General features: G+C 33.2%; 8 protein-coding genes across 9 annotated transcripts; 5 read left to right on the forward strand and 3 right to left on the reverse strand.

The window, feature by feature from the left end:
- Positions 1-1,709: 1,709 nt before the first annotated feature.
- LOC122582401 (polygalacturonase At1g48100-like) lies at positions 1,710-6,492 on the forward strand. Its single transcript, XM_043754792.1, has 7 exons — positions 1,710-2,157; positions 3,698-3,829; positions 4,225-4,449; positions 4,541-4,585; positions 4,662-4,869; positions 5,451-5,641; positions 5,845-6,492. Exons 1-7 carry the CDS (start codon positions 1,831-1,833, stop codon positions 6,238-6,240), a joined length of 1,524 nt encoding a protein of 507 aa, XP_043610727.1. The 5' UTR covers positions 1,710-1,830; the 3' UTR covers positions 6,241-6,492.
- A 5,555-nt stretch (positions 6,493-12,047) lies between these two features.
- On the forward strand, positions 12,048-14,230 carry LOC122599884 (ubiquitin-40S ribosomal protein S27a). 2 transcript variants are annotated; one of them, XR_006323960.1, is made up of 3 exons: positions 12,048-12,573; positions 13,387-13,446; positions 14,006-14,230. XR_006323960.1 is itself a non-coding variant. In XM_043772490.1 (2 exons), exon 1 carries the CDS (start codon positions 12,111-12,113, stop codon positions 12,570-12,572), a length of 462 nt encoding a protein of 153 aa, XP_043628425.1. In that variant the 5' UTR covers positions 12,050-12,110; the 3' UTR covers position 12,573; positions 14,006-14,230. The 2 variants fall into 2 exon arrangements, 1 of the variants encoding a protein (XP_043628425.1); XM_043772490.1 differs by lacking the exon at positions 13,387-13,446 and having other exon boundaries at positions 12,050-12,573.
- Positions 14,231-15,717: 1,487 nt separating this feature from the next.
- On the forward strand, positions 15,718-19,420 carry LOC122585157 (1,4-dihydroxy-2-naphthoyl-CoA synthase, peroxisomal). The gene is made up of 9 exons (XM_043757264.1): positions 15,718-16,093; positions 16,795-16,917; positions 17,337-17,438; positions 17,912-17,950; positions 18,045-18,143; positions 18,250-18,297; positions 18,396-18,491; positions 18,873-18,995; positions 19,077-19,420. Exons 1-9 carry the CDS (start codon positions 15,827-15,829, stop codon positions 19,191-19,193), a joined length of 1,014 nt encoding a protein of 337 aa, XP_043613199.1. The 5' UTR covers positions 15,718-15,826; the 3' UTR covers positions 19,194-19,420.
- A 1,180-nt stretch (positions 19,421-20,600) lies between these two features.
- Positions 20,601-25,044, forward strand: LOC122585158 (ADP-ribosylation factor 2). Its single transcript, XM_043757266.1, has 7 exons — positions 20,601-20,687; positions 21,731-21,898; positions 22,737-22,807; positions 23,735-23,854; positions 24,067-24,185; positions 24,551-24,632; positions 24,725-25,044. The coding sequence occupies exons 2-7, from the start codon at positions 21,751-21,753 to the stop codon at positions 24,728-24,730; spliced, it is 546 nt and encodes a 181-aa protein (XP_043613201.1). The 5' UTR covers positions 20,601-20,687; positions 21,731-21,750; the 3' UTR covers positions 24,731-25,044.
- Positions 25,045-38,901: 13,857 nt separating this feature from the next.
- On the reverse strand, positions 38,902-40,002 carry LOC122584740. Its single transcript, XM_043756793.1, has one exon. It carries the CDS (start codon positions 40,000-40,002, stop codon positions 38,902-38,904), a length of 1,101 nt encoding a protein of 366 aa, XP_043612728.1.
- A 901-nt stretch (positions 40,003-40,903) lies between these two features.
- LOC122609562 (probable serine/threonine-protein kinase PBL11) lies at positions 40,904-44,869 on the forward strand. The gene is made up of 6 exons (XM_043782592.1): positions 40,904-41,239; positions 41,547-41,866; positions 42,244-42,379; positions 42,825-42,967; positions 43,529-43,652; positions 44,188-44,869. Exons 1-6 carry the CDS (start codon positions 41,188-41,190, stop codon positions 44,613-44,615), a joined length of 1,203 nt encoding a protein of 400 aa, XP_043638527.1. The 5' UTR covers positions 40,904-41,187; the 3' UTR covers positions 44,616-44,869.
- Positions 44,870-52,302: 7,433 nt separating this feature from the next.
- Positions 52,303-54,381, reverse strand: LOC122609551 (cytochrome P450 93A3-like). Its single transcript, XM_043782584.1, has 2 exons — positions 53,430-54,381; positions 52,303-53,160 (listed from the first exon to the last, which is right to left on the reverse strand). The coding sequence occupies exons 1-2, from the start codon at positions 54,348-54,350 to the stop codon at positions 52,540-52,542; spliced, it is 1,542 nt and encodes a 513-aa protein (XP_043638519.1). The 5' UTR covers positions 54,351-54,381; the 3' UTR covers positions 52,303-52,539.
- Positions 54,382-60,671: 6,290 nt separating this feature from the next.
- Positions 60,672-62,437, reverse strand: LOC122580941 (ubiquitin-40S ribosomal protein S27a). Its single transcript, XM_043753091.1, has 2 exons — positions 61,917-62,437; positions 60,672-60,869 (listed from the first exon to the last, which is right to left on the reverse strand). Exon 1 carries the CDS (start codon positions 62,377-62,379, stop codon positions 61,918-61,920), a length of 462 nt encoding a protein of 153 aa, XP_043609026.1. The 5' UTR covers positions 62,380-62,437; the 3' UTR covers positions 60,672-60,869; position 61,917.
- Positions 62,438-71,884: the final 9,447 nt, after the last annotated feature.

Raw genomic sequence — 71,884 nt, forward strand, 5'->3', positions numbered from 1 at the left:
AATTAATGTACTAAAAAGCATATTCGTGAAGCTTTACATGGTGTATATAATTAATAATAATAACTTATGATCCGTTGCCAATAAGGTTTTGGCCTTTTAATAAGGTCTTTGTATCTTGGGATTATCTTTCAGGTTCGAAACTCACTGTTTATAGTTTTAGAAATATAATAGTTTGCCTTTGGAAGAAAAATGACTTAGAGATTCATTATTTTGATGGGGGATTTCCTCAAGTTAGAAATAACTACTTGAGGGATAAAGTTGAAGAGTTATTAACCATTTGATTAAACTTCATGGTCAAGATTGAATAATCAATTTTGAATCTTAATCATTGACTTTAAATCAATGTCCGAAATCATCCAACTTTATCCCTTCACAACTTAAAAACTAAATTCGGTAATCAAATCAAGATATATTTGTAATTTTGTATGCTGTCAATAAGCCAAATATGTGCTACAGAGAGATGCATATGACAATAGACCCTCCAAGTATATTAGTGGGGAGTGGGGTCAAAGCATAATCTTTTACATCATTAGTATCTGTCTGTTTTCGTTAAGTACATATAAATCAGCTTATGTGAACCGTTAATAAAACCATCAAAGGTTTTGATTATTTTCCATTTTCTACGTTCAGCTCGTGTAACGTAAGCGAATCACGAGAGCTTATTCAATGTACAATGATCCTATGGCCTGCATAAAAAAACAAGTGGTTAACTGAGTAGAGCCAAGAACACTAGACTATACACTAAATGATATGAAATGTTTTCTTAAATGAAATTATCACTTTCGGAAGATTTCTTTTAGAAGAATTAGTACAAGTTTAGCATTAAAAGACCAACTTTTTTTGTGAATTTTGAAATGGGTAATCAAAATGGTTCAAACTCAGTAAAAGTTAACAAACTTTCAAAAATTCACTTTAAGATAATCTTCAACCCGAGCCTTATGTCAAATTAAACGTCAACATGATCAAAGTTACTGACTTGACATTTTCTACAAATGATTATTCAATACATGCCAGCCTGCAAAAAATTGCCTTAAAACAAAATTTACATCGAAAATTTAGGTTTTGATGATGTTAAATAGAGATGGTAACCATAAGCAAGAATTAAGCCAAAGTGGACCACTTTATGCAGAAACTCTGATAGGGTTGTGTTAAAACTTAAAACATGTTTGTTCTTGCATACTAATTTTCTGTTAATGGCCAACAGATAAAGCCCCGCTACACTGGGTAACCCAATGGTGAAAGACAACCCCATATATCTGTAAATGCAGACAACGTTGGTAGCCCAAGCAGGAAAAATCTCATAAAGGCCAAGCCGATGATTGAACCTCTATCTCATGGGTAAATCAGGGTGCTTCACGACTTCAATTGTGGATCATTGGTGTTATATTTGCCATTTAATAAAAGAAATGGTTGTTTTTGAACAAAAGATTAAAGACGATCGTACAAGTAATAGATCATTGTTAAGCTAATAAAGACAAGGAAGCAAGAGGGGATCACCTTAATTCTTGCTGATAAAGTGAAATCACATGCCAAATTTGCTTAACCAATTTGCCAAAAACCTGCAATAACATATTGCCATTTGGGCAAAAATGGGACCAATTAGTGGGACCATATGTCAAAAACCCAACTAAATTTCACAGAAAAGATAGAAGAAGAAAGTTTAGAATAAAAAAAAGGAATGTCAGGCGCTATCAAACAATCTCTGGCTTTGCAGAGCTACATTACTCTTTGAAGTCCTCTGCCTATATAAACACCAAAAAAACTACTCATTTTGGCCATCTAAAAAACCACCAATTAGATACAAACACACATTCAAACATTTCTATTGACATGGGTGGTTTTAGTTTCCGAAAACTAACATTTACACTTGTCATTGCAATTCTTGTGTGGGCTTCAAGCATTGAAACTTCCAATGCCAGAAGGGGTAAGCATTGGAGGCATGGCACCTTAAGTTCTTTGTACAAGAAAAAAGGAAAGAATCATGGACACCAAGTCATTGTCGAAAAATCAAAACCAAAATCAAAGTCAAAATCGAAACAAAAACAACCGCTCCCAACCCCAGAAGAACCGCAGGCTCCTCCTGCACCACAAAAGGGTTCAAAGTTTAATGTTCTCGATTATGGAGCTAAAGGGGATGGTAGTTCTGACGATACAAAGGTGAGATATACGTTCATGATAAATAACTTATAAGGTGTTTTCTAACAATGTATAGCATTCATGTTTAGAAGACTTAACATATTGATAGAGCAATCTCTATCGATAAACCAGATGTCACGCCGCCATAAATCAACATGTATCCTAAAGTTCATAAGCATATTCCTCATTATGGCTAAAAACTTCAAAAAGGTTTATAACATGGGTCCATAATAACTTTCTCTTACTTCATATTACACTTTAAAACTAAATTGTGTATTCTCTATTAATACCAATTTTTTACAAGCATACCAGTGCATATATATATATGTTTCAAGGTCAACTACATTCGTATCTTAAACTTATCCTTTTGGATCTTAGAATCTAAGATAAATTTAACTGGGAGAATTATTATCAGATTAATCACTCACCATACTATAGAAAATATTATTCCACTAAGGAAGAAACTTGATGGTTAATCGTTTTATGAATACCATGTCACTAAAAAACCTCTGCATCTTTCCCGGTTTAGGAAAATGCTGTTAAGCCGTTTAAGTTGCATTTGTTCAATACCTGGATCCCATTTCCATGGACACATGAAAATGTGATCCGCAATGGAGATCAGAAGGATTAGGTATCGTTGACATTGACATTGACAATGTAGATAAGAGAGAAAATCACATGACGAAAAGAGTCTTAACGCATAGTGTACGTAAAAATATTGCTATATTGGTTCATATTAGTACTTGTTTTCGGTTTTATTTTTGTTTCTTAGTCCTATTTAAATATTAATACTTGCATTGTAACGATATTGTTTAGTTAATTACCCTTCATTTGCATATATATATATTATATATATAAATATCATCACCCTAAGATTACAATTATGCATTCACAATACTTACATTTTCCACATCCACCATCTACTAACCATTTCTACACTTTTTGTTCAGCATAGTAAATGAACTAAAGCAATCATATAAAAGTTCTAAAAAGTAACATATCATTCCCAAAATAAATTCAACAATTCTTTTTGGGAAGCTTCAATAAATACTACATATAAGGACATTCATTTGTCACAAGAATTACAGTTGGTTGCATTTTTTAGTCTATAACTCGTAGAAAAAAGACAAGTGGCTGTTATGTGTTCCCTTTTCTTAAAGTTGCGTACAATCATAAGATAAAGAATTGGAAAAAGAAGAATTAAATCATAACATAAAAGATAACAAGAAATGGATGACAAAAAAGAACAAAATTAAGTAGGACCACTCAGAAGACTCTCATGTGGCAGTTTCTATGGTTTTGATTCCCAACAATAATTGTATGTTGTCAAATGCAAACTACCAATATTTACCGGTTGTGTACGTATATCTCCCATAACGTGTACTAGTAATTAACTTTTTAAGTATGTAAAGGCCGAAAAAATTCAGTGTTACAACTTTGATTAGGGAAATATTATACATAATAATAATAATAATACATATACTCCGTATTAGATAGTAAAACTTAAAGTGAAAACAATTTACTAACCAAGTGAAATGTACTTATGTGTTGCATAATGCAGGCATTTCAAGCCGCATGGGCAGACGCTTGTAAAGTGGAAGCATCAACGATGATCGTGCCATCGGATTACGAGTTCCTCGTGGGACCCATTTCTTTCTCTGGTCCTTACTGTCAAAGAGACATTCTTTTTCAGGTACATTATGCAAATTATATCATCTATTGAAAGTTGACACTAGAGTGGCATTTCGACCCAATTACTTAGTCTTATAGATAGATCGACTTAATTTATTTTAAACTTAAACGGGTCGAATAATTAGATCCAGGTAACAAGTCAAATAGGTTATAAACTGCTTATAATGTATTTATATTGTATACTGCCTCCTAAATATATTAAACATTATTCATATAATTATTTATGGGTTTACCTGGCTCCACTAGTTTTGATTGGTACTAAATTTACCCACTTGGTCGTTTTGACCTGTTACCTGGCCTGCCCATCATTCCACCTGACAAAAGATAATTCCATGAAGGATATGCCTAAAAGAACTAGTAATCTAAAGTCTAAACAATGGATGAATTATATTGCAGCTTGATGGTACAATCATAGCTCCAACAGACTCGAAAGCATGGGGTAAAGGTCTACTGCAATGGCTTGAATTTACAAAACTTGTAGGACTCACAATCAAAGGAAAGGGCACTATTGATGGAAGAGGCTCGGTTTGGTGGACAAAATCTATACTTGATGATCCTGTTGACAATGAAGAGAAATTAGTTGTTGCAATAAACAATATCACCATTACAGAAAATCTACCAGTAAATATTTTGCCCGTCACTTTTGATAAGCGTATATATATGGAATAATCAGTTTATGTTAGTAACTTTTCTTAAATATTGCTTTTGACAGATAAGCAGCTCACTTGATGGAAAAATGCCTAACGTCAAGCCAACGGTAATGCTTTTGCCCGTCACTTTTACAAACGCTTGTAGTGTGAGATGGCATTAATCTTTTCGTATTTCCTATACAGGCACTGAGGTTTTATGGGAGCTTTAATGTGACGGTCACAGGCATAACAATTCAAAATAGTCCTCAATGCCACCTCAAGTTTGATAACTGTGACGGAGTTTTAGTATACAGCCTTAAGGTCTCATCTCCCGGTGACAGTCCCAATACCGATGGAATTCACTTGCAGAACTCCAAGGATGTGCTAATTCACACGGCAGACCTTGCTTGTGGTAAATAACGTTATTTTCTTAAGTTCTACGATTGAATTACTTACATAGCTTCAAATGCCCTTTCAATACCCACACTAGCAATATATTAAAAATTAATGGTAGGCTTCAGGTTCGGTTATAAAGACAAAGTATAAAAAATTTCTAAAGGTTCGGTAAATTTAGTGATATCATTAGACAACCTTATCCAAGCTATTTACAGGTTACATACTTGAAGCATTTCCTAATATAGTCAGATTCATGGCAACCATTCATTCTTGACATTTATCCTCCGAACTCTCAATAATATGATAAGGAATGCTTATAGTGACAAACATGCCTAATCTAAAAGGAATTATGTTGAACCCCGTGACCCCACCAACAGAGAGACATAGCAAAAGTATCTTGTCACATACTTGAACTTCTATCACCTTGTCCATAGCTCAAACAAAAAAGTGTGCACATACAAAAAAGTAAAAGAGTATCTCCTTGTCTATGTTAAACTGAATTGTGAATATCACAATATACATCAAGTGTTATACGACTTATGGGGCCATTGCAGAGAAAATAAACTTGTTCTGACTATAAATAAACGTTGTGTGCAGGGGACGATTGCATATCCATACAAACAGGATGCTCAAACGTATTTGTCCACGATGTCAATTGTGGACCGGGGCATGGCATAAGCATTGGAAGCCTAGGAAAAGATGGCACAACAGCATGTGTCTCCAACATCACTGTCCGCAATGTTAATATGCATAATACAATGACCGGTGTTAGGATCAAAACTTGGCAGGTACATATAGCAAGTACCGATTGCTCTGCAGTCTAATGAATTAAGACATGATTAGAGTGATGGGCATGAACCTAATAATGTTTCAACTGACATTAATTTGCAGTCTCATGAATCAAGACATAATTAAAGCACAACTAAACATTCTACTCAGCTGAGCTTAATCTAGCACACAAAATACTGATTTCAAAATGTTTTTTTTGCAGGGAGGGTCAGGGTCTGTTCAAGGAGTATTATTCTCAAATATTCAAGTATCTGAAGTCGAATTCCCAATCATGATTGATCAGTATTACTGTGACCACAGCAGCTGCACCAACCACACATCAGCCGTGGCTGTTTCAAATATTGCGTATGAAAATATAAAAGGAACTTACACAGTAAAACCAGTCCACGTCTCGTGTAGTGACAACATGCCATGTAGGGACGTAAGGCTGACCGACATTGAACTCAAACCAGTCCCCAAAGGCTATCACATGTACGACCCGTTCTGCTGGCAAGCGTTTGGGGAACTGAATGCACCCACCATCCCAGATATCAGTTGTTTACAGCAAGGCACGCCATCAAGCAGTTGGGATCCTGATGAGTCAGGATGCCCAGCTTAACGCACGTATGACTTGGTGCATCAATTAGCGAGGTCGGTGTAGTTGCTGGCCCCTTTCAGATCATATATAGAGCTGCTTGAAAGTGAGTATATATAGGATTATATTTACATGTAGTATAATAATATATATAAAAATACTAAAAGATTGGTTGTATTAAAGGGATGCTTGATTCATATTACGTTAGATTTGTACACTGGAAAGAAAGTAGTTGTGTCTTATTTATTTAGTTATCAAATCATTGGATGTTAGCAATGTGTGACAGCATTTTTACATTGTTAAATGATCGTGTGCTTACTTACTTAGTTCTCTGCAATGCAAAACTAATGTTCATACCGTTCGGTTACACTTATTGTAATTTATTCTGCATTTTGAAAATTAAGAACATACAGAATAACAATCAATCCCTCTAAAACAACATACAAAGACAATCAGTTCATGTAAAGCAACAATCGATGTTCGTGTTTTTTTTTTTCCGGTAATAACTACATACATGATCCTGTTTGTTGGGTTCATTTACCTCCCTAAACTGACAGCTCCATTGATGACTAAATGTAAGAGCATCCGTGTCGTTTGGAATGACCATCATCTGGCATCATTGGTTCGGGGATGGGTTGTGGTTGCAAAGCCGATCGACTCCCCACTTTTGTTTTCTTCGTTTCACACACACATTACATAATTAAAAAGTAGTACGAGGTTATCCTACACGGAGGTATTGGTGTGTTTACAGTGAGATGAAAATGATGTGACACATATGATTGTATTGGAACGTCTCATCGTCCTCCCCCATTATTATGAGGTAATTCATAATTGGTAATTCTACTCTACTTGTGACAATTATGAGTTCGATTAATATAGGGGTTTTTTTTGGGTGGGTTTTATAGTTTCTATCCCAAACATGGTGATCTCTATTATTAATAAATCTTACAGGTCATATTGTAATTCTTACCTATATAGTATATAATTAAAGATTGAAGTCACATTACAAAAATATAATTATTTTATCTAACTCTTTCTTTATTTAGTCATCATAATTTAAAATTTCCATTTAAGTTTTGACAAAATATTTATCAATTAAAATTAAAGATATCTTCTATATATCTATCTCCAAGTAACCATTTATTTTGAAATTAAAATGCAAAACTACATGTCTATTAGTCTACCTCGCTGGTTTATTGAGTTTATAGTTATAAATACGTAAATTATGTTTTGTTTTTATAGGTTGTAAGTTATATTATTATTACATAGTGATGATGCTAATATTATTATACTTTGAAGCTTGTATAGTCTAATTAATATCCACCTATAACAATTTTTATTAATTACAAATTTATAGTTATGATATTTAATTTGTTCATTATTGAATTCAATATTTGATAATGTTAAGATCAATGTCTGCCTCTTATAACAAATTTTAATTTTGTATTTATTATAACGAAGTATATTTGTAACTTCTCGGATTGCATCCTGGTTGATTAAGATTTTTTAAAAGTTGTATTACTACACATCCTTTTAATTTAATTATGACATCATCATAATTTTTTATTTAAATTTCAAAATATTATTTTCTTAAATATGTATCATTAATATAGATTTTTATTAAATGTCCACATTATGTAAGTTTTAATCACCCTATTTTTCCGTTATAATAGACTAAAAACCATGGTGCTTTTTTTTCTTTCTTTCTAGATAACGTTTTTGTTTTTGTTTTTGACAACCGGATGTGTTTTAACATATGTCCACAACTACAATACTATTGTTTCCGTTTAGTTTCATTTTTTACATAATAATTTATCACAACTTTCAACTTATTTAAAGTTGTTTTTTTTTTACATTTTAATATGACAATATATTTTAAAGTTATCCGGGTATCATTCGGTTTATTTGCAAAGCGTTTATCAGTTCACCCGGGTTGAACCCGGGGTGATTAGCTAGTGTAAAAATAGGATGGATTTATATGCCTTAAAAAAGAAATAGGGTATGTTTGGCGAAAGAGGCTGAGGCTGTAATTAAGGTCTGGAGGTGAAGCCAACGGATAGGGCTGTAAAACTGAAGCTGTCATTTGTATAAAATTGTTTGGCAAACAAGCTCTAATATGTAACTTAAAAATGTATAATTACATTAATGGACATAAAATTTATTTTAATCGAAAAACATAAAAATAAATAAATAAAACTGATTACATAGACAAATTTATTGGTAATATGAAACATTACATTTGTTAAAATTTTAAATAGCATAATTTGCTTTTTGGAACTATATTATACTTCTTACCGATTTTGCAACATCGTTGATTCAATTTATAACAATCAAACGTTAAAAAATGACATAATATTAAATAGAACATGAAGATACTACGTACTAGATGCTAGAATATATAAGTATCATACATGAAATTTAAAAAGTTACAAATATTTAATGTAAATACAGTTGATGATGGAGTACATAACCCTCCATGAAAGATTAGCCTCTACTTTTATTTATTTTTTTCCTTTTTTCTTTTAGCAGAATATTATGAATAATTAATGGATTTTGTATATTAATTCATGAATATGTAGAACGAGCCATCTAGAAGTTAGAAGCACTTTCAACTAAAAACGTTATGAAAATATGAGGGTGTTAAAGTAATTTTTATATGTAAGATAGAGGTTTTTTTTTTAGAGTTTTGTTAATGACAACTCTTAGGGCTGTCAGTGTTAGTTACTTTGATGCATTAAAATTTGTACTTTGTCTTGCGAAAATTCAGGGGGCGGTTATTGATATATAAACATTACTTTTTATGCATGTAATAAGCTGTTAATGACAACCCTTAGGGCTGTCATTATCATTTTTCTTTTTTTTAAAGCTTCCTCTATGAGCTTAATTTCTTTTATAAGTCCTTGGGGCTTTTTTTTTAAAAAAAATAAAAAAAAAGCCCTCACAACAAAGATACAGTAAAACCTTTATAAATTAATAATATTGGAACCAGTATATTTTATTAACTTAGCAAGATATTATTATATCGATAAATTAATAATTAATAATTTAAAGAGGTTCACGTATTCCCTTCAAAATTTTCATGCCTAATGTACATTCAAACATTAAATGAAACTAGAGTCCATAGCAAATTGTTGTCGATACGGTAAGATTCGTTTGAAGATTCCAACCGGCTCAAGTAATTTAAACGACGTAAACTCCGGAGAAGACATTTGGAGCTTGAGAGTTTGATTACGTGTATTCATTATTAGTAAAAAACAGATGTGAATGCATTGCGAGATTATTCTCGTGAAATAATGTATGTTATGAGGTTCAAAACATTGAAGACATTATGACGGATACTGTTCAAAATATAGTTGATGACGAAGTTGAGGATGATACAGTAGTTTTGAATAAGGTCACTCAGAAAAAAAGCATTCTAAGCGGTAAGAACAACTTTTCACAACTTTTTGTTGTCATACGATAAGACAATGTGTCAAATTTTAAGTGTAATGGAGAAACTTAAAGATAAGGGACAGTAGATTTATTTTAGAGTATAAAATATTAGAATTTTGGAGTTTTTAAGAAATTATTAATTTATAGTTTTGATGAGATCTATATATTTATATTGGGGTTTCAAAAAATTTATTATCTTATCATTTTATTGATTGGTGTCCAAGTTTGTACTAGTCCCAACTTAGGATCGGACAAATTATTAATTCTATCGAGGTTATTAATTTATCGATTATTAATTTATAGAGGTTCTACTGTAATATTTATTGTAAGAGCTTTCTTTTAAAAGCTCAATCCTTTAGCCCCTTAGAAGCCTTTAAAAAGCTCTTACCAAACATACACATAGTTAAAGAAAATGTAAAACTCGATTCTCGAGTTTATACTTATAAGAAAGAAAATGATAAAGTTAGATAAGTGAGGAGAAGAAAAAAAAACTATATACATGTTAGGGGTGAGCAAAAACTGAACCGGAAAACCAAGAACCGACAAAACCAAACCGAAAACTGAACGAAATCCATTGGTTTGGTTTTCGTTTTCTAAAAACTGAACGAATCGGTTCGGTTTTTGGTTTCATATGCTAAAAAACCGATCAAAACCGAACCGAAGTAAATATATTTTAAATTTATTTTATTTTTATATCATATTACATTTACATTTATTACTTATAATTTATAAATATGTTAATAATTTTATCTTTTTATTTTTTTATTGTACAAATATATACAAATTGTATATTTTTAATAAAAACGTGCAGTAAAAACAATTCGTTTTATAAAAGTTATACAAATTTTAACACCTAAAAAATATAATTACTTAATAAAAAGCTTCTCTGTATTCGAATTTTTATATCATGTTTTTTTCTTAACAATTGAAAGTTAAATTTATAACATAATATTTTAAAAAAACTTTAAAAAAAAATTATTAAAAAAACCGAAACCGATCCAAACCGAACCGGAAAACCAAGAAACCGAACCGAACAAAAACCGAATCCAATGGTTTTGGTTTTTTAAAAACCGAATAGATCGATTTTGGTTTCGGTTTTAGGCAAAAACCGAACCAAACCGATCCATACTCACCCCTAATACATGTAATGGATTCTCAAGTTTAACAAAAAAAATAAAAAAAAATGAAAGAAATGATAAGAAAAGAAATAGTTTATTAGATTCTTGAGTTTAAATGAAAGGAAAGAAAAAGAAAAAAGCTATAGTTTTACACATCTATTAGATGTAGATTGAAGGTGGAGTGGTAATTTTATATATTTATCCCTTCTTTTCTATCACAATCATGCCAAAACTGACAAGAAAACTTTGGGATTTAAAACCCTTAATTTTTTTTATCTTTTCTTTTTAAAAAAAACTCAAGAATGAAAATTTTAAAAAAATTTCTATCACTTCTTTTCTTATTTTATATATAAAAAAAAAACTCAAGATTATAATGTAAATGAATGTCAAATTAAACCGATTTTGAATTTTGAAAGTTGATTTGGTTTTTGTATTTTTTTGGTTTGGTTTATACCCAAACCGATTTCTCAATTGGATTTATGATTTGATTTATGAATAGATATCTCAACAGGAGGTCAAATTAACATTACTTTGCTTAAATACATTGAAATAAAATTACTAATTGACTTTGATTCTTTAGATGTTGAAAAATGAAATTTATGCCCTTTTTTTTTTAAAGTCAAAGTGAAATTGATCAACCACGTTACTTGTGACCAAAAAAACACATTGTTAGCCTCGTCAAAGGTGGAGAAAGGTTCTTCCATTGACTAAACTTGGACGTGAGAATAAGTATGAGTTTTTGTATTAGAAAATTTAATAGCAAAATATGGTTAGTTAGAGTTGTAATAAATGAGAATTTGAGATCGCCTATTTATAGCATTTGTCTTAGGCTTTCTCGTATCCATTGGACAATAACGAGTTTAATCTTAGCAGTTGGTCCTTCTATTGTGGTGGTTCATCGGACTTGTTGGTTTATCTGACATGTTTATTCATCTGACTTAGTGGTCCATATGATATGTTGGTCTATCTGTTCTGTTGGTTATAACTAACTAATCCATGTGATTTGTTGATCTACATACCTTCAGGTGTTTACTAGATTGAGTATAAATAATTGTTCTTGCATTTTTTTTTTTTTTATTTGTATAACTCACCGCTAGTAAAGTATAGAGATAGTAGGGATAAAAACTTTAACAAACGATTGACATAAAACAAAACAGAAAAACGAAATTTTCTATCGAGTAAAGTGTTCTCCATATAAAAGAAGCCCATTTCACTAACCCATTTAAACTATCAATAACCAAAAGCCCAAAACCTGAAACCCTAACCATATAAAATCCACTCTTCCCCACATTTCACCACCAACCCTAATTCCAAACCACCAGCAGCAGCAGCCAGAGAGCAAACATGCAGATCTTCGTGAAAACCCTAACGGGGAAGACGATAACCCTAGAGGTTGAGTCTTCCGACACCATCGATAACGTCAAGGCCAAGATCCAAGACAAGGAAGGCATCCCACCCGACCAGCAGCGCCTCATCTTCGCCGGCAAGCAGCTCGAAGACGGCCGCACCCTCGCCGACTACAACATCCAGAAGGAGTCCACTCTCCATCTCGTCCTCCGTCTTCGTGGCGGCGCAAAGAAGAGGAAGAAGAAGACGTACACCAAGCCAAAGAAGATCAAGCACAAGCACAGGAAGGTCAAGCTCAGCGTCTTGCAGTTCTACAAGGTCGATGATTCCGGCAAGGTTCAGAGGCTGAGGAAGGAGTGCCCCAACGCCGAGTGCGGTGCTGGAACGTTCATGGCCAACCACTTTGATCGTCACTACTGCGGCAAGTGCGGCCTCACTTACGTCTATCAGAAGGCTTGAGGTTGTTTCCTTTTCTTTCGATATTTATATTACCTTTTTATTGTTTAATATTTTTAATATATGATATACAGTGCATTGCTCGGTGTGTGTGTGTGTGTGTTTTTTTATATTAAAATTGTGTTACTACAGAAATGGATTTTTGTGGTATTAAACCTTCTTTATAACTGATTGGATTTTGTGAGTTTTTGAGAAAGAAACAATTTTTGAGTTATAGTCAGTGTTTCGGATAAGCGTTTAGCTACTTGCTGTTCTTAGTTTTGCATAAGGTTATCTTTTGTTTTTATACAGTATGCGTAAGCTTGTATGTGTGTTAATATATGTGTTATCTTTAGAATTACGGATAGCTTTTAGCTACTTTCTTTTTTTGCTTTTATCTTAAGATGTCTTTCATTTGGTTGAGCTGTTTTGATCATTTAGATGGCTGTATCTAAACTAGAACTGATTTTCATCTGTAGTATTAAAGAATGTGTAACCTTGTATATACTTGAATTATATGGGTTATAGTTTATGTTTGAAATTGCACTTTGCTACTTACCGTTTTTAGTTTTTTCCATGATCAGAATTTTAGTATATACTTGTAAATGTGTTGTGTAGTGATAGACTGTTTTATAACTGCTTTGATTTTGTTTTATTGTGACATTTTTTTCTTAATAGAAAGGAAAAATACTCAAGATATGGTTTTGCTGTTTTTGATTGAATTTTACTTAATGCTGTTTTTTGTTTTGCTCTGAACATTTTTCTTTTCTTCGTATGGCTGAGCTGTTTTCATCATATTGAATGCTGCATCTAATAAAGAACTGATTTTCCTTTATAGTTCAAGGATATGCATTAGCTTGTATATGCATGAATACATGGGTTATAGTCTCTGTTTTGGGTAAGCATTTTGCTACTTCCCGTTCTTAGTTTTGCACCCAGTATATCTTTGATTTGCTTGAGCTGTTTTATTTCTATAGATGGTTGTGTTTGAGATTTCATTTTGACTTGTTGCCTTAAAGGCATCTTTAATTTCTCTGAGCTATTTTGATCCAGATGGATGTATTTAAATAAGAACTGATATTCATTTAAACATTTGTAGTTCAAGAATATGTGCAGACTTATATATGCATGATTTTAATGGGCTGAAGATGGTGATTTGGATAGAGTTTTGCCACTTGCCCTTGTTTTGCTCTATGGATGTCTTTGATTATGCCTGAGTTGTTATGATCTTATAGATGTTTGTATCTAAATATGAACTTGTGAATGTGCTGTGTTTTTTGTAAGCTTGGTATGGTTACTTGTTGAAAGTGCGATTACATTGTTTAATTTAAGTGGTAAATTGTTGTAATAGTCTGTTTAGTGAATAGAGTTTTTTAATTTGAATTGTAGCTTATTTTAAGGCGTTTGTTTTTGCGTAATTAGTGATGTTGACATCAGCTTTATTTGTGAATGCACAGACATGAAGGAAAGCTGCTGAGTGCACTGCTGGATCTTTTATGGCTGGATCATTTTGGTTGTCACTGTTGTGGCAAATGTGGTTCAATGTAGGTTTTTACCATAAGGCTTAGTTTTTGTTGAATCTAGTAGACTGTTTTTTTATTCTGAAGAATGTGGCTACTTTGATTAATACCCAAATGATTATGATGTTGCTACTTATTTCTGAGTTTAAATGCTTTTGTTAATTTACTTGTGCTAAGTTTTCTCGGTTTGAATGTGGTTGCTCATTTTCTAAGTTTCTGCTTGGTTTAGATTGTCTGGATATGGTAAGTTTTTTGATGCTGATGGCTAATGGTTATTTAGTTAGTATTAAAGAGATTTGGGTTTTTGGATTAAGGTGTTTCAGTGGACATTCCTAGGACCCAGTGGTTTAAGACTGGGCTGGTTGTTGCTTGGATCATCCAGAAACCGATTACACAATGAAATTTGATCTGTAAACCTGCCCTTGGAAATCTGGATCTGATTCAGGCGGGTTTTAGTGTCTGGTTTGACCCGAAGTTGGTTAGAGTCAATCCCAAGGTTTGGGTCTAATGCTTGCTGTTTCTTCTTTATACTGCCTTTAAATGTTCTCCAGGGCACAAGCAATCAGGCTATTGCTTTAAACCACTGTTATTATTCACTCTTTCAAATTCATAAAGTAGCATTTTTAGCACTGCTTTATCATCATAGATGGGGCATTGGCCTCACAATTCCATATACTGTGCGTTATTCAGTATTTTGACAACAAGAGTAGATGCATGTTTTGTTGACATGTTATCTGGTTCATGGCTGCCATGGTTCTACTGTTCTGCATATTCTTGCAGATTACGTAGTGGTAAGTTTACTGCCCAAATGAACATCTCCAAATGAGAATATAAGACCCAAAGCCAACCTAGGAGTTTGAAGCTGTCGAGATTCCAACTTCAACACTATTAATGAGTATGACCACATTATCATGTACTTCTTAAATAGTTTTATAACTAGTAATCACAAAAAAGTAAACATTACTTATGAGCATGGCTACTTGGCTAGTAGTAGTTAACGCTTTATAGAGAAGATGGGTTGAAATCTCCCATTTCAGTAGTTAAAACGCTTTTTATCCTTATTTGCTTTCTATTTTGGTCAAATATGCCGGAGAGCATTGCAGTTCAAGACCACCGGAAGTATCAGCTGCACTGCAGATGGAGATGTTAAAAGCCATTGTGCTGATGGTCCAACACAACAATCTTTGGAAGATGACTGTGGAACAACTCTTGGGTGTTGTTTATATATTGATTAATGCGTGGCAAGCATCATTTCTTTAGCTTCATATTCACCAATTACCATCAATTTTATCACATGGATAATGTTGTTGTAGGCCAATTTTAGACGTACATTTAGCTAGAAAAAAAAAAGAACACCACAGAGATTTCTCCATATATTAATGGGTTGACGAATAATAGATCTTCGACTCACATGTATTTGATTTAATAAAAGTATATTTTCTGGGCATTTCAAAATTGTTTTTCGAGCTATCCAAATCACTTTATGTTTCTCATACCTCTTCCACTTATATAAACTTGACAATTTCCAGAACATATACAATGATTTTCATATTTGGTGAAAAGTATAGTAAATAGTTGTATATTTTTGAATAATTGCAAAAAGTCAAAAGAAGCCCATGTTGTAATACCTTATCGGATAAGATAAACAGAAATCTTGTAAACACACTCTCATATCCTAATACAAAACCAAACTATCATACAAAAAAAACCCGACCATTTTCCCTCCATTTCCGTATTTGTCCAACAACCCATTATCATATGGCCACTGAAAATCAAGAAAAGGACTTGCTCACTGTCACCAGGAGAGTTGCAGCCCTCACTAACCACCTCCTTCCTTCATCGCATTCGATTTCCCCGGCTATAAGTTCGTCTAGTTGCAGTAGTTCTTCGATAAATGATAGCTATCACCGGATTCACGGAGAAGTCCCAGATCATAGTCCTGTTTGGAAAGTAGCCTGTGATGAGTCTGAGAAAGAGTTCACTGACATTATTTATGAGAAAGCTGAAGGTGAAGCCATTGCTAAGGTTAGTAAGTGTACTTTTGATATGTACTATGTTGTTTTAGTTTTTAGTTTTTTAAATAGATTTTAGTCTCGTGTATACATGAGTTAATGTACACATTTCTTAATTCAATTATTTATATTGACAAGTAGTGTAAGCTAAATGCGGCAAAATAGTTTCAAAAACTTGATGAGAATTGGCATTGTTGATCAATACATTTAAGGACGGTTGAATGGTTAGTACAGAAGTCGTTTAAGATAAGAAATGGCTACTTAGATTCAACCAACTTGATTAGGGTATAATTTTAGAAAGAAATTACAAACGAAGTCTGCAATAGGAGAAGGATCGGTGGTGACCCTTTTTATGCGTTTTTCACTTTAAGTACTTAATGTGAGGACAAAATGGCACCAAGCATGAATATTATCATAACCATTATGAATCAGTTATCAGGGTTAGGATCATGAGCATTTGCTAAGGGTAGGTATTGATTGATACACAACCACTTGAAATAGTAAGGTCACATTATGTGTATATTTCCCAAACACTCCTGAAATGATGTGTTTGGAGTAGGCTTAAAATCAGTTATCTGATCAACAATTGACGGGTCACAATCTTGTATTTTGAATCTCAGTTTAGCTCAAGTTCATTAGGATTCTTTTAGAGTGCATATCAATCTCCAAGGAGATGAGTTTTTATGTTTGTTAACATATCCCGTCTGTTTTTAGATAACAATAAATAGGCCCGAGAGAAGAAATGCATTCAGACCACACACAATCAAGGAACTAATTCGTGCTTTCAATGACGCCAGAGATGACAGTACGATAGGTGTCATCATTCTCACAGGAAAGGTACCCGTTTATCCTCAACTAATAGCACTATCAAAATGTCGAAGGTTTGGATCTGTAGCTACTCTGAGAATTTTCATATACATTCTGCTTATTATACGTGTTCATAAACTACATACAGTTTGGACCTAAACTATTTTGTGCTGGTAGTAATAATTCACAAGTCTGCTACAAATAATCTATGCAATATCTTTTACATGAACGGCTTTGTAGATCATGACAAGTTTATACATGATCTACATTCAAAGGACTTCACACTTGTCTGTCATGTGAGAGTCATTGGACCATTGCAAGTATCAAATTAGAGCATTGGAATATACTTGCTTGAATGATTATCACATATTTTTTTTGAACATGAATGATTATCACATATTAACTAGTGGTTTACACATGCTTAAATAACCAACTTTAACCTGTTTCAGGGAACCAAAGCTTTCTGTAGTGGTGGTGATCAGGCACTTAGAGCTGGAGATGGTTATGCTGATTTTGAAAATTTTGGCCGGCTTAATGTTCTTGATTTACAAGTAAAGCTCATACTATATCTGTTAGCTTATTCGTTACTAGGAGACATGGCAATTTTGATTCATTATATATTGAGTCGATCTGGCTATCCTTTAATTGTAATGGTTCATATCAGATAATCAGAGATTCTAGTTAAAAGGGAACGTTTCTGACGCTGAAACAGGTTGAAACTAACCACAAGTATACAACCTCCGAAATTGCTTTACGCTGAAAGTTAGAGTACTATTTTAATCATATTCAACAGATTATATTATTTATACAAAAGGTCAAAGAGTGTTTTAGGTCAGCTTAACATATACCAATCAGCCCAATCCGACTATTGCCACCTCTACCCGCCATTTCCAACTAACGTTGAAACTGCAACACCAATATTTCTATGAATTAATTTTAACATTCTGTTCTCTTTCCACTTAACTTGATTTATATAAGAAAACCTTATTGGCTGATTTGACGAGTGTATTTTATCTCACTATAGGTGCAGATTCGGCGGCTTCCAAAGCCAGTAATAGCGATGGTAATATAAGCTGTTACTACTTTCGACTTGACAAGCTTGCTGCTTTGTTCATCTGGTCTATTACAAAGTAACACTATTTTTCGCCTCTAACAAGGTTGCAGGATATGCCGTTGGTGGAGGGCATGTGCTGCATATGGTCTGTGATCTAACCATAGCAGCAGATAACGCTATTTTTGGTCAAACGGGCCCTAAGGTGAGCTGTTCAGCATACTTATATTTGATAATGACCGAGTCTATTAATCATTTGATGGTTATTAGTCAACTAACACATCAGTTGTGTTGGTATGTGCATCTGAAAGGTGGGAAGCTTTGACGCTGGTTATGGGAGTTCGATAATGTCACGATTGGTGGGTATCCTATCTATAACAGAAAATTAAAAAAAATAATCAGATTGTTTTTAGAGTCATTTTTCTCTTTGATTATCCATCTTTTTTTGGCTAACCAGGTAGGACCCAAAAAAGCTCGCGAGATGTGGTTCTTGGCACGTTTTTACACTGCTCAAGAAGCAGAAAAGATGGGACTAATCAACACAGTTGTCCCTGTAAGTTCATATTCACTCAAATAATCATAATCTATGGTCGTGTTTTCATTCATGCATCTTTGGTTCTATAGGTCATAAAAGCCCAGAATGGATGGGTTGGGTAATGGGTCAACATATATAACTTTCAAACATGTCGTAACGTGTGACTGAGACACTTTTTTGTTCAAAATTTATGTTTTTGATAAGTATTTAGTGTGTGAATTATGATTGTAACAACTATGCTAGTACCTTATATTAAAGGTAATTTCATAACTGACACAGACTCGAGAAGTTGTAGCACTTACATAACATACAATTTTCGACCTGTTTTTTTCTAGCTGGGTGGGGTTGGATTTTTATAACAGCTCCGTTGCTAACGAAAGATCTTTTATCCTGGGTCAGCTAGAAAACCTAGAACAGGAAACAGTTAAATGGTGCAGGGAGATCATAAGAAACAGCCCAACTGCCATTCGGGTATTAAAAGCATCCATAAATGCAGTCGACGATGGGCATGCTGGACACCAGGTATTATCAGTTTTGTGTACTTCAGTTTCTTTCTTTCCTTTTACTCGTGTTAATAAATCGTCCATGAGATAATTTGTTCAGGAAGTAGGAGGAAATGCAACTCTCATTTTCTATGGCACTGAAGAAGGTAACGAAGGCAAAACAGCCTACATGGAACGTCGACCACCAAACTTTTCAAAGTTCCCTCGACGACCTTAACTTCATTGAATCTTCTTAGACTAAAAGTTCTTGTGGTAGCTTCATTGTTGTATCGTGCGGTTATAAAGTGCCAGGAATTGGGTACTGAAATAAGGCATAGAGCAAATGTATCCTTCTCTTACTTTATATTTTTTGATCATTCTAAGCCATGTATCATTCCTTATTGTCATACTCATAATCATTCAAACCATTTTTCTGAGGTTAGCCATACTTTTTTGGGCATCTAACCAACTTGTCTTTGGTAGCAACGTTTGTTTGTTGGGTTCATTAGGCAAGACATGGCTGGTTTTTTTTTCAAGTTAGTAATTAAATGTCAATGCTCGGATTTGAAAGAATCTCCAAAGATACAAAGCCTCTCACCTTTCTTTAGACCACTAGACGAGCCCTATATATTCAAATAGTGTTAGAATTTGATGACTATCTTTAAGTTACCAATTTGAACCTACATAAAAGATTACATTAAGAAAACTTGTTCAATAATAAGGTCAACAAATTTGAACCAATATTCAAATGCTTTTTTTTTATATATATTCTTTGCGATTAAAATTTATGGGATTAAAATTTAAGATGTTGCTAACAATGTGCTGACACTTAGCATATCGTTGTAGATGATAATAATAAAACTACATAATACTTAGTTCGCTAGCAAAGTCCTAAAATTAATAAAGTGATATCTGGAGGCGTTAAATAGTTTCGTTTGTTTGCTGGACATTTTGTACTACAAAAGTGACACCAATGGCACTACCTCGTCGGTTAATCGATCATATCAATTGGCTATAGGTGATCTCTTTTATATACAAGTAAATATGTATCTACTATTCCTTTATAATGATTATTTACCCCCTATTTTAAGAAAGAGTTAGAAAATAGTTAGATGAGAAATTACTAGATTGCCCTTAATAAACAACCTTTAAGGAAAAAGTTATCAGATATTATCAAAATTACCCTTAATGAATTAATTTACACTTTAAACTCTTATCTTCTAAAATATCACTATCACCATTGTATTACCTTACACGGTTAGACCACTTGACACCATTTGTCGATGTCATCGATCACCACCCATCACCGACACCACTAAACCACCGTCGCTGTCACCGCCGCCACATTGCGCGGGTACAATGCTAGTATACGTGTGTGTAAAATAAAGTGATAAAGATGGAACTGATTAAACGAAACTTATTAGAAGTATTGGAAGGGCTCTCAACTTCTGATCACCACAATATTTTTGATCCACATATTAAATCTGGTGAAAAGTAAGTATTTTACGGTAAAAAAAAAAAAAGGTGGATAAAAAAAAGTGAAGGGTAAACAGTAAATTAATCTGGTGTGAGATATGATTTGATATGAAAATCAATTAATATTTATTTAAATCTCGTTGACGTATCTCTCTATATAATTCATCAGGTAGCCCCCTTCTGTTTCTCCTCCTTGTTTCTCTCTTTCTTGATCGATCCCTCTCCATCTAAACACACAACAATTACCTTTTCTCAGGTATTAACTAATCTAATCTAATCTTTTTTCCGCCTTTTCCATTTTATTCTCTTTTTTCGGTTTATTATATTCATTAATTAATCTGCTTTCAGATCTCTTTCTGGTAACAATTCATATATTTCACTAATCCATTCAACAAATCTGTATATATATATGCCTGATCTGTATCTATAGGTTTTTGATTGTCGATCTATTGTTTGAATCATCATTTTGTGTAAACTAGTTATGCTTTTTCAGATCAGCTTATATTTGTCTGTTATGATTTGTATATGTATATATTATATATAATTATCTGTATCTATAGGTTTGGAATGTTGCTCTATTGTATGATGAATCATCATTTTGTGTAAAACTAGCTCTGTTTATAAAATTAGGCTGTATTTGTGCCGTGTCATTTGTAATTATATATATATTATGTATCTATAGGTTGAAGATATGGATCTATTGTATGAATCATCATTTTGTGTAAGACTAGCTCTGTAAATAAGATTAGCTATGATCTTCTTCAGATTAGGCCGTATTTGTGCGGTGTGATTCGTAATTATATATTTTCTGCATTTATAGGCTTTGAATTGTGGTCTAATGTATGAAATATTGATATCAATTTGTGTAACTAGTATTTTTGTAGAGGTTTAATTGAAGATCCTATAGATTTAATCAATGTAAGGAGGAACGGGTGGTTTTATGTTTGGAAATCGGCAGTTAGGTTTTATTCTGATCTCCTCGGGTTTAGTTTGATCGTAATGTTTTAAACGGTTTTGTTGTAGCTTCAATGATGATTTGCATGTGAACAATGTAGAATTTGTCAATTGCTAATCATCAGGTGGTAACTGTAGTTTAAGTCTGAATACGATACAGTAAAACTTTTTAACAGTGATCTTACAAAAAGTTTGTGGACCACTATTGATAATGTATACATCATGAGATCAGCAGATCTGTTAGATTTAGATAAATTTTAGAAAATGTTATGCAGTAATTTTTTGTTTACTGTTTTAGTGTTGTAGTGTCGGTTCAATTTACGTGATTTGGTTTATCATCTGCAGGGATCCTTGCAAGAAATAGAATGGGGCTAACATTCACCAAACTCTTTAGCCGGCTTTTTGCCAAGAAAGAGATGCGTATCTTGATGGTGGGTCTCGATGCGGCTGGTAAGACAACCATTTTGTACAAGCTCAAGCTTGGTGAGATCGTCACAACAATCCCTACCATTGGTATGTCCATTTCTTACTTAGCTCATTTTGCAAAATTATGTCACATTTTTAATCTGGTTCTTAAAAAGGTCAATGGTCGTGTTTGTATAACGTAGTTTTATGCATACTGCTTCTTACAACATTGAATGTGTATAAGCAAAGTAAACTGTGAACACTAATACAAGATTGGTGAGAATTACACGTATTTGATGAAAGATATGGGGCTCAAGCTCAGTATATCTGAAGTCTGGAGTATGTGCGGAACTGTATCGTGACATGTGAATATGGCTTATGGCAACCATAATACATGGCTGTCCTGTTCATTTACCATGGTTTTCTCTCTCAAATTCCGTATGTCAGATCTGCTCGTCAAAACATATCTCAGAAAGCTTAAAAAATTTGCGACACACTGATACTTTATTGTCATAAGACATTTTAATATCTTTAAAGTTGTAATCTCCTTTCAACATCCAGAAAAATGGATGTCTTTAAACACTCGGTGTGAGGTCTCTGACTGCTTGTATGCCCCCTTTGCATCTGACAATTAAATAGATTCTTGGATCTTCTTCATGAGATTAAGAAAAATACTCTTTTTAGACTCTACTTTTTTGGTGGCACCAAATGAATTTTTTATATCAAGGTTGAATTTGTGTTACACTTGTGTCTTGTGATTAAAGATAGGCCATAAGAGTTAAAAACAACAAAAGTGAGCTTTGCGGGAACTTATGACTTTCCTTTTGGTTATACTTTGTCAAACTTGTAAAGTTGTAATTGGAAAGCAATTTCATCCCATCAACAGAGAAGCTCTCAGCTGTTGGCATTAGTTTAGTTTCTCACCTATGATATTGATTCTATGCAGGGTTTAATGTGGAGACTGTTGAGTACAAAAACATCAGCTTCACTGTCTGGGATGTAGGGGGTCAAGACAAGGTGTGAATATTTTTTTTGGTTTACAATTTTTAGTTGGGGTCTAGTAATCCATTTTATAGGTGGAAATCTTGACCCCATACTTATGATTGGTTGATTTGGGTTGTGTTTTATCATATGATTCAAATAAAAAAGTTAGCTGAAAAAGGAATGGGTAAAGTGGTTTACAAGCTGCCTAATGTCTGTTATGGCATACAACTTTCTATAATTGTTTTATAGGACATATTAGATTATAAATATGGTTTTTACAGTAGTAGTATTATGGTTCCAGTTCAAATAAAACAAGTGTTAAAGTTAAACAAATAACACAATTCGTTTCTCTTAATTGAAAATCATTGTGCATCATGAAAATCTTCATTCTTCAGTGTATATACTTGTATGAATTCTCCATCAGTTTTATCATAATGGTCAAGATCTTATCCTATTTACTTTACTTTAATACTTGTCTTAAAATAACCAGCCCCATAGTATTACATATTGGCTATCTTTTATCATAATGGTCAAGATCGTATCCTATTTGCTTTACTTTAATACTTGTCTTAAATTAACCAGCCCCATAGTATTAAACATTGGCTATCTAGGCTATCTATATGAAATTAATCAAGCATGGATAAGTAATTGTTGGTGGGTCAACCTGTTCCTTTTTTAGTGATACTAATAAATACACCTTGTTTCAAATTGAACATGTTCTGATTCGTTAAGCATTCTGCCTAATTCTCCATCTTGCTACCTCTAATTTAATTGTATATTAGTATCTGAGATCTGCAAAGAACTAGCTTTTAAACTCCCCATCTGTGATTTTTTTGTCTGAAGCATGATTATGTTTCTAGAGTTGTATCGTTATCTCTGTTTCTTTCTCAAGACACATTTATATTGCTGCTTAAGTACATATACACGTAAAATGCTAATAACTAAACATTTTAAATGTAGATTCGACCACTATGGAGGCACTACTTTCAGAACACACAAGGTCTTATCTTTGTGGTTGATAGCAATGACAGGGATAGAGTTGTTGAGGCAAGAGACGAGCTACATAGGATGTTGAACGAGGTAAGTTTGCATTATCACTCCTTGTGCGATCTATAAAACATCAGTGGATTTGATGAACTTGACATTCATCTTTATGCTTTGCACGTGTTTCAACAATAGTGGCAACACTTTTTAGTTCAAATACTAGCTGGCTGACTCCTGTCTAGAATAATATAGACATAATTTTTATAATGACCAGGGTAGTGTATTTATTGATACAATCCTTCTTGCAGGATGAGCTTCGAGATGCAGTCTTGCTCGTGTTTGCTAACAAACAAGATCTTCCAAATGCAATGAATGCTGCTGAAATCACTGATAAGCTCGGTCTCCATTCCCTCCGACAGCGCCACTGGTAAATTTTTGTTTTATAAAATACTTGATCTCGAGTTACCAAACGGTCAGGGTAATAGATCATAACAGGTAATTTCTGGGTTGGTTGACTGCAAACATTTGGTTTCCAAATTTATTGAGTTTTAATTTACAGTTAGTGTGTCAAATACGATTGCAAAAATTTTTTTTTCCCAATAATAATCATATAGTTTTGACTTGAATGATTTACGTGACTTTATTCATTGAAACTACACATGTTTGACGTAATTATATTGTTTTGTATGCTACTTGTATGTTAGTTTACTTTTTTTCACCTAAAGGGTAAAAAAGGAAATGTAAGTTCAAAATTTGCCACCTCAACCTTACCTTTCCATTGATTTTCTTCAGGTACATCCAGAGCACCTGCGCAACCTCTGGAGAGGGACTCTACGAGGGTCTGGACTGGCTTTCAAACAACATTGCTAACAAGGTACGTAATTTGCAAGATCATCTATAGAACTGGTTTTCTTCTGTACTGTTATGTTTTTAATCGTCATGTTTTCTGGTCTCCTTTTGTTACAGGCATAGGGTGATATTGAATGTGGACCTTGGATGTGAGCTTTTGCTTTAGGTGGTGATGTTCTTGTCCTCCACTTTATCTCTTGTTCTTGTCTGAGCTGTGTGCGATTATGGGATTCCTTCGTTAAACAGCTTTTTGTGCTTTTGTGGTAGCAATGTGTCTGATATGATATATGGTTGTATTGCAAGTATCTTTAAAAGTATTGTTGCGTAGGTTTTGCTTCATAAACCTAAAAGTGTAAGAGGTTAATTTTGACTGTGTTCTATATGTCTCCCAGATAATATTTTTGCTTATATGCTATTCTCAGTTCATTTTGCAGAAAGACGAGATGTGACTGTTAATTAGAAATTTGTTTTACACTTCCACCTAACGAATTATGTTTTCTTCTTGAAATTATATTATCTGGCATTTGTCTACCAAACTAGGTGCTAGGTCTAATAGTTCATAATATGGTTTGATAGACAACAAAATTGTCTTAATGTGGATCATGGCTAGTGACTGGGTCCTCTGAGAACGATCTATGGTCCTTTCATAGAAACGGTCCAAATAGGTTGCATTTATTCAGAAACTGATGAATAATAGTTCTGTGATGTGTCTAAACTTGTACCTAAATAAATTGGTCCTTTCCGAAGAAATGGTTATAATCTGATATGTACGTTCAGTTTTTGTTCTTTTTAGCCATTTCTTGCCAGAATAAAATCTAATTATATCATATCCTTTATTATTAGGATGAATACTAAAGAACTATTTCTAAAGCTTAAAGTATAATTGTCTTTAAAGTACAAAATGCAAAAATATGATAGTTACAGTCCTCCAACGCGGGGTTGTGAAAATTTTCTAGTTAATTTTGAAGCACGGATGGTGCCATGGTGGTGTAACTGTCAGGATATAAATAATTTGGAAACTCAAAATAGTAAAATACTTAACTAGTTAACTCATACCCATTGGCCACTGATGCGATACTAATGGTGGTAGTGTGATGAGTGGTGGTAGTGGCCAGTGGTGTAAGTTATTGATATAAAAATAATTGATAGTTTAGTTACTTTCGAGTTGAAAGATAGATGCTAAAAATTATTTCGTTATGGGTATTTTAGTAGACCAAATATGTTAAATGGTAGGTGTGTTAAACATGATGGACATTTTAGGTAGATTGAACTTGTAATTTTGGAAAAAAAAGGTGGGGTTGATGATTTATATATAGAGGGTGATATTCGTATCACAAGTCACAACTTTTGATTAATCTACCACAAACATATTTCACTAACTTGTAAAGTATGCCTTAATAATCGTACTGTGTAGTAAATGTATCAACTTTTGTGGTACGAATATCAATTCTCTTTATATATAATACTCGTAGTATATAGATATAGATAGTGGCTTTGTGATAAATGTTTGGTCTTTGCTGAAAGTAACTAGAGATTTCATGTTCAAATACAATGAACAAGAAAATATACCCTTGTGGTCATGGAGGTTCACAGACGACAACTCTACGCGTTTGGTTCACAGAATGTTTTTAGAAGAAATGAAATCTTTTAAAGGAATTGAAATATGAAGGAATGAAATTTGACGGAATGTTTTTGATTTTGTAAAGATTCAAGTGAGGAACAGAATGAAATTCCTTCCCTTATCCTCAAGGAATGGAGATTCCATCAAATGATGGAATGTTAACATTCCAACAGAATGTGATTCCTCCATCTTTAACCAACCAAACACATTAAGGAATAGAATTCAATTCCAATTCCATCTTCCATCACATTCTGTGAACCAAACGCTTTTACCATAAAACGGGTAATCTCATTGGGATTAGTTGGCTTGTAAAGTGACTCAGATACCTAGAATAACTTATTGTTGGCATGTTTACAATGTCCTTTTTAGATTTATTGTCTTGATTTATTTTCACATATATATGGCATGTTGTATATATGAATTAATGTGGCATGCAGTCACATTATTTGTATTTAATGTTTTTATTTATAAGAATGGGTAACCCTTTACCTATAACAACAACAACAACTTTAACCAACACGTAACGATGAAAAATCTTTGTTAGGATTGGAAAATTATAAATGTTGGTCATATATGTGATTTTTGTAGGTATAACTAGTTTTCCCAGAACATCTAGGGTTCGACCTGTATGTCCAACGTGGATCTGCAACCCCACCCCCTTGCTCGGCCTCATGCTCGTTGGGCTTATCATTTTTCCTTTCCCATCAATGTCCATTATTTTCTCGGCAACCACACCCCCTTGCTCGACCTCATGCTTGTTGAGCTATCGTTTTTCATTGCCCATCCTTCAACGATAGCATGGATAAACTAATGGGTCGTTCAACGTCTTACAACGTAGCTAATACTCTTATATCTACGAGAGAAAGTATTCGCGCGTTGCGGCGGTAGCATGGTGGAGGTGATAGGTCATAAGAGGTGATAAATCGTAGAGTGTGATAGCCAAATGCCTTAGCCGTACGGACTCCGCCCTCGGATTTAAATATTCGTAGAAAGTATATCGAATGACATCTTTAATGAAAGAGCATGGAATTTTAAGAACACCCGTATAATTTTTATAATTTATCGATATAAGGTTTTTGAGATAAAAGATTTTGAATGAATTATTAGATGAATAAAATGGTTTATGGAGGAGGGAGACAAAAATGAATGGTCGCGATTTGAGGAGGAAGAGAAAAATGAGTTGTTGAGATTTAAGAGTATTATAGGTATATTAGGTAGAGATGTTTAAATTAGTGAATAAAGAAGAGGGGTAATTTAGGTAGTTCAAAGTTGTAATTTGAGATTTAGAAAAAGGGACTTCTCTATTATATAGGAATAAAGATAAAGAGGATAATACTTTATAATGCAAACTAGACCTTTCATTTTAAGTAACTAAGAACTTAAAAAGACTATATCGTCCCTCCATTTTTTAGATCTTCTACACATTATATATTTAAGTAGACTAAAATACCCCTAAAATATCTATATTACCCTTATTGAAACTTTTTACAACGTATATCCCTCGATACTTAAAATAATTATTATATTCCATTAAATCAATTACTTTTACATTAATAACGCATCTTTAACCAACTGATACCACCACCACCACTTAAGAATTGTTTTTGAAATGACATATAAAGTTTGGGAATTAAATAAAATGGACATCATACCTGATCAGTGAGTCATTGACCATCACTGGACTTCAGGACTAAATACGAATCACACTAATAGGGGACCATCGTTGGATTGAGAGTTTGAGACTAGTAGACGAAAGGAGGGCCAATGGTTTAAATCTATATTAATATTAATTTCAGAAAAATAATTTGTTCCCCAAAGCATACGTGCCTAGAATAGACAGACAAAATACATTGGCTGAAGTGATTTTTTCAATTAACTATTATGATGGTTTTTATATTTAAGCTTAACAACATAACAACTACACATTTATTTTTTTTTTAATAAAATTATAATATTGTATTATTATGGTGAATTGTTCTTAAAAATTTAATTTATGAAAAAGACGTACAAAACGAAATAATGATATATTAAAATTGAGTGTAATCACACCACCTTCACTTATTTTTTTTTTCTTTTTTATGTTCCAATTTATCTAAAGTTTATCTTTTTATAATCTATCAATATATATATATAACAAGGTGCTAAATTCATTCATAAACAAACAAGAACCCTTGGATGAATTCCATCTTTGATTTAGAACCATTAGATCAAATTTAATTATTTCATCTTTATTAAATGACAATATTAATACTTATACTTTTTATAACCATTAGATCAATTCTTTATTAATAAAAATAATAAGCTATATTTTAAACAATAATAAAATAAAATTGAATATTAATAATGTCGTAAAAATCTATATCTACAATATATATATATTATGTCGGGTTTAGAAATTATCAACGACAGTGTTAAGAATGTCGAGTTTAGCTTAGGTGAGTGACAAATTTGGGAACGTCAACCTTTAACATTGATCTGTAATTTTTGGAGCATGTGGTGACGGAAAAGTTGCGCTCTATTAAACAACATAAAATAAATTATCGAAACTAATGATATATAATTTAGCTTCTAAATATGCATAACTATTGTGATTACTATTATAAAAGAGTTTGAAAAAAATATAACGTTTTTACATACAATTATATTATCAATGTAGTGTACATTTACCGAAACAAAAAAAAACCCCTTTTCCAACCCTTTTTTTTTTCCTATTCTATTAGAAATAAAAACAACTTAAAATTTTTACTCTACCAATAGAGGGGTTTATCTCAAAAATAATGTTTCCAACCAAGTGATGTACTTTCAAATAAGAGACCTATGACAACAAAGTCAATAATTGTATGTATTCTTTATTTATTAATACTTTGTAGGAACAAATTATAAAAATACCCTTAAAAAAGTTTACATTGTACCAAAATTGGAGTGGGGACTCCATCCATGGTTATACTTCATAAATTTTGCAAAGTTATTATATAATAAAATCTAAACTCAATACTAATGCGTTGGTTATGATGAATTCTAACTCAGCAATTCAAAGTACTTAGGATATATTATTTTTCTCTATCTTGATTGATAAATATCACAACTTCAATTTTTTTTTTGTAGAAGGGGTAAGGGAGGAGGGGGGGTCGAACTCGAAAAATGAAATGTAATAAATCTATTGGAAGACGATTGTCAGGTAAAAAAAGTGGGTGGTTTAGGTTTTGGTGGTTTAGATACTCTTAATTTAGCATTAATATGTACAAATGGATATGACATGTGGTTCAAAATCTGAATTACGTTAGGTTTAAAATCATCAATGTGATTCATGGTTCTGAGTTTGCGTTCTCGTGTAAAACAAATAGTAATAATATGTAGGCAGATATATGTTCCTCATTCTCGGAGACACACTCGATTGCTAGCCCCCTTAAGATGTTATAAAAGAACAGTTGGGAGTGAAAATAAGACAATATTCACCAAATTAGAGTGGGGACTCCATCCATGGTTATATTTCATAAATTTTGCAAAGTTATTACAGAATAAAATCTAAACTCAATACTAATGCGTTGTCTATGATAGATTCTAACTTGGTAATTCAAAGTATTTAGGATATATTATTTTTCCTCTATTTCGAATGATAAAGATCACAACTTCATTTTTTTTGGTGGAAGGGGTAAGGGAGGAAGGTAATTGTCAAGTAAAAAGGTGGGTGGTTTAGGTTTTCGTGGTCTGGATATTCTTAATTTAGCATTGATATTGTACAAATGGATATGACATGTGGTTCAAAATCTGAATTATGTTAGGTTTAAAATCATCGATGTGATTCATGGTTCTGAGTCTGTGTTCCTGTATAAACAAATGTTAATAATATATGGAACCTCATTCTTTGAGGCACACTCAATTGCTAGCCCTTTTAAGATGTTATTAAAGAACAGTTGGGAGTGAAAATAAGACAAGATTCACCAAATTGGAGTGGGGACTCCATCCATGGTTATATTTCATAAATTTTGTAAAGTTATTGTAGAATAAAATCTAATCTCAATACTAATGCGTTGTTTATGATGGATTCTAACTCCGCAATTCAAAGTATTTAGGATATATTATTTTTCTCTATTTCGATCGATTAATAAAGATCACAACTTCATTTTTTTGGTGGAAGGGGTAAGGGAGGAGAAGGGGGGGTCGAACTCAGAAAAAAATGAAATGTAATGGATCTACTAGAAGGCAATTGATATATACAAATGAATATGACATGTGGTTCAAAATCTGAATTACATTAGGTTTAAAATCATCAATGTGATTCGTGGTTCTGAGTCTGTGTTACTATGTAAAACAAATGGTAATAATATATAGGCAAATATATGTTCCTCATTCTTTGAGACATACTCAATTGCTAGCCTCCTTAAGATATTATTAAAGAACAGTTGGGAGTGAAAATAAGACAAGATTTTGGAATAATCATTGGCTTGATGGTGGCAAGCTCGCAACTCGGTTTAGAAGGTTGTATGCCTTGGCACCATCTAAAGAACGTGTCATGATTGATATTTTTTATGATATGACATGAAAATTTGAATGACAACGAGATATTTGTGATGACACGGATAAATAATAACTTTTAGCATTGAAAAATTTATTTAATCAGTAAGACTTAATGAGCAACACAACAAGTGTTGTGAAATTATCAAGGTCAAAAAAACAAATGTTAATAAAGTGAAATTGAATATTTTAATTTGTTAACTGTTAATTAAGAAAATAGTATTTTAGATATATATAAGTATAAAAATTTATTTACCCGCGTATTACACGGGACAATAATCTAGTTAATTTGTATTGGAAAGTAAAATATGAATATAAATAAGAAAATTTATATCTCAAAAAATATAAAAAAGAAAATTAAGGGTGCGTTTGGTTACAGAAAACACCCCCTATTTTTAATTTTTGTTTTTCATGAAAACATAGAAAACATAAAACGCGTTATAATCATAGTTTTCTAAGAATATTTTCCAAGAAAACAGAAAACAATATTTTTTACTATTCTATGGAAAATTTGAAAACATTTTTTTTTTGTTTTCCATTTTCATTTTCCATTCCCCTCCTCTCCCCTCACATCTCTAAAATGTTTTCTTGTTTACTAATTAGAACGTGTTTTCAAATTTTTATTTGTTTTTTAAAAAATAAAAACCCTTTTTTATTTTCTAGAAAAATTAAAAATGAAAAATTTAAAAAACATTTTCTGTAACCAAACGCCTCCTAAGAATTATAATCATTTTTTAGTGAAAACTAGACAAAATCTTTTAAAATTCGAAATTTTTTATGAATTTGGAATATGTTTTAAGAGATATTTGTGATGAATTTTTATTAATCGATTTATATCATAATATATATTATTACTAGTGCTCAAGCCCGTCCAATGAACGTGTAGTCTCAAAATATATTAATCAAAGCTAATATGATTCGAGCAACCATCAATATGACCAATATCACAATTTAATCAATAAGAAAGCTAAAGAATAAACATATAAAAATTAACTCCACAAAAATATTGATTCCAGCTTACCTATTTTTTTTCCAAATTTAATTAAATACAAAATTTGCAACAAAATATATAATTTGAAAAATACATACCAATTCATCAACAAAGACCATCTCGGACGTTTTGATTTTCTTCGGTTTGTTCTCCGAAACAGTTCATACATGCACAACACGGAGTCGTAGATGATGGTTAATTTGTGCTGGCTTAAGATCTTCAAAATGAACTAACGTGGTCTTATCTTTTCTTGTTGAATAAGAAGAAATAACGAACCTAAAATGGAAAATAAACTAAATTAAAAGGGATAATAATAACAATAACATAAGAATTAAATTGTAAATAATAATAATAATTAAATATGAACAAAGTATATAAATAAAAAAAAACCTTTTTGGTAGTCGATCGTAGGTTTTTTTTAGGTTGAGAAGATGTGAGACTTTAGTCTAGGTTGTATATAGTAATAAATAATTTTTGGAAGACTTTAAGAAAAAAAAAAGTTTTTAATTATTAATAGGTCGGCCATTTTATTAAATTAAATAAAAAATTTTAAAAAAATAGAGGATTAATAAGGATGAAGGATTAGGCTCAAAGAGGGGAATAGGGGTGTTAAGTGTACCCCCAACCTCCTCTTTTAGTTATATAAAAATTAAATATTTTTGGTAAAAGTTTATTACTATATATCTCTTTTATATATCAAAAGGTAACTCCCAATGTCATCTTCTACGAGATTTGAGTCTCAATACCGTCTTTAACAATGTATGGGAAGATTGATATGCATACAACTTTGTTGGGCATGAGGATCGAACTCATGACTTCTGTCTCTAAAAGTAAAAGTTCCAAACATTGATCCAACCTAGTTGGTTTCTTTTATATATACATATCCAGTGTAATCTAATTATATAAATATTATATTTATATAAGTTTCGTAAGATTTTATATCGAATATTTTATTATGTCTTGTGAAAAATAAACTTAAATCTCATTTGATCAAATGGTTTGTGTTTGACATTATAATTTATATGGCAGATAATACTTAGTGATAATTATATCTTATTGAAAGATAATGATTAACAAGTATATTCATACAAAAAGGTCAATAATTTTACCCAACAATTTACGTATCTTCAAATAAGAATCTAGTGGCTTGCGTGAAAGTCATCACTTCATCTGCAAACTCATGGAAGTTTCAATATAATAATGAGCTTGTCGTGTCTTTTAAACAAATATATTGTACATGTGGTCTTAAAGATACAAATATAAATTTAACATAAGTTTTCCGTGGTGTATTGAAATATATTTATTCGTGGTCACAAAAATATTACTCATTTTTTACAATAGTTTTGTAAAAGACTTCTTCTAATTTTTAAAATGATGCTGATACAGCCTCATCAGATTGATCATTATTTACAAGACAATAAGACCTACATGAGGTTAATTCTGTTACAATACATTTTATTAATTGTAATCTTGAGTAGAAGTATAACCTCAATGGTTTTTGCATCTTAGGTGTGTGGTAGTAAAAACCAAAAAAATTGGCTTGTTTCAATACATTGTTTAATTTAATAAAATTAAAATCATCCAAAAATCATGTCAATGACTCTAACCTGATTGGTTTAGATGAACTAACAGATTTTGTTTTTGGTGAAAGATCGTAATTTCAATCCTGAGACGACGAATTATATTTGAGGTGGTGTATGAAATAGAATAGCATTCGGTTGTTAAAAAAAATAATATATTATCAATAAAAAACATTAATTTCATTTCATTTTGATCAATAAAATTTGAAAATGAATTTTATTATCAAGTTATGAGTTGGTAAAAGAGAAAGAAATTAAGAAATAGCACGATGTCAGAGTACTATACGAAGGTTGTTCTTGAAAGAAAGATTAACTAGATAAAGACTCATAAACCACAAACCATTAAAAATATAATAAACTAAAACAATATAAAATTTGACTGCTATGACATATTGACATTACTAAAGTAGAACTAACTAGTTTTTATTTTCGGGCATTGCCCTGGGAGACATTTTGTAATATCCATGTGGAAAAAATTATATAAAATGAAACTTTCATGACAAAAGTTAAAAAGTAAAAAGTTATGTGATAAAAAGTAAAGAAAATGAAACTTTGGTGGCTGAAGTTGAAAAATTTAAAGTTATGTGATAAAATGTTAAGAATATGAAAATTTGTTGACAAAAGCAAAAAATCCAAAGTATGTGGTGAAAAGTAAAGAAAATGAAACTTTCACGGAAAAAGTTACAAAATTGAAAGTTATGTGGCGAAAACTCAAAGTTATATGGTAAAAAAGGTAAAGAAAATAAAACTTTGATAAAAAGTAAGAGAATGAAACTTTCGTTGTAAAAGTTGGAAAAATAAAAGTATAAAAAGTAAACAAAACAAAACTTTTGTGCGGAAAGTAAAAGGGCGAAAACTTTAGTAAATTTATGTGATTAAAAGTAAAGAGAATGAAACTTTCGTGGTAAAAGTTAGAAAAATGAAAGTTTAAAAAGTAAATATAACAAAAATCTCGTGCCAAAAGTAAAAGAAATAAAACTTATGTGACAAAAACTAAAAATTTAAAAGTTGTTGTGATAAAAAGTAAAAAGAATGAAAGTTTTGTGGCAAAAGTTAGGAAAACGAAAGTTTAAAAACAAAATAAAACAAAACTTTCGTGCTAAAAGTAAAAGAAATTAAAGTTATGTGACAAAAAGTAAAAGGTTAAAAGTGTATGTGAAAAAAATAAAGAGATTAAAATTTTCGTGGCAAAACTTACAAAAACAAAAGTGTAAAACAAAACATTCGTGCCAAAAGTAAAAGAAATAAAAGTTATATGATTAAAAAGTTAAAAGGTTAAAGTTATGTAAGAAAAATTAAAAAACCTAAAATTCTAAATAAACTAAGTTTGTGTTAGAAATAAAAGATATAAAAGTTTAGTGTAAAAGTGTGAAACAATAGAAGTTAAAAAAAAAAATGGGCACGCAAAACAATTCACGGTTTTAGGATATATAAAATAATAGTCGCATCCTTTATCCAAATTCCAAACCAGTGAACTTTTGCAAATATATCCCTTGTTGTTTATATCTATACTATATTATAAAACAAATTTCTCCTGTTTAATTTTAAGTTTCAACATTTATTTTATCAAAATGTCCCCATATCTATTCTATATTTACCTAAAATAACTATAATACCTTTTCTCTTTCCTTAAATCTCAACCAATAATTTTTTTCTCTACTCTATAAATCATTTATTACTCCAATTCATTCAAAATCTTTTATTTCAAAAACCGTACATCGATAAATTATAAAAATTATATGGGTGTTCTTAAAATTTCATGCTATTTCATTAGAGATGTCATTCGATATACTTTCGACGGATTTTTAAATCGGAGGGCAGAACCCGTACGGTTAAGGTATTTGGCTATTACACTCTATGACCTATCACCCCCACCATCTCACCGCCGCAACGTGCGGGTACTTACTCTCTTAACTAAAAAGTAGATTCAAAAAATGGCATGCGAGCTCTAAATATAAATGTCTGACAGTTAAATTTAATATTGTTAATATACAAAATTAAGAAAATGCTAAACGTAACCCTTAGGGTCGCATTTAACATGAATAAAAAATCTATACATTTCATATTAAAAGTCTACCCTTAAATTTTATGATAAGTGTATAATTATTTAATGAAAGCTAACTACAACTCTAAATGTTGCATTTAGCAAAAACTCAAAAAAATAACATAAAATATAAAAAAGGAAATAAAAATGAATCAACAAAAACAGTATGTAGTAATTAAGAAAAGTAGAAAAGAGACCCAGCCGTTCGAAAGAAAAAAAAAACAAAAAAACCATGGTAAAGGACTAAAGGCCTAGTAGAAATGTAGAATCAAAATGTAGAGGTCCAACAATCTATCAAGCTGATACATCCGGCTTCCACGAAGCCAATATAAGAGCCTAACTTTTGACTTGTAGTCAACTTTGCCCCCATTGAAAAACAAAAATCTGCCACAGGAATATTTGTTCCCACCACCCAATACTCGTTTTATTTTCAATTTTATTATTAATAAATCATTTAAAATTATTATTATTGTTATTTAATAGTTATCATTATTTATCCATTTTGACATGAAGTCTATGAAGTATGAACTGTTTAGAATCAACCCTTAATCAAAATTGCGGGTTCTTCTTTCGTCCTTGTTTATCTTTTTGCATACAAAGTTGAACCGAATTGTATAGTTTGCGTGTAAAAAAACTTATGAATTCACATCTTTAGTTAACTTATAGTCTTGTACACATATATGGTTAGCATGAAAAATATACATTAGTAAGTTTAACAAAAAAAAAAATTTAAATCAAAATATATGAAAGTGTAAAATTCTTATACCGAGCAATCAGCAATGTGGGGTTGATTGTGACGGTAGTGAGATTTGAAAGGTGGGTAGTAACTATGATGATGGTGCCGATAAGATGATGGTATTACAAGTATTTTAGGAGATGAACGTATTATAGGAGTTTTAGGTGATATTATATAAACAATGATAATGAAAGTATTTTACGGAATTAAAGATAAATAATGTATTATGTAAGTGAGATATTTTGAACATTTCAAGTTCTTAATTTTAAGACATTAAAAAAAATGTCAAAATATATAATGTAATAAAGATACTCTCATAAATTTTTGTGTAATGTACCTTGATGATCATTATTCCGTAAGTTTTAATATTATTTTAATATTTTTTCTATTTAATGACTGCACACTTCATTTTGAATAAACAAGTTTATCTAAAACTAAACAAATCTAAGGGGTAGAAGAGTCATGCCTCCCAAAATTTCATCCCTCCCAAATCCCACAAATCAAATACTTCCAACTCAATTTTCCTTTTCAACCCTCCCAACCATTTTTAATGTCATTCATGACCTTTTCAACCCTCCAAAATTTTTTTTTTCTTTTTCATTTAATTTAATCAAACTTCTTCTTTTTTAATAAAAACTTAAATATTTCATTAAAATTAAACTAAACATTACATAAACATGAATTAAAAAGTACATAACAACATAAACCGAAACTAAAATTCTACATGATAATGAAGACAACTAAATCAAACTCGCAACTGATGGTGGCTGCATCGCTGGATCGTCAAGGTATGATAAGTCTAAAGCCGATACATGCGCCGTGAGATCATATCGGAGCCGATGATGCACGTTCTCGTCCTGTAACTCCCAGTTTGCTTCCGGGTTATAAACTCTTGGCACCTAGGATAGATTCCATTGGTAAGGTAGTAACCGTGCTTGTAATCATGTCCATTTACGCTAAATGAACTGTCTGGCGCGGATCCATTACGCTCGTTTTGAAACAACGGCGACTGCTGCAAAACATTGACATAGTTGTTCGATCCAGCAGGACCGAAAAACGAATACCAAATCCACAAGTCAAATGAAGCAACACATTCAATCATAATAGTAGGTACCTTGTGATTACCCCTCGTGTATTGCCCTTTTAAGTGTCTAGGGCACATCATCTATTCAATGTGTGTACAATCAAGACTACCAAGCATTCCTGGAATGTGGTGTCTTTCTTCATGAGCTTGTGTGATGAGAGCAACATCATGAGATGTCGGCCTACGTAAGAACTCCTTTTGATATAAATTGACGACCGCAACACAAAAGTACTCCATGCTCTTGCGTCCCGTTCTGGCAGCCATACATAAATACTCGTCATACGCGTCTGAAGGTTCACCCGCAGACAGTTGCTTGATCGCCGATGTGCACTTTTGAAGAGCGGTGCAACTTTTTTTTACCCTGTGCGTCGTACCCCTCTTGAAAGTAACTAAAGTTAGCTTCAATATCACCAAAAACTTTTTTGTTTGATGATTTTTTTGGTTAAAAAAGAAGTGTATTTATAAATAAATAGGTAGGGGAATTTTTTTTAATTCATGTTCAACGGTCAAAAAGTAGCTGGACCCCACCTCAATCCGCTCCCCCACGCTCCTCTCCAACGTTCGAAATCTTCATCCCTCGCAGGGCTTAAAGCCCGTTAACCTCCATGCCGTCGGGATGCTGTTTTGTTGGCGCTAATGTTTGTTCAGTGGGCTAGGCATGCCGCCGGGATGACAATGACCACTCTTCTCCCCCTAAAGGTTAACTACAAAGATAATACATGTAATTGGAAGTAAATTTCATTTAATGTAAGCTAATAAAAAGTCAAAATACAACTATATAAACTTAAAAGTTTTAGTTCTGAATAAAATTTACAGTCTAAAAGCTAGATAAACATACTTCTTGCTTATAGTTTTTTTACAATCAAATTACATAATCACCTCTCATAATTTTTAAATGATACCATGTAGTAATAGTTTTTGGGGATACACAGTAAAATAACGAACAAAATCAAGATATAATGAAACGTCCGAAGTCATGTAAACACTTACAAGCTAAATTAGTTCGGTAATTCACCCCATATTATTCAATTGGATACTAACGTTTTGTATGTGTGTGTTTGGGAGAATGTGTGAACTAGCGATTTCTTGAAGAATTTGTAGAAGACACAATGACGAGTTTCAGGCCCATAACTGCCTATAAATTCATAACTTTTCAAAGTTGGCAAAAATAATCCCTCAAATTCCAATATTCAATTTTTAGAAATGAAAATAAAAAAAAAATTCAAGCTGACCCTTCGACCCCGCTCACGAGGGAGCTGCCTCCAAACCCCCGTCCCTTAGGGTGGGGGGAGGGCTTCCCCACTTTTCCCCTCCCCTCTCCGATTTTTCTTTTCCTCCCCTCCCCTTTTGCTAGGAGCACTTCGCCACCCCTCCCCACCCATTTCTATTTACATTTCTATTTATTTTTAAAACTAAAACATTTTATTTAATAAATTAAAAATACATTAAAACACAAAAACAACACATAATTTTATTCAACACACAAAACAATTAAAACATACAATTTATTCAACATAAACATACAACTAAGGCATCGACCATCCGTGCATCTGACACATCTCGCGTTTCTGCGCCAAAACCATCTTCAACATCGGCTCGCTGAGGTGATCGTGTGGCCTGAGAACGAAGTCCATATCGCTTTGTCACTGCTGCCTCTGGACCATCCGTGTCATCTCCTCCTCCCGTTTCTTCCTAGCCTCCTCCGCCGCCATATAGCTATCTATCATCGCCATATTCGCTTTTTATCTTCATTGTCGCATTTCAACTCAGCGACCATCTTTAAGAATTCTTCAGATGTGGTGGAGGCGGATGTAGACGGCTGCTTACCCTTAGCCTTACGACGGGGTGGCACGGTTCTAGCATGATGTACTGGTGCATCATCTATGTCGTTCCCACCTTCCTTTTCTTGCTCCAACTGGTCCGCATTCAAGTCAATATGGACCGATGCCTCCCCCGATGAACGTACATGGACCGACCCTTCCGTTCTTTCCCTTTTGCTACCCGACTCCTTACAAATCCCCTCCACAGTAAGAACCTCCGACCACTTCGGCGCATCCCTCAAAACTTGCCACGCCTCCATATGCGGAAACCCGGACTTGTTATTGTATTTCCGCATATACAATGCCATGGACGCCTTTAACACATCCTCGTCACTTTGACTACTCAACATCTTACTTTTCTTCACATTGTAGATACCACAAAAACCCGTCACCTTAAGCTTCAAATCCTTCCATTTCGACCTACACATTTCCGGGCTACGTCCCGAATCACGTTTCAAGTGTGAATCCAACTGAAACTTCACCTTTCCCCAAAACGAATTGGCCGTTTGGGCGTTTCCGGTGTATGGATCCTCGGAAACGTTTAACCAAGCTTTTGCCAAACACTTTTCTTCATCCTTCCCCCATCCACGACACTCTCTTTTACCTTTGGCCGCTTTAACCGAGACTTGGGTCTCGGGTATTGCTTCCTCTTCTTCCTCCTCGACCTCTTCTTCTTCTTCTCCTTCATCTTCTTGAACCTGTTGATGATATTGGGATAATGAACCACCCGCGAATTGCGAAAACGCGGGTTGACTTTCATTTGCGAAAGAAGAAAACCCGATATTTATTGGTTGGACATTTGCCAGGGTGGTTGTGAAAAACAGTGGGTCCATTCCACTAATGAAATCATCAACGGTTTGTGGCCGATACATATTTTCGAATGTGTTATTTTGTGGAGGAGGAGGTGGTGGCATAACATCGCGATTGTTTGGAGGTGGTGGGTTTCTACGTTTTCTGGGTAGGTTCGAGTATTTTGGGTCTTTAACTTTCTTTCCACTATTCATGTTGATGATCTTTGGTTGTTTAAGATTGAAAAACAAAAAAAAAGAAGAAAAGGAAGGCAGAGGGGACGAACAGAAAGAAAGAAGAGAAGAAGAAAAATGAAGAAGAAAAGAAGAAGAGAAAGAAAAGAAAGAGGTGAGGATAACCGTTGATGAGTGGGCCCCTTATTTATTTATTTATTTTTAATTACTCCAACGGTCGATTTTATAGGCAAGAGAACCAGCACAGTGGTGCCCAAACTCCTCCCCTCTCCACCGGTACCGGGGGGTCGGCGCGGTGTGCCATCCGGTACCGGTCCCCTCCCCTCACGACTCCGTCCACCCTTAGGGGCGGCTTCGCCCCTAGAACTATAATAAATATATATAAGCGTGCATTTCGCGCTTCCAAACTTATATGATGTGTTATTATGACTTAATTGTTAAAAAAAAGATTAATCCAATTACATTAGAATATCTAGCAGTAGTAGTAGATACTCCACTTGCCGATAACTACTCGTCATCAGTTACTTTTGTCAATTATAAACATCGACGGTATTCTTTACCCTCATTGTATATAGTAAGTGACTACAAAGACATAATAATAACATAATAACGAAAGACAGATAATAATTGATATCGACATAATCAAAATACAAATACAAAAGACATTAATAAAATAAGACTACAAAATTAAGAGAGTTAATCGGGCTAATTATGTAAAGATAAACATAAAATGATTAAGCTCAGTAGTGGGGCTACTTCAGTTTTGGAAGCAAGTTAGACGCCATAAATCAAGTCAACCAAACTTCACCAACAAAAGTCTCTCATAGAAGCATCATCTCATTTGCCTTCCCCCTTCAACAACAATAAAAACTACAAATTACCCCCTAAATTTTCCCATTCTTTATTTTATTTTATTTATTATTTATAATTGTCTCTCCTTATATAATTTTTTCAACAAAATTTTACTTTATTTTCAATCAAATTATAATAATAACTTGTGGGTTTGTGTTGGAAATAGGAAAGTTTAAACCTTTTTAGGTTTTTGAGTTAAAAAGATCTGATAAAAAGAAGGATTTAGCATCAGATCCAAGATTTTTATAAGTAAAAAGTGGGATTTTGTTCAAGATATGTTTTTGTTAATATTTAATTAGGATTTTGTTGCATAATAATTAGGGTTTTTGGGAAATCTTGAAAGTTTATTAATTAATGGGGATTTGTTGGAGTATTCAGATTAAAGCTGACAGTGCATTTTTGACTGGTAAGTTTTTTAATTGTTCTGTTTCTTTAATTTCAATAAATATTAGCTTTCTTGAATCTTATGTAATTTGTTACTTTTCTGTGGATTTTGCTATGGTTAATTATTTTTAGAGGACAGTTATTTATATATGTGGATAAAAATTGCAACTTTATGAATGAATTTAATGCTATGTTGAATACCCATTTCTGGATATGCTGTTATCTTGGTATAATGATAGGATTTTAGCCATTTTATGAACTTGAAATAGTTTCTTTTTAGTTAATAATATAGTTTTTATTTATAAAGTGAAGTGATTGTGTGGCAATAGGTATTGACTCGAAAACTGGAGATAGAAATGGGAACAGTAATTCAAGTAGTAAAGTTTCAACTGGTTCTCAAACGCAAACGCCTCGTAGTGAGGGCGAGATTTTGCAGTCGTGCAACTTAAAAAGCTTTACTTTCAATGAACTTAAAAGCGCCACGAGAAACTTCCGTCCAGATAGTGTGCTCGGGGAAGGTGGATTTGGTTCTGTTTTCAAAGGATGGGTTGATGAGCATTCGTTTTCAGCGTCAAAGCCAGGAACTGGTATTGTGATTGCTGTAAAGAGGTTGAATCAAGAAGGATTACAGGGCCACAAGGAGTGGTTGGTTAGTTATTTTCACTCTCTTGACTATTTTTTTTTCAAGTTACTAGGTTAGTCCCTAGTGTGTTTGAAGAAATAGTTAATTGGTGATAATTGCAAATTGTCCAATTGTGATAAGATATATGGGTTATGTAAATCGGAAGACGGGAGAGGTAACTTGATCTTGGTCCTCATGAAACAGTGAAAAAAACAAGCAAAGAGATAAATATTGACAATGTACAGAATTAAATACTAAGGTAGCATATGTCATAAATGAGGTAAATGCACAAAGGTATCCTCGATATGTATAACTAACATAGAAATCTCGAAGAAGTAACCTTGACAATATCATCCTTAATGTTACATAATCTAGCTTCATAGATGACTTTTTTGCTTGTGCAGGCAGAAATCAACTATCTTGGCCAGTTACGCCATCCTAATCTTGTGAAATTGATTGGTTATTGCTTAGAAGATGATCATAGGCTTTTGGCTTATGAGTTCATGCCGAAAGGTAGCATGGAGAATCATTTGTTCAGGAGTAAGTTAGCAATATCTTCCTATAGGTTTACTAGTTCTCCACATTTGTCATTTTGGCCCATTTAGTTATGAATGGGTCGATTCAGGTTAATCATACACGGGTCAAGTTAAAAAAAAGTAGCTAATAGGTAAAAGGTTCAAACGGGTGAAAGTTGATCAACGTTTATATCTTAATGCATATGAGCATACAGCCTCCTAAATTAGTTTGTTCAAAGATTATACGAGTATTATTGTATTAATAGTGTTTTTGTAATGATAAGCTTGCACAAATCATTTATAACTATATCAAAAATGAACAGAAAAAGTGATTATGAGTTGACTCAACACTGCCCATCTCGACCAGTACCAAAATAGACCCAGTTTAACCTAAACCTCTTTTAACTGTTCTAACATTTAGTATCATACTAGTATAGTAGCATAAATTTAACATTCTATATGTAAAACAGAAGGTTCTTACTTCCAGCCACTTTCTTGGCGTCTGCGCCTGAAAGTTGCTCTTGGGGCCGCAAGGGGTCTTGCATTTCTTCACAATGCTGAAACAATGGTCATATACAGAGACTTCAAGACTTCAAATATTCTACTTGACTCGGTATGGTTTATCTATACTATATTATAAAGCAAAAAGTCCTTGTCTAAATTTAAGTTTCAACATTTACTTTCCCAAAATGCCCCCCTATATATTATATATTTACCTAAATAACTATATTACCCTTTCTCTCTCTTCAAATTTTAACCAATCATTTTTTTTTCTCTCTTCCATAAATCATTTATTCCCCCAATTCATTCAAAAAATTTTATCTCAAAAACCGTACATCGATAAATCATAAAAGTTATATGGGTGTTCTTAAAATTTCATACTCTTTCATTAGAGGTGTCATTCGATATACTTTCAACGAATTTTTAAATCTAAGGGCGGAGCCCGTACGGCTAAGGCATTTGGCTATCACACTCTATGACCTATCACCTTCTATGACCTATCACACTCTATGACCTATCACCCCCACCATCTCACCGCCGCAACGCGCGGGTACTTGCTCTCGTTTAGATAAAGCACTATGTCTTACTAGTTTAATATTAACATTTATGTGTGTAAGAACAAATGAGGGTTTGAATGTGCGTACTGTTTTCTAACTTCGGCTATTATCAACAGAACTTCAATGCAAAATTATCTGACTTTGGGTTGGCACGGGATGGCCCAACTGGTGATAAAAGCCATGTTTCTACTAGAGTTATGGGAACCTATGGATATGCTGCTCCTGAATATCTTTCCACAGGTATTAAGGTTGATTAAAACAATGATATGACATTAATTTTAAGTGCTGACACATGCCCTAGTTTCAGTGAACTTTGTTAGTGCCCATTTCATGGGCAGTAATGATAGTTGAGCTCTGTCTACTGTAACAGTGAATTGGATTTGGGTTGTGTTTGATATAAAAGGGATAAAAAAGAACAAGCTAAAAGTGGGATTAGTTAAGCAGGTCAAATAGGTCGAAAGTTGCCCTTAGTCCATTTTCATTGGTTAATAGTTACATAATAGTTTAATCGTTTACTTTTCTTTCTTTCTTTGTTATTCTTTTTGGCAGTCATCATGAAATTGTTATTTATCTATAAAAGGTTATTATGAAATTGGACAAAAGTGCTATTGGTTTGACCCTGGCACATTTGATCTGAAAAAAAAATTACTTTTTCAACCCAAACCCAGTTTGGTCTATTACCCAACACAGCCTTTTATCAGCAATATACGATACCTTGGTAGCATATTTTTGCTTCTTAACTGATATCTGACTAATCTTACCTTCTCTCATTAAGGTCATCTAACGGCAAAGAGTGACGTCTACAGTTTTGGAGTTGTTCTCCTGGAAATCTTATCAGGTAAAAAGGCAATAGACAAAAATCGTCCACCTGGAGAACACAATCTAGTAGAATGGGCTAAACCTTGTCTTACCAACAAACGAAGAATCTTCAGGGTTCTGGACCCACGGCTTGAAGGTCAATATTCACTTGGACGAGCTCTCAAGTTAGCAAACCTTGCACTTCAATGTCTATGCATGGAGCCCAAGCTGCGACCCACTATGGATGAAGTGGTGACCACTCTAGAAGAGCTTCAGGACAGTGAAAAACGTGAACGTAGGGAACCGCAAGTGAACTCTTCAACGAATAAAGCCCGGTCCTGTAGACAAGAAGTTGGCACAGGGATGGTTGCTTATCCTAGACCTTCTGCTTCCCTTCGTGCTTAAGCCGATGTTACTTTTTTGGGGGGTCTACTTAGTGTACAGCTCTTTTTTTTGGTCTGTTTGCAAGTGGGTTCGTGTATGTCAGTGTCAAAGTGTATGTTGTCAAAGACATGTAGTTTTACCAGAAAGACTTGATAATTTTGGGTTGTGATTAAGTTATACCATGTTGTATTGATCAGCTGAGTAGCTTTGGATTATTTTGCTAAATGTAGAATGCAGATTTAAAAATGCCAATTCTCTTTTGGGTTCATTGTTCATCATCTAATACTCATACATAAAGCATTTTCACTACTCTTAGATAGTGAGACTTTTCTCCACTTTTAAGTTAGAGAAAATTTCATTTAAATCACATGTGGTTTGCTCTTTTATCAATTTTCGTCCCTCTCGTTTGAATTTATTATTACTTCACCTTGTGGTGACTTTTTGCTTCATTAGAACCCACTTGCAAAGTGAGGTGATTTGCAAGTGAGGTGGTTCTAATGAAGCAAAAAGTCACCACAGGGTGAAGTAATAATAAATTTAAACGGGAGGGGCGAAAATTGATAAAAAAGCAAACCACAAGGTGATCTAATGAAATTTTCTCTTTAAGTTAAGACAAAACCTTAGACTGTGAGGAGTAGCCCTGATGCAGTATTGTTTGATTCAAGAAAAGACCCAGCCTTATAGCCCAGCCCATAATAGAGTTTTGTGCTCTGACTTGAATGAAAAGCTAGGAGTTAAAATTATATATTGATTTTATTATTAGAATTAGTGTTTGATTATGTTTCCTTTTTATCCGTTTATTTGTTTCTTATATTGTCCATGTTTTCTAGCTATGTAGCATCGAAACGGATACGGCAAAGGGGCACGGGAACGGGAAACGGCAAAACTAAAAAAGTTAGAATACGGCTATGACAAAGATACAACAATAAAGATATATAAAAAAAATAAAAATATATTGCTTTTATATAGAGGAAGACTTGAGACTTGATAGATTATGTATAATTATATATGTATAATTTTATAATATATGCTTGATGGTGACCGGTGATCACGGATTAATTTTTTACTAATCAATGAGGGAATAGAAAAGGCTTGATGAAAATCTTAAATGTATAATGTAGTTGGTTTGTGCTTGGAGGTATGCATTTGGAATATAAAAGCTCATTGACTTCCTATTATTAATTGAATACGGTATGTAAGTTTCACAGAAACGTTTCGATATATATGGAAACTTCAAGGAAACGTTTCGTCTTGTTTCGTACGAGTTTTCATTCCCATGGAGTTTCCGAAACGGGTACGCCTATCTGTTTGGAGTTTCGGTGCATCATTGTTTTCTAGTATAGGGTTTCTTTTAAATACCGGTCTTTTCTTTGTTGAAGGCAGATTTTTACTTTGAAGTTTATACAAAATTGACATTTTGTCAAGGTAAAAGTCTTTGAATAATCAAATATTTCTTGAGCCATTATGATTGCGCTTCTCCGGCATCAGTTGGTATCGGAGCTTTTGGTTCTCAAATGGCTCAATGTGATATCGAGTGTTTTCTTGTTCGAAGACCAAGGCATTGACAAGAACAGTGGCGGTTCATGTATTCGTGGATTTGAAGCTTTTCAAAATCGTAGATTCGTCGACAGAGGCAACGGTTATGACTATCTTTATCCACGAGATTATCGTAGATTCGCCGACAGAGACAACGGTAATATCGATTTTTGTTTTGATTCCCCACCCGTCTATGATGAATACGAGGACGAGGAATGTTATATTTGGTTCGGATCCGGTCAAATTGCAATGAAGCTCGAGACTATCAACAACGCTATTCCCAGTCGATGGAATCAGAATTTTACGGTAAAATCAAATGAACTAGGTAATACAAGTAATTATCTTAAAAGGTCAGCATTTCTTGAAGATACTACACTTATTAAAAGTTTTCGGAACAATGATACGGTAATTAATGAGTTTACAAAGGTAGATGATATCTTCATAATTCGTGCAAGTGGTGCCATTATTTTCATAACTCTTGGAGAATTGGAGAGAACTATTGGCAAGTTTAATTATATAGAAGATGGAGAAATAAATGGTCTTTTAAAGGAAATCAAATATCTAATATATTCCAACAAAAAAGTTTGTATCGGATGTTATTGTATGATCGAAACTTCAAACTTGAGGTCCGATGTTTTTGGGGTTCCATTAGATCGTGGACGCTTTAATATGAAATTATAAAAACTCGAGGGCGAGTTTTCTGAAGAGAGGGAGAATGATACAGTATGGTTTGATTCAAGAAAAGACACAGCCTTATAGCCCAACCCATAATAGAGTTTTGTGCTCTGACTTGAATGGGAAGCTAGGAGTTAAATTATATATTGATTTTATTATCAAAATTAGTGTTTGCTTATGTTTCCTTTTTATCCGTTTATTTGTTTCCTATATTATCCTTGTTTTCTAATATAGGGTTTCTTATAAATACCGGTATTTTCTTTGTTGAAGGCAGATTATTACTTTGAAGTTTATACAAAATTGACATTTTATCAAGGTAAAAGTCTTTGAATAATCAAATGTTTCTTGAGCCATTATGATTGTAACACCCCACCGTTGGCGGAAACATGAGGTGTTATGAAAAGTACAGCACGATATGGAATTACATAGATACTGCTAAATGAAATAGAATATATTAAATATATTCCCAAAAACATGAGTTCAAAGTCATAACAGTGCTAAAATAGCTTATTACAATCAAGTCCATAAAGCAATAAACCAAGGCATGTAGCCTTAAAGTCTGACAATTATTAAGGAGTACTAATCTCCGAAGTCCAGCCTAGCATAGCAGTCCTTATCCCTGATTAGCCTGAGTACCTGAAAAGTATACTAAAACGTGTCAACACAAAGGTTGGTGAGTTCGTAGGTTTTAGTCAAAAGTCTAGTCAAAGAATAAGTCTTTTGTCGATTATTTTAAGTCTAAACCAGTAATAGTTCAATATATAACGAGCAGAGTTACGCCATAATAAGTCCAAAGTCTCAATGTCTCAAAGTCCGGCCTTAGGTACTTACCTTAGTCCAAAGTCTCAAGTCTCAACACACACAATAAGCACGTCCAAAGCACAACAAACAAACACATAACCACACACATACAACAAGATCAAAGCACGTCAAATGGCACAAGTAACTCTATACGCACATGCTCAATATTGAACATAAAACAGAAACCGACAAAACTGTTTGAAAATAAGTATACTTTCCACCCCAAAACTTGTAAAAAGAGGGGCTACGAAACTCACCTGAAAGGTGTTATGATAGTTTAACGAACGAGCACGTCAAGCACAATCAAAGTCCACGACAATCAACACCTATCAATAATGCATGACAAGTCACAATGAAAGTCTTTGGTCTTAAGTCTTAGCCTATTAGAAATGCCTTTAAGTGCACATGTCTTTATTTAACTTCTAAAACGACGTTTGACAAAATTCGAATAAACCGAACAAGAGTCTGGATTTGACAACAAAGTCCTTTATTAAGTTCAAACACATTATTATATCAATACAACCTCATTTGAAATCATTTTATAGTTCAAAATAAGTTTTACTCGAATTTACTGAAAACTAGACAAAACCGGAGATTTTAACTGAAAAGCTTACGAAAGCGAAACGAGTTGAGGTTGAGCTCAACCTAATGGTTGAACTTGACCATGTACAGCCCAAAAATGTCATTTTAGAACCATTTAATCATAAGTTAGTCAATTGGACCAAAACTACATCTTTTGAGAAAACTAGTCAATATTAAGAACCGATTAAGCGCGTACGGACACGAAAGGCTAAAGAATTCGATTATATGAGTTGGGAAGTGGTCAAACTCGACCATGACAGGTCTAGTTAGACCTGGACAGAGGTAAAAAAATGAGTTCTTCCCAAGACTTAAGGGTCCGAGAGTTAAAACAAGTCATTTGGAGTCAACTAGGAGCTTTACGAGTCGTTTAAGCGACAAAAACCCATGGAGGTCGAGCTAGACCATTAGAGGTCGAGCTTAGACCAGCCTAGGTCGAGCTAAGCCTTCCTAGGTCGAGCTTAGACCATCCTAGGTCGAGCTAAGCCTGGCCGGAGTCAGATTCAACGCGATTTGTGCAAAAAACGAACGATTTTGATGCGATTTTGCTAAAATAACGAGATCTAAGGCTAGCCAATCCATATCCATGAGTCTTGATTGCTCAAAAGTGTCACAAATCAGTACAAAAAGGGTGAAGTTCGACCGATTTCATACATCATGTGTCTGACAATTGCACAACCTTCATCTTGGAGGTGAAATCGACTAGTTTTAGAGTCTTTTAGCCAAGTGAAGGATATCTTCAATTTTTGCAGTTGCACAAGATCCAAATTACAAAAGGGCATAATGTATCAAATCAAAGCCTTAATCAAGGTTCAATTCGTTTCTTACACACAAGTGTAACCGAAATTGCACAATCAAAAATCAAAGACATGATTCGCTTAACTTTTGATAAGAACCGAAAAGAAAACATATACATATACATATAAAACGACTTGAATAGATTAAGAACAGATCTTACACAAGTTTTGATGTAGAAAATGATAATATTTACTTGTTTCTTGATCGGGGATTGAAGCCTTGATTGATTTGCAAGCGTTTAGAACCGAAATCAAGCGATTTTTGCAAGATAGAATTTGAAAGAAAGCCTTGAGTGTGTGTGTGGCTAGGTGAACGACCAAAACAAGGAAAATGAGAGCAAAAGGCTTGTCTTGTATTTATAGGCATGGCCAAGGAAGGGGGGGGGGGTTCGTCAGACTAACGGAACGCCTGACAGTTTTAGTCCTTTTCGCTTACCGGACGAACACCGAAAGTCATAGAAATAATTTAATCATATTTTATGATATAATTTTGAATTACGAACAATACGACTAGTCACATGACCATATTTGACCCACGAAAGTATTTTAAATCTTTATTTAGGCATTTCTATTAGACAGCTCGTCTTCCTCAAACATTCGCACCAGGTCTTGAAAAGTCTAGAACACTAATATACAATAAATATTACATGTCTTTATCATAATGTAATCCATAGAATCTCACGTCTTTAGACTTAGGTTTGACGGAAACTGACCTTATTCGAACGGAAAAGTATAGTTAGACGGACGCTCGGGTGACGGTTGTTACAATGATTGAGCTTCTTCCGACATCAAGCCTCTTCCTTCCCTTTTTTTTTTCACTCAGAATGCCCCGGAACACCCCGGGGAGTTCAACTTCCTTAAAAAGTGTGCCCAGTCCCTTTTGTGACGCATCCTCCCCTTTTTTGTTTGTTTATGAATTTTACCGTTAATATGCATTAGATTTTGATTTTTTTTTATTTAAATAAATAAAGAAGTGCCCTCTTTTTTTTATACTCATAGATCAAGACCATTCATTGTCATTTAACAATGAATGGGGGGAATGCCCCTCTTAATGATTGAATGTCACATGTCAACATTTGATATGTTGAGGGGCATTTCATGGATGGGCTACTCGTATTAGTATTAGCCATCTATTTTTATACCCGTAGATCAAGACCATTCATTGTCATTTAACAAATGTATAGAATAAAAATGTCACATTTTTCTTTCTCCTTTCACATTTTTCTCTCTCTCATCTCGCCAAGTAACCCAACGGCGAAGCCACGACAATGACACGTTGTAGAACAAATAACTATTCATTTCTGCCGCATTGCGGCCATATCATACTAGTAGAGGTGCAAATATAGGTTAACCGGTTCCGGTTATTCTTTTTAGTAACCAAAACCGGTTATTTTTATTTTGAAAAATAACCGATTTCGGTTAACCTATACCGGTTAATAATCGCTTTGTGTATGTAAAAACCTTAACCGGTAAAACCGATTTCGGTTATTAAAAACCGGTTAACCGATATGGTTAACCTATTTCGGTTTTTATTACCTGAAAGAGCAAGAAACATGACAGAACCAGAAGAAATAGAATTGCAAACATTTGAACAGAAACAGTTTACGAATTAACATAAGCATAACAAGAACAATGAAAAGAAAAGAACAGAAACATAAACAAAACAAGAATAGTTCAACAAGAACTGAACCTAAGCATAACAAGAACAAGACAATACAGTAGCACTACCAGAAGTTACAAACCAAAAACAAGATAGAAATTAGACTGTTGATGATTGGATGAAGAAAATGATTGATGATTAAATGAAGAAAATAATGTTAGGAATTAGGATCGACTGTTATTATAAATGGTAGATTTGGGAATCAATCGATTTGGGTTTAAATGAAGAAAAGGATCGATTAGGGAAATAGGGAATATGATGGATTTGGTATTCAATTTGGTTACAATTGAAAGAGAAAGCGGGGCGTGTGAGAAAATATAAGGTTAGAATTTAGATATAATATATTAATAATAATTAAATATTATATTTATATTATCTAACCAGTTTTTATTTAGTTATTTTAACCGGTTATAGGTTAACCGATTATTAATCGGTTTGTGTTTTGAAAGTGATAATCAATTCCTAACCGGCGGTTAATGGTAACCTATAATCGGTTTGTACCTTATCGGTTCCTAACTGATTTCGAACTTTTGGATCGGTTAGGTTAACGGTTGGATATCTCGTTTTACTAGCTCGACTATAGTGTACATTAGTATATATGATTGGGCTGATGGAACGCCTTTTATATATATAGATAAGTTTTAGAAAAACATAATATAATAAGAGTTTTAATTTGGTGCACGTACTTGGCTGCCCATGAAAGTATATGGACTTTGGTGGGTGTTCATAAAAGAGTCCGCCTTTTCCTCTCTAATCTGTGTAATGAGGCGTGTTACTGGACAGGTGATGGATGGGGCCCGGCTACACACTCGCAAAATTACAAGAAATGTAACCCAAGAACTGGCCTTTGTTTTAGTGGGTCTTGTTCGGTCCGGTTTTAAAAATGGGCTGGTTTTAAACTTCCTGAAAAAAGATTCTGTTTTCCATCTTTGAGCTCAGTGGTTAGGATGAATATGAAGTTATATTGAGACATGTTAGGCCCGAGGCCGAAGCCACCAATTCTTCCTTGATGTCGAATACTGTTAAAAAATATTACAAATTGTAAACATGGATACAAACAATTGTTATTCTATTAATGAGAGGGAGCATATCAATACAAAAAATAAACTATAGTAAAGAAAGGTTTAGACATTTAGTGAAGTATAATATGGTGTTTTCTAGAAAAAGATTTGATTAAATTAGTATTATTCAGTTGGTGTCTGTGGAATTCGACACTTTTTTAACTAATATGTATGAAAATGAAATTTGCCTTTCTAAAAAAAACTAATATATATGAAACGCAGTAGCCATCAGTACCAAATAGCAAAAGCAGTAGCCATCACATATGTTTCTGGAAACAATGAAGTATACTAATTGGTTATTCCAATATATATATATGCTTGGAAAAGGGAATATAAGGTTGTCCGACACCTAAGCGTAGGTGTGAACCCCTTACATACTAATATTTTATTATATATTGTTTAATGAATAAATGTCTGGCACCCATGGTTTTTATGGTTTAAAAAATTAATATGTGAGTGTCCGACATATAAGCTTAGGTACTTAACAGCTTTATATTCTCATCCCATGTATGCTTCTAGTAGCAAAAGCAGTAGCCATCATATTCATAATTCATGTTCATAATTTTTAAATACATAAATATTAAAAAAACAAAAAGTTATGTCATACAAAATGAATGAGATTCATATTCATAATTCATAAACATTAAACACGTACAGTATATTTATGATGGTGCAGACTTCTCTCGTACATAAACATATCTTCGAAACTCTTTATTTATTCATGTATACTAGTGTTAATTAATAAGCGTATGATGTATGAATTGACTATATATTTAAAAGTACGTAGTCGATCTCCCATATATGTGTCCAGGGAAATTTGAAGACGTACGAGCTAGTTAAAAGGGTAAAGGATCAAGTCGAGGCACAGGAACACAAACTAAAGGGTTTGCTCTAGGAAGAGTGATTCCAGGAGCCTCTTCCATATCAACTCTTGTAAGATTCCCATCTTTCCCGGCCTTCCACTCAAAACATTGAATCATGGGACCGAGCGTTGCAGGTAGCATCTGCAATGCAAACGACATCCCCGGGCACATCCTTTTCCCAGTCCCGAATATCAATAGGTTATAATGTTGTCCTTTCATGTCCACCTCGTTGTCAATGAATCTCTCAGGTATGAACTCAAGAGGATTTTCCCAATAGTCTGGGTCTCGACCGAGTGCCCAAACATTGACAAATACAGTAGAATTTGCGGGAATATGGTAACCTGTCACCATGCAATCTTCTGTAGACCGTCTTGGAATCAACGGCCCTCCTGGATGAAGGCGTAAAGATTCCTTAGCAATTGCCCGGAGATAAGGAAGGTTTGGTATGTCTGATTCTTGTAGAAGTCTGTTTTTGCCAACAACTCTATCTATTTCTTCTCTAGCTTTTTTCATTACGTTTGGATGATTGATAACTTCTGAAAGTGCCCATTCTGTGGAAAGTGATGTAGTGTCTGATCCTGCTACAATTATATCCTGGTATATGGGACAAGATAGAAAATTTAAATCAAAAACTGTTTCGGAAAAGTAATTGATTATTTTTGGAACGCAGTTTTGGAAAAGCAAATCAGCACATGCTTTTTCAATATGCAGTTTTTGAATGCATAATCTATTTTACAAACGCAATTACAAACACCGTTTTAGTATATTCACACACACACATGCGCGCACACACACATATATATAGCCAACCGATATAGATAGTCATAGTACTAGAGAAGGAGATTATGTTATATGAAACTTACATAAATGAAGGCTTTAATGTGTTCTCGTGTCAACTGTATCTCCTGGCTTTTATCATCTGCGATATCGAGTAATATGTGGAGCAAGTCCTTGTCCTTCCCTTCTAATTCTATGTCCAGCTTTCTAGCCTCTTCATGCTCTTTTAGGATCTTCTCAACGAATATATCATATCTTCTACGAATATCCTTTAATCTTTTCCCGAACCCTTGCAAGTCAACATTTTTAAAGAAATTGATGTGGTCCGAGATGTTGAAGTTACCTTCTATCTCAGTTATATCGCCAAACAAGTTCCTCATTTCCCTCGCCTCAGCCTCCTCCCGGCATCTTTTGCTCATAATAGTTTCTGCTATCACATTGTAAACAACTTTTGTCAACTCGATATCCAACTCCATGGCCTTCCCTTGTTTGGCATTTTGAGAAATATTTTTCATAAACAGATGAATTTCATTTTGCCTTGCTCGACGTTGCAAGCCGACTTTTGATACGTTTAAGAGCTCTGACATGATTATCTTCTTCATGAACTTCCAATGCGGCCCGTAAGGGGCAAACATAAAGTCTTGAAGCCCATAAGTTAGGTAAGTTATGGCTGTGTTACGTGGCCGGTCTAAAAAGGAATTTTCATTCGTTTTAAGGAATTCTTTTGCCGTTTCTGGTGATCCGACAACGATACAAGACTCGGAACCTAGTAAGAGGCGGAAAACTGGCCCATATCGGAGGGAAAGCTTGTGAAAAGTTTGGTGAGGGATTGAACCAATAAGGTGGAGATGGCCAATAAAGGGAAGAGAAAAGGGGCTTGGTGGGAGTGGAGATTCAACTCCTTTAGACTTATTGTTATTTTTACTACTTTTAAACAAGAAACGGATCAAAAAGGTGGATATCAGCCATAACATAAAGATAGGAAAGTAGATTTGGAAATCAGCCATACCTAGCTAGCTAATAATGCTGCACTCAAAATGTGACTTAATATAATTGGTGAAATATAAAAGATATGAATGCTTGTATTTATACAAAGATAAAGTGTACGGCTGCTGAGTATAATATTGAACAAGTGGAGATGATATGCAATGTCATCTGTATCTGTACTAAACCCACAACGGAGACCACCCATTTTGCCGCCTCTACTTCATATAAATTCAGTTTGTATTAACTGGGATTGAATATTCAGAAACTTTTGTCTGTACTGGCTGCTCAAACTTTGTATTATTGCAATTTAGAGGTTAATAAATCCGAGTTCAACCCACCTCAAGTAATTAAAACTTCATAACCAAAATAGTATAATCAAATCTATATAATTTGTGTTTTCAATACATCAAATTATGAAAATAACAATTCAACTAATGCAATGATTTGTAAAGTAAAAGTAACATTAGATTGCAACATATTTATAATCTTCTAGCCCTGTCCAAATAATTGGTAGTTCTAAATTGATAAAAAGAAAAAAAAAAAAATTTTAAATGTATTTTGTTAAAGTCAAGATTTAATTGAAAGGTAGTGTTATGATACCATTTAAAGTTACACTGTAACATAACAATTTGCTCAGATGTTCTTAGTTAGAATATAGATATGATTAGGGGTGTAAGAAATGAACCCCAAAACCGATTCGAACCGCGTGATTTGAAACCAAAAAAACCAAAAACCGAAAACAAAAAACCGATGTGTAACGGTTCGGTTACGGTTTTCAATATTCATTACCAGCGGTTAACCGAATCGAACCGAATTTGGATGTATACCTACATATAATCATATATATGTGTATTTACACATATATGTATTACATGAATACATCATTTACATAACTATTTAGCTAAATTTTTTTATTTGTTGCCTAAAATATTAACAGTTTTACTAATTTTTTTTCACAATCTATGATTAGTTTTGGATATTCTAAGTAATTTTATTATATATATACTCTTTTTAAGAAAAGTTAGCTTTGTTTAAAATATCTATAAAAAAATATTAGTAATATTATATAGAAGACATTTTAAGTAATAAATTATGATACTTTTAAATAGAAACTTGCATTGCATAGTTAGAAAAAATTAATTCAAAATTAGATGTAATGTATATTTATTTATAAAGCAAAATATTAATATAGTTAAATACTATTATACATAGAAAAATTAATTAATACAATGTAAATTGACTATTATATTTGAAAATTTAAACTTTATATTAGCATAATTTTAATAAATGGTTAACCGAAATTAACCAACTTTTTCGGGTAACCGAAATTATCGGTTCAAAATTTCTAACTAACCGAACCGAACCGAACCAAAACCCGAAAAACGGTTTGAAATTTCTAGCTAACCGAACCGAACCGTTTACAGCCCTAAATATGATTAGTACCTGTTATAGTTTGATAGATTAGGTTAAAGTGCTTTTCTTATCATTAAAATTAATAATATGAATATCAAATCTGTATTATACTGATGACATGAATTCTAAGAAATTATACATTTTTCACAAAATACAACTGTGGTCTCATTTTTATTTAATGAATCATGACCCGGATGAAAGAGCGAACCACGTTTGTTTCATTCGGTGGTGGTTGGTTTAATAAAGATGAGACGACGTTTGTATTTGATAAAGAATGTTAGCTATATTAAGACCCAATCAGTATAATACACACCTAATATTCATATTATTAAAAAATATTTTGGTTAATCATGTAAAATACACACCTAATATCTATATTTATAAGTTTGTGCGTGATACACATCAATAAAAAATAAACCGGGCAACCATGTAAAAAAAGGTAAATTTAACACGTAAGTTGTCACATCATTATCAGCTGAGCCGCCACATTAGCTATGTAAAGTGTAACCGGCTATAACAAGTTATTTTGGTCAACCATGTACACAATTTACAAGTTTGTAGGTGATACATATCAATATTCCAGTTTGTTAAGTACATTGGTCATCCAAATTAATCCCTAATTTATATTATTGCTTTTATAATTTGTTTCACCCAATGATTGGCCGGAGATAACAAATTGTACTTTTGGGGAAAATAAGTTTTGTTAATCATATAATTAACATGGAAGAAAACTTAATGGACATAGACTCGAACCCGAGCGAGGAACTCTAACATGCCGATAGCTATGAGACCAAAGAAGGCACTTAATTAAACAACGTATCTTAATTTTAAAACATATTAAAATAGTTTTGGAACATAGAAATCAAAACAAAAATATATTTTAATATTGTAGAGATGCCTTCAAGTTATCTCAACTTAAAAAATAAAGTTGAGAAGATCTTGACCATTGATTTAAAATCAATGGTTAAGATTTTATAATGATTAATAAATCTCAACCTTTGATTTTAATTAAAAGGTTGTGATATAAGTTATGTGAAGGAATCCTTACTCATTTTAATAACACCTTTAAACAGACAACCGACCCAAATGTAGCTCAATTGTCTCGGGTCACACCGAGTTTTGCATACCTGTATAAGGGGGAGGCAATAAAGAGTTTGAGAAAGGTTGATTTGTAAAACTTTCTAAAGCAGTAATTGTTCTATATAGCAAAAACATGTTGCGAACTTATCATCACCCTTTGAAGTATCTACGTCTCTATCATCCCTCTTGGCCATTCAATTATTTCTTTTTGACAATTGGTATGGTGGGCTTAGCACTCACTCTTTTTTTATTTGACTTTTTACTACAGTATCAAGAGATCCTGCATTGAGGCTGCACAGGTTTCGGTCTCTATATCTAAGGCTATAATTATTGTTATCCACGGAAATTCGTTGGTCGTAAAGACAATATATGCTTGGACCACTAAAAACCAGTGCCAAAAGCCTTCGCACAATCCAACATAACTTGACAGTAGATATTACAAGTGCCGGATGAAGTGCTATTGAAATTTTGTAAATAACATTGATGTTAGAAATTGTACATGATATACGGAGTAATAAATATTTCTATGTTTCCACACTCGCCATGAGCTCTTTGTAGCCATATAACGATATCCTGGGTTGTCATGGTCCTCATGGATCGATCTATAACTATACTGATGTACCATTTGCAGACCAGGTTATTTAACATATTTGCAAGACACCAATGAGCATGACCAAAAATAACACGCATAAGGTAATGCCCAACTTTTCCATTCTCTCTGCGAGTTCAACACGTGCCGTCTTGACTTCATAATCCTCTCCTCTTTTTGCCAGCCCCTGTTGCCCTGTTGGATAGATTAGTTAGTGCAGACACAATAGTTCAGTAAGTAATTAACAAAGTCAAACAAGGCCTACATGATTAAATCGGTACCTTTGTTAATGGTTATAACCACAAGAAATAATCCGTGCGATACATAACCAATTGGAATAACTTCAACCATTGGATTAAATCCTATGGCTAAGATTAAAAGTTGATGTTTTAATCTTGACCATTGGATTAATTGCTTACTTGATATAAGGAGACTAGCATACCTTTTTTTGCTGATCAGTAGATACTGGAAATAAACCCTTTCAGACTCTAGTTTGATAGGCTTTACGGAAGGAAAGATAAGAAGTCTGTAAAATAAAATACATTACCATCAAACTAAACCAAACCATATAGAGCAGACTGCTTGTGACATCACAATCAAGAACCATATATACATATGAAATGCTTATGGTTTTTCATGATATGGCAGAAGACCTCCTGATATAATCCCGGAATAGAAAGAAATTACTCATGAAAGAAAACAGCACTAAAGCACCATGATTAATGACCAGATAATAGCTTAGGATCCCTTCAACATAGCGTTTAACCTGGGCAAAATATTAAATCTAGTCACATGCCGATGGCTTAAACGAAAATGTGGTTACGTTACGGGATGACTCATGAGTACTGCAAATGAAAATGCATATTGACTTTGTAGTATGCCATAACCTACAATCTACCCTGATACAAAACTATCTAATTTAAAAAAAAAAAAAAAAGGGTACTGGAGGGAACCCTAGCCCCGGTATCACAATTGGATACCCATCGACCCACCCCGTATGAGCCATATGATGCCGGTAAAATACCTTCATCCTAATCTCCACATGATCTGGGCACCCCGGAGGATCGAACCCGCGTATTTAAATTTCACATATGAGTCTAGGCTTCATTGGTAACGGGTACCTTAAAGGAATTATTTTTTGTCCCCAACGAGGATTGAACTTGAGACCTTAAGGTCATCAAGTGTTTGCCTTACCACTAGGCTAATTCCTTGTTGGTAAAACTATCTAGTTTTATATATAAACTAGGGCAATACTTACAAAAAAAAGGATAATGATAAATTAACCTAATTTATATGCCTAAAAATCAACCTAATCATAGGATGATGACATGTGAAAAAATCAGGGGGCAAGATTTGGAAAGAGAATTAGTGAATCCACATGTCAAATTCTTAAGGTTTTAGCTTGATTTTTAGACATATGAATTAGGTTGATTAATCACTTTCCATTTTATTATTGTTTATAACATTTGGTGAATCATTGTACAAGTATATTTTACTTTTTTTGAAAGGTTAATTTCGCTCAAAAATTCATGTCGCGATTCGACAGCGGAAGGTCTAGTATATGTTGTCTTAACCAGGTCCGCGCTGAAGAGCTCCCTCGAAGTAGAAATGTCTATTTCAAATACCCGATGGGGGAAAAACCCCGACTAATCCGCCTGAAGGCACGACGATCAATAGGGGTAAACGTTGCTCCTTCAGGCTTGAACATGGGTATACCCAAGCCAAGCCTTCATAAAGGGACCTCCTTATGTCCTTCCTAAGGCTTGAACTCAAAACCTCATGAATAAACGGATGATATTTCAACCATTAAGCTAATGCTCAAGGACAAGTATATTTTACTTAATTGGATGTTTTTCTTAACAGATACATTGTTGGATTTATGTAGATGCCTGAAAGAGAGGTTCGTAACAACTCTGAATCGGACGAAGAGATATGCACTTTGAATAATGAGAGATTTGGAGTTCAACAAAACACAATCTAATTCATTTTGATTTTGAAAAACCTTTGCTTCGTGTTATGTCACATACTCGCATATGTGTTTGAACTTTTTTATTTGGATTTGGGTTTATTTACTTACACATTACTTGGAGTAATTGCCAAAATTCCATTCTTTGAATCAGATCAGGTTATGATATTTCTGCTGCTAAGTTTTACATTATATTCATACATTTCAATGTATCCTTACATATGTGCACATACTTTATGAAGTGTTAACTACAACTAGTCATTCTCTTTGGTAATGTTTACTGTTTCGTGATTAATTAATAGTGTGCTGCAAGTTATAAATTGCGTTATGTGATAATGCCGTGATACATTTCTAAATGAGATTCGAATCTCAACAAATTCAACTCAAGCAAAAGATAATCATCTATAGAGAGGATTTCAGGCCTAAATTTTCATTTTGGAATGTTCATGTAGGAAGAAAACTTACCACTAAAATAATGACTTCTTATTCACATAGAAAGCATAGTAGCCATATAACGTTCCTGATAGGAAAAATTCCTTTAAACTCGTGAGTAGACTTGGAAGATATGAAACAGATATGTAATTTGCAAGAATCAGTAGAACCATGACATGTCTGCTGTGTTCTAAGCAATCGTTGGAACGAATGGACTAGTTTTAATTTCGCGCAAGTAACCATCGTATTCTTGGGCCGCCACTCAATTGTGGGAGTTTGAGTGTGTTAATAATAGTTACCTTACAAATAGAACAGTTTAAGTTTGTTGGTTTCTTTCAGATAACGTAGTTGATGAAATTCAAGAAATAGACGTGTTAATAAAAACATAAATAAAAAAGATAATAATGCACAGCATGTGCAATAGTAGAGTCAACAAAGCAGTGCAAACAATGCCCCTTTTACGAACAGGAAAGGCAGTACCACTAAAAAGGAGCAACCATTAGACTCCAACTATCTTCGAGTTTAAAGACTTTATTATCAGACCAAACACAGCAAAGAAGCTTGCCCTACCACGAACCAGTTTTCTAGGACGGCTTTACAGATCAATTCTATTGTATATTCGGTTTTCAAATTGATTCTGGCCGATTTTTAACCCAAGATAACCCCTAAGAAAGTCTGGCTTAATTCCTCACACAGCTCACATCTGGATAGTTTTTTTTTAATCCACAAATCTCAAATTCTATGAAAATAAAGATAACCATTAGGCATCATCTATAGCAACATAATAATTGCCATACCTAGACAATCTAAACCAAAATGCTATAACCCTAATTTATAGATAATCAGAAACAAATGCAGAAGTAAACTAATAAAAGCATTCAAATTTAGCAAATCAGTAGAAACATCATCACCATTTGGGTATTAAAAAGTAGCCACATTCCTCAGAATATCAAAAACAGTCATCTAGATTACACAAAAATTAAGCCTTATGGTAAAAACATGAGTAAAACCACATTTGCTGCAATAGTGACGTCCAAAATGATCTGCTTTCCTTCACCTCTGCGCATTTACAAATAAAACCCGTGTCAACAACAGTAGCAACACAAAAACAAATGCCCTATGATAAGCTAGAATTATACTGGAAAACTCCATTCACTAAACATACTATCACAACAGCTTAACACTTGAAACAAAACAATGCAATCCCACTTTCAACAAGTAACCATATCAAGCTATAATGGGCCAAAGAACAAAAAAAATTAGCTAACAGGTTAATGGTTCAAATGGGAGAAATGCATACAAGTATACGACCTCCTAAATTAGTTTGCTCAAAAGTTCTATTATGCGTCAGTATTATCATACTAATAGTGTTTATGTAATGATAAGCTTGTACAGTTGTACAAATCATCTATGAATATCAAATGGAATGTGAGTCAACTCAACAATGTGCATTTCGATCGCTACAAAAGTAGACCCTGCTTAACCTAAACCTGTTTTAACTGATTACCCAACAAAGCATCTTAATTAATCACCTCCAAAATTTAATCTTACTAGTATCAATTTAACATTCTATAAGCAAAACAGAAGGTTCTTACTTGCAACCACTTTCTTGGCGCCTACACATAAGGAGTCTACCATTTCTTCGCAATGCTGAAACAATGGTCACATACAGTCTTCAAATATTCTACTTGACTCCTATTTTGATTGTGGTACTGTTTTCTAACTTTGCCTATTATAATCAAAACTTCAACACAAAATAATCTGACTTCGAGTTGGCACTACGGCGCGACTGATTATAAAAGCCATGTTCCAACCAAAGTTATGTAAACCTATGGATATGCTGCTCCTGAGTCACGAATATCATTCCACAGACATTTAACAATAATGATATAGTATTCATTCTAAGTGCTTACACGTGGCTAATTTCAGTGAACTTTGCTAGTAGCTATAAGCCTATAACATGTGTGCTTACGATAACTGAGTTCTAGAGTCGTAAAAACGTGTGCAGAAAAGCCTAGTTATAGGTAGCAAAAGTCACAATACAAGACACCAAAGAGTTCAAATAAATATATAACCCAGAATAAACATTGAAAAAAGGGCAACAACCTCAAGCCTTCTGATAGACGTAAGTGAGGCCGCACTTGCCGCAGTAGTGACGATCAAAGTGGTTGGCCATGAACGTTCCAGCACCGCACTCGGCGTTGGGGCACTCCTTCCTCAGCCTCTGAACCTTGCCGGAATCATCGACCTTGTAGAACTGCAAGACGCTGAGCTTGACCTTCCTGTGCTTGTGCTTGATCTTCTTTGGCTTGGTGTACGTCTTCTTCTTCCTCTTCTTTGCGCCGCCACGAAGACGGAGGACGAGATGGAGAGTGGACTCCTTCTGGATGTTGTAGTCGGCGAGGGTGCGGCCGTCTTCGAGCTGCTTGCCGGCGAAGATGAGGCGCTGCTGGTCGGGTGGGATGCCTTCCTTGTCTTGGATCTTGGCCTTGACGTTATCGATGGTATCGGAAGACTCAACCTCTAGGGTTATCGTCTTCCCCGTTAGGGTTTTCACGAAGATCTGCATGTTTGCTCTCTGGCTGCTGCTGCTGGTGGTTTGGAATTAGGGTTTGTGGTGAAATGTGGGGAGAGTGGATTTTATATGGTTAGGGTTATACTTATACATATTGGGCTCTTTCTTATGATTAGTATAAATGGGTTAGTAATAAGTTTTAATATATGGGCTTTTGCTTTGGGTTGTATATACTTCATAAAAATATTTTATTTTTCTTTTGTTTATTTCAACGGTTTAGTTTCAAAGTTTTATAATTTCTTTTTTTTAACATTTAGTACAAACAAAAGACCTCAAAGTTTGTCATATCTAATGATCAAACTCAAAACCTAAAGTAAAATCGAAAATGATTCTAACTAGTTAGACTAGTTATCATTGGCTTTATAATGGTGTAACATGTTGTATATAAGATTATAATGTTGTAATACTTAACCATTATCAAACCATATAGATTTTTTATTGATAAAAATCTCTTTCAAAATTTATCATAAATTAAATTTTGAATGAGAATCAGCTACTATGACTCTATGAGAAACTAATTTTCAAAAAAACATGTAATGTCTTATGTGTTTCAATTTTATTTAATACCATAACTTATTCTATATTTCAATTTTATTTAATACCATAACTTATTCTATATGAATGGATATTATATATCGTATAACTTCATGCCTATCATTTGATTACTAAAAAAATATTGCATTATGTTGTGGCGATAGTTGTAGCGGCGGTATGATACCGGTAACGGAACCGAATAATATACGAAATTAATAATGTAGTTATTTTTTTAACCACTTGGTCTTAAATCAAGTGACTAGTTATGGATTTCTTTGAGTGTTCTGGAGAGGATATATTATTTTAAAAGTTAATAGATACACGTTTTCAATTAATTTATAAATTATATATTATAAACATATGAAGTGAATATGTTAAAGTAGTATATAAAGATGAAAAGTATTTTAAGATTATGACTCATAAATTGAAAGGAGATAAGTCTTTTATATTGTGGAAAGATCAAAACCAAAAGTAGATGGTGTCTATCGGCTTTGCAACTACAACCTACCCTTGAATCAATGATGCCTATACGGTGCACCAAGTGCTAGCCTGGGCACACCGAATGCCCACCACAAACAAAATTAGATCTTTTTACATAATCATATGAGATTATGAGAGCCGATAATTCCTCACTTGTGAATAAAAATCTACTATTTATGTAATGATGGCAAAATGAAAAGTTAAGATGAGCGAGATACATGGTTATTAACATAAATCCCAATTTCTATATTTAAGCTAATTAATTCGGTTCCAAACAGTATATAATTTAAATTTTAAAACAGAAAAATAGTCAAAGGATGTTTGTATGTTATTGATATAACATAGGTAAATATTGAAACAATGAATCAAATAACATAATAATTCATATAATAAGATCAAAGTAATCTTTCTTTATTTATTATAAAGATGGTGATTAATTATTATAAATATAATGATGAACATTTATAAAGATTTATCTATAATATATGAAAAATAATAATAAATAATTTTTCGAATGATGTTTCATAAATGATAATAAATACTCATTGGAAATCTCAAAGTAGATGTTTCAAAAATACGATCAGTCTTTTTGACATTTCCAATCACTTTTGACATCTCAAAGGTTTCTTTAATTTTCCTGAGTTGTTGCATCAGCTTTTCGTACTCATCTTTTAAACATCAACTTTTATGGGCTAGCAAAATTCATTTTACTTTATAATGTCAATTCAATACACATATAAACGATATAAGTTATTAATAAGGCCCATGCCAACCTATTTGCCGATGCCCCATCCACCAACGGGCTCTTCATCAGCTGCCATCGACCGGTCGATGGGTGAAGACGAAAGAAAGGAGCTTACATAGGGTCCGGTTTGCACTTCCAAAAAAAAGAGAAACTTTTACAACTTATATTAGGAGAGATAAAGGTTCGTGGTGAGTGATGAAGAGGTGAGAAAGACGTAGGATTAGTAGTGAGTGAGGAAGAAGTGATTTAGGATAGAAAAAAACTGACGTGAGGGGAAGATGATTATTGGGTTGACTGAGGCTAATATACATGTGTTGTTTATTTATTAATTGATCGGTAAGTTCAATCTGTTTTCACGTTTTAGATATGAAGTTTCATTCGAAGCTTTATTACGTTATCTTCTATACTAATAAACTATCTACAAATCAACGACATCCATTGTTAAAAATTGTTAAACTCTACCAATAAACCAAGATATTTAACCTCCGTATGAGTTGTATGCTACTTTAGGGGCTCGTTTTGTCATTCTTTAAGACTAGGTGAAAGTGTGAAACCTTGTTAATTAAGGAGATGTTTGGGGATGTATTTTTTAAATTGATTTTGTGTTTTAATAAAACATGTTTCAACATGTTTTTTCAGGGTTACGTTTTTTTTTATCTATAAGAAAACATATACTGTAATTATTTTTTTATTGTGATAATTTGTGTTTTATAAAGATCACTTTATAACATAAATATGATTTATTGGGTATCGTGATGTCGTTGCCGAAAGGTTATTCGTTGCCAAAAGTTAATTCTCTTGTCTTGAGCTCGAAATGAGATAAAAAGTCAGTTAAGTTGAGGAAGTGATGGATTATCTCCCACTAATAAGAAGTTATGTTGTATGATAAAAAATAATATCATTTTTCATACTTAAAACTCTCAATAATAATACTTCCGTAATTATATAATTATATTATATGTATAAGAAGTTATGTAGTATGATAAAATAATAATAATAATAATAATTAAAGTGGAAGTTATGTTATATACTAGAAATAAACACCTGCGCGTTGCTGCGGAGCTTTTATAGTAACGTCGTGGACAATGATTCATTAAGCTTAAACACATTGCCGCAGATTATATTACACACCTTGCGGCGAGACTCAAGTTGATTATCTTTTCAGATGACAATGTTTTTGTACAAAATTGATAAAGTCACCAACAAACATTTATTTGACATTGTAACAATAAAATATTTTATTGATAGGCTAAAATGTAAAAGATAAAAACTTTAGGGGGTTAAATGGTAAAGACGTAAAATTTGATGGGCTAAACTGTAAAAGGAAAAAACTTTGGGGGTTAAAAAGTAAAGAGAAAACTTTAGAGAGTTAAAATGTAAAGTAGTAAAAGGTGATGGGCTTAAATTTGGGGGTTAAAAAGTAAAGAGAAAACTTTAGGGAGTTAAAATGTGAAGTAGTAAAAGGTGATGGAATTAAATGTAAAAGGTAAAATCTTTAGGGGTTTAAAAGGTAAAGAGTTCAAAGTTACATGTATGTGTAGTTGTACCATGTGCATAGAAACTTGTAAAAAACCAGTTGGTTTTTAGTATATATATAAATTTAAGGTTGTGTAATGACAAAATTACACTAAAAAAGTTTGAGCTAATAAAGATAGATTACATTCAATTTAATTACAAGTTAAGGAAGTGGTAAACGATGGAATTTCGTATTTTAGTATTTGCTGACGGAATGAATCAGATCAAGTCATCAAGGTGACTAGATTAAAAGTTTTAAACCAAATGATCATATTTCTAGCTGTTAATCAATGGCGGAACTTGAACACTTATTATGGAGGGGCGAATTTCAATGAGACATAAAATTTAGCTTTGCAAGAGAGGCTAATATGTATTATGAAAAATTATTTTTGAAGAATGTATAAGAAAATTAGTGTTAAAAACAAAAACTTTTGGAGGGGCTCGAACCCCCTTTAGTCCCTTAAAAGTTCCATCCTTGCTGTTAATAATGAATTGAATGTTGATGGGAAAACTAGTTTTTTTAAATAATAAAAAAAAGTAAATTTGGGCTCAACGACATGTTTTTTCATATACCTAACTCTAATTATAGAGAAAACTTATACCAGAAAAACTATGTCTCCATTTTTGAGAGAATTTTGCTCACACCACTTGGCAAAACTACATGTAAACGAGAGGTAGCCCAGGATACAGGTCCGTTAAATTTTTGTATTATAGTTTTTCTGAAAAATAATGTATAAATTGCTAACTACTAAAAGATTAACGTCAAGTTTGCATATAAGAAAGGTCATTAAAATCCGCAAAATGAAGGATATATACTTCAACGTAACATTCGTAAATATAAGCTTCAAATGTGGATATTCGATTGTTGATTTGAGTCTGATTTAAGATTTCAAAAGATCTTTAAAGAGAAGAAACACTTTTGTGTCCATGTTATCAATATTGTGCTCAACTTCAAGTCTCAAATGATTAATTTTACGTTTCTAGATTAAAACGATCTCATATTACAGCTGGCACTATGTGACAATGAACATTTTAAAAAATATTTCAGGTTTATATTTCACTAGATACATTAATCTTGAAGATGGTTTTGAAAAAAACTGTAAACAGTCATAAAATAATACTCCAATCCAATCGTGTACATCTAAGTTTTAAAGACATGTTTTGCCAACTATTGTTACTCCATCCATTTTATTTTAAGTATTTACGTACATTAATTTAAATTTTGTTTGTTCCATTTTTACGAGTCAAATAAATATTGGATATCGGTCAATGTAACTCGTTTTGTACTTTCAAAAGATTTTTTTTATCAATATAAGTTATAAAGATGTATTTGTGTTGATAAATATGAAAAAAAAATACGACTAAAAGTGCCAAAAACTATTAAAAACCCACCAAAAATAGACGAAACTCCTTAATTTTAGTCTCATGCTTTACCATACACCAATTCATCTATTTAAGTTTGGTAGTGGGAAAACTAGCTAACTACTAAAAGATTAACGTCAAGTTTGCAGATAAGAAAGGTCACCAAAATCCGCAAACTGAACGATATATACTTCAACGTAACATTCGTAAATATAAGCTTCAAATGTGGATATTCAATTGTTGATTTGGGTTTGATTTAAGATTTCAAAAGATCTTTAATTAAAGGGAAGAAACACTTTTGTGCCCATGTTATCAGTATTGTCCTCAACTTCAAGTCTCAGATAGTTAATTTTATGTTTCTAGATTAAAACAATTTCATATTACAGCTGGCATTATGTGAACGAATATTTTAAAAAATATTTCAGGTTTATATTTCACTAGATATATTAATCTTGAAGATAGTTTCGAAAAAATTTGAAAACAATCGTAAAATAATACTTCAATCTAATCGTCTACATCTGAGTTTTAAAGACATGTTTTGCCAACTATCGTTACTCCTTCCATTATATTTTTAAATATTTACGTACATTAATTTTAAATTTTATTTGTTCCATTTCAAATATCCACAATTCCACTTACATTCAATAATAAATTTATCATTTCTAAGAGTTAATACACACAAACAAAAAATAAAAATGTTCATAACAATTACGTACATAAAGTCATAAAATGCTCATTTTGTTATTTTTCACCTTTGTGATACCGGACGAATGGACTATTATAATGGGACGAAAATGTTGGAGTGTGATCATTTTATTATAATCGCATGTCCGGGAATAATTTAAGCCTACGGGGTCACACGAAATGACACGGTAACTCGATAATATTAATTAAACATAATTAAAGGGTTAATTATATTTAATTAGTTAAAAAGGAGGATTAAAATGTGAAAATTGAAAAATGGATTAGGGCCCTAAAACTAAAGGGGTCGGCCATGACAAAGGCCTTGTAAGCCGTTGTCTAACTTGTTTTCCAAGATTGTTTAACCTAATTAACCCCTATATATAGAGGGCTTAATTCTAGGTTTTGGTTGTTAGACATACTTTTTCACATAAGCAAATTCTCTCCTTTTTCTTCCTTGCTTTGAAGTGGCCGAAAATCTTTCCTTTTGAGGGGTTTCGACTTTGAAGTTGAAGGTTCAAGCAAAAGGTTTGTTTGGTTTGTGATCGAGTACTAGCATACGTTGTTCGGGGTGTCTAGTGTGCGATCGTAGAGGGGTTTTGCTTTAAATCCTAAGCATTAATAATAATCTTGTTATTATTATTTTTATTGGAGCTTGCATAAGGTACACGACTCAATTCTAGTCTTTGTTAATTAATTTGATTGCATATATGTTTCGATTTCTTCCGTTGCGCATACTCGTGATTATGGTTATTTATGTGTTCATATTCTAACAGTGGTATCACGAGCCACATATGTGATCTATTAATTACAAAGATCAAAACTTGAAGGGGGGTTTAAGGGTTGGTTGATTTTAATTAATTGTTAAATAATTAAAAGGTTGTTTTCTTATTTTAATTAATTAAATCGGATCTTGATTAAATAAAAATTAAGGTTTTTGTTTAATTAAATTTTCAACCTCATTCAATGGAGATTGAAACCCTCAAGCAAGTTTTGAATTGTGAATTGACATGATTTATGTGATGAATTGCATAATTATGTGTATCTTGATTATTTAAAGTTGTTAAATAATGGTAAAATCACAAGAAATTCATGCAAAATTTATTGTGATTTTACTGGATATATAGAGATATATTTGCAAAGCATGATGATTCAATAATTAGGGTTACTTATTAGATAATTATGTGACTATGTGAATTTTTCGTGTAAATTTTCTGGTTTGCGACAGTTTACTAAAAAATTCATATCTTTTAATTGGTAATGAGTTAGAAGCCCAAATTTGGACTGCAGATTGTCGACTCATAGGGCTACAACTTTTTAGTTCTGGTCGAAATCTGAATCGGACCAGAAACTGGCTTAAAGTGGTCGTGAAGCTATTGGAAATTTCCAGCCAGCATGTTTTATGTGTTTATGTGCTAATTGTTAGTTATTTTGTTTAAAGGCTTACGCAATCAATGTAACTTGATGCATGTGGTCCTCTTTTCCGGAAGGGGGAGCCGGGTTTAAACATATGCATGAACCATAGTGACCATGTTTAGGTGGTCTACCTTAACTTGTTACTTGATTAAGTAGTTTGGAATTAGTAAAGTTTATTAATTTTTATGTTGTTTATAAGTTGTATAAAGGTGATGCAAAAATTGGTTTTGAAAATAAACTTGACTAAGAACTATCGAAATGGAGATTTCATTAATAAAATTGGAGTCTTGCAACCTTGAGATACACCGGCTCACCCATTTGAACAAACTCTAAGAGAGGTATAAGTCGGAGTGCGCTAGCCTTCTAAAAGGGCGGGTTTTTAATTGCGTTCATCGCAAGCCTTTGCCCTTGCGCTTCTTTGTGCGTTCAAATGGAGCTACCGAGCTCTCTTGTGCTGTAAGACTATACAAATAATTTTATTAAATACTATGTTTCGAAGATTATGCATGAGTCTTCAAACATAAACTTTTGATTCACATCAAATGCATTACCCATTTAAAGTTAAGTCAATGCCACCCACTTTGCTAAGAACACTTGCCAATGCTTTTTGCTCTACGTGAGACGTAGGTGAATTGTATCTCTTCAAGGTGGATTACCACTCGTTATGAGACAGCGGTAGACTATCTACATGTTCTTAATTGGGCGACTTAAAACGAGTTAAGAGGTGAGACCTTAACCCGTGGCATAAGATGGGACAAAACATGTTTACAAAACACTTAATACCCCTTTACAGTGTTGTTGTAAGTCCCATAATTCTAGGAGTTGCATGAATGCAATTATCGATTCTCGATTACCTTTTGAATACCGTCATTTCTAGCAGATCAACTGATGAAATGATTGTATGTCAAGTTGGATCCTAGCCTTAGTGAAAGTAATTTGTTAGATGAATTTAACAAGGGTAAATTACATTTCTTAAGGATAAATTATCAAAAATACCGATAATTGAACTTTTGTCTGTTTTGAAGATGGCAACAACAAATCCTTCTCAAAACATACACCAATCGGCTTTCAGGTCGATGCTAGAAAGGAAAAGACTTTCTGGAGCCAAACTTCAATGACTGGGTTCAAGTCATTGATGAGCAGACACCGTTGTTCCGGAAGCGAATGCTTCAACTTGAAAGTTGGCTGCATACAATGCTCGGTATGATAGACACAATGAGGTTGCTTGTTTAATGTTGGAAAGCATGAATGCCGACCTTCAAAAGCAATTTGAGCATTCATTTCCATGTGATGTGCTCACTGAACTCAAGTCTTTGTACTAAAAGCAAGCCGGAGTGGAGTTGTTCGACCTAGTTGATCAACTTCATGACTTGCGACACGAGCATGGAACATCGGTTAGTCCTCAAGGACTCTAGTTGAAGAGGTACTCATGGGCAATTGGAAAGGTTAAACTATGCTTATCATCTTCATATTACTATTGGCATGAACCTAAAAAGCGGATTTTTTAGGAGTTCGTGCGCAATTGTAATATGCATTGCATTAGTAAAACCACAACTAAACTTCATGTCATGTTAATTGAGTATGAGAAAGAGCTTCCAAGGAAATTTGCTACATCCCGAGTTCTTATGATCAAGAGGGGAAAGGTTCGGAAAACAAAACAACCGTAAGCTAAGGGCAAGATTTTTGGTAAGAGAAAACAAGTTGTGTTTGTCTCAAAACCTTAAAAGACCCTTTTGGCAAAAGGAGCATACGGCTAAAGTATCTAGCTAAGTTGAATGTGAAGAAGAAGCAAGCTGGTTCGGCAAGTGCTTCAAGTATCTTCAAAATTGAATTATATGCGTTGTTAAACAAATAATAATTCAATAGCAAAGAGTCAAGTTTAACTTGGACTCTATTTATCTTTGACATAGTCATCTTGTTTAATTTTGTCAAGAAAGGCATTTAAAGACTTCAAAGGGACGATGTCTTACCATCAAATGATGAATCGTTTGATAAATGCATGGATTTGACATTATCATTAGCAAGAAACGCATTGGAAATCTTCATTATGAAGAGATCTTGCAATCAAATGATGAATCATTTGATATATTGCGTGTTTTTTGGGATTGTCGTTAGCAAGAAACACATTGGAAATCTTCATAATGAAGGAATCTTGAAATCAAATGATGAATCATATCATTTGATAAATGTGTTGTCGTTAGCAAGAAATGCATACTTCAAATTGAAGGGATCTTAAAATCAAATGATGAATCATTTGACAAAAGATCGTTAAATCAAATGATGAATCATTTGACAAATGCATGCCTTGTGGTTTCGGCAAGATGACAAGAATACCTTTTTCGCATAAAACCAGAAAGGGCTAAGGAATTACTTGGACTAATACATTCAGGTTTATGTAGTCCATTTAGGCATGTGTCAAGGAAAGGCTAGCTACTTCATCATTTTTATGAATGATTTCAGTCATTATGGTTATGTTTAATTTCTTAAACATGAACATGAAGTCTTTGAAATATTCAATGAATTTAAAAGTGAAGTAGAGAATCAACTCAATAGAACCATCAAGATTCTTCGTTCGGATCGAGATGAAGAATACTTAAGCCAAAAGTTTAAGGATCATCTAAAAGCTTGTGGATTTATCCAAGAGCTTACTCCTATATAAGGGTATATGTGAAAGGAGAAATCGAACCTTGTTGAATATGGTAAGATAAACGATGAACCTTAAGACTCTCCCATTTCATTTTGGGATTATGCTCTAGAGATTGTTGC

This window comes from Erigeron canadensis, chromosome 1 (genome assembly GCF_010389155.1).
Source record: "Erigeron canadensis isolate Cc75 chromosome 1, C_canadensis_v1, whole genome shotgun sequence".
Lineage (NCBI taxonomy): Eukaryota > Viridiplantae > Streptophyta > Magnoliopsida > Asterales > Asteraceae > Erigeron > Erigeron canadensis.

Coding starts and splice junctions, on each gene's coding strand:
- LOC122582401 (XM_043754792.1), top strand. CDS start 1,831: ATGGGTGGTTTTAGTTTCCGAAAACTAACATTTACACTTGTCATTGCA. Junction 4,586..4,661: donor TGCCTAACGTCAAGCCAACG/GTAATGCTTTTG, acceptor TTTCCTATACAG/GCACTGAGGTTTTATGGGAG. Junction 5,642..5,844: donor TTAGGATCAAAACTTGGCAG/GTACATATAGCA, acceptor TTTTTTTTGCAG/GGAGGGTCAGGGTCTGTTCA.
- LOC122599884 (XM_043772490.1), top strand. CDS start 12,111: ATGCAGATCTTCGTGAAAACCCTAACGGGGAAGACGATAACCCTAGAG.
- LOC122585157 (XM_043757264.1), top strand. CDS start 15,827: ATGGCCACTGAAAATCAAGAAAAGGACTTGCTCACTGTCACCAGGAGA. Junction 16,918..17,336: donor TCATCATTCTCACAGGAAAG/GTACCCGTTTAT, acceptor AACCTGTTTCAG/GGAACCAAAGCTTTCTGTAG. Junction 17,439..17,911: donor TTAATGTTCTTGATTTACAA/GTAAAGCTCATA, acceptor ATCTCACTATAG/GTGCAGATTCGGCGGCTTCC.
- LOC122585158 (XM_043757266.1), top strand. CDS start 21,751: ATGGGGCTAACATTCACCAAACTCTTTAGCCGGCTTTTTGCCAAGAAA. Junction 21,899..22,736: donor CACAACAATCCCTACCATTG/GTATGTCCATTT, acceptor GATTCTATGCAG/GGTTTAATGTGGAGACTGTT. Junction 23,855..24,066: donor TACATAGGATGTTGAACGAG/GTAAGTTTGCAT, acceptor TCCTTCTTGCAG/GATGAGCTTCGAGATGCAGT.
- LOC122584740 (XM_043756793.1), bottom strand. CDS start 40,002: ATGAATAGTGGAAAGAAAGTTAAAGACCCAAAATACTCGAACCTACCC.
- LOC122609562 (XM_043782592.1), top strand. CDS start 41,188: ATGGGGATTTGTTGGAGTATTCAGATTAAAGCTGACAGTGCATTTTTG. Junction 42,380..42,824: donor GGAGAATCATTTGTTCAGGA/GTAAGTTAGCAA, acceptor TATGTAAAACAG/AAGGTTCTTACTTCCAGCCA. Junction 42,968..43,528: donor CAAATATTCTACTTGACTCG/GTATGGTTTATC, acceptor TATTATCAACAG/AACTTCAATGCAAAATTATC.
- LOC122609551 (XM_043782584.1), bottom strand. CDS start 54,350: ATGGCTGATTTCCAAATCTACTTTCCTATCTTTATGTTATGGCTGATA. Junction 53,161..53,429: donor ACATTAAAGCCTTCATTTAT/GTAAGTTTCATA, acceptor CCCATATACCAG/GATATAATTGTAGCAGGATC.
- LOC122580941 (XM_043753091.1), bottom strand. CDS start 62,379: ATGCAGATCTTCGTGAAAACCCTAACGGGGAAGACGATAACCCTAGAG.